The following is a 72,089-nucleotide window of genomic DNA, read 5'->3' as shown; positions in this document are numbered from 1 at the left end:
GTGAATGGTGTTTGCATGAATGCAGAATTTTATTTTTCGTGAATGATCTCGCTTAGGTTATCATTACTTGAAGTTTATCAAGGTTTTGTGACTGATGTGTTACAGCACCTTCTTGCTTGACTAATTTTTCTAAAGGAACACTTAGCCAAGTTGTCCCCCACTGTGAACGTCAAAGTTCAATCCACTGGGACATGAAATTTGTACCATCAAACTCCCACTGTAACCCAAGGGTAGAAAGATATGGCTTTTCCTCCGTCCTCTTTTATCATAATTCGGGGATATAGGATCTGAACCGTTCTGGTTTCCTACACCATTCTCAGGGTGTCATACCAAAGACTTATGCGCAAATGAAGGCTCTCTTCTCCGAGGTAACCTCTTCCTTATCACTTGGTGATTATTGTTTACTTGTTCATTGAAGCCTTGTCACCTAACATGACATTTGTCATTTTGTTTTATCCACGTTTGGACAACAAAGTTTAAAAGGATAGTCCTGATTTAGACTTTTTCCTTTTAGACACTTCAAATTTGGTGTGTTCTAAACAACGGTCCTGTTTCAGGTTCCTTCATTATTTAGAAATTTCTAGAGTAATATGCAAAGCTCATTTTGCTTGAACATTCAGTCCATTAATCGTTATTCCAAATGTTTTTGAAGGAAGATTATCACAATGGACAAACAAAATGCTATTGAGAACAAATCTCGAAATGAATGTGTTAACAAATTTTCCTAAGATAGGATGAAAAATAAACAAAATGAAATTTTATTGGGGAACAAAGCTTGAAATGAATACATCAATCAAGACAACAAATTTTGCCAAGATTTAAAATATAAGATAACAACAGGTGCCCCAGATATCGCAGCACGAGCTTCCCTGCATAAGTTTTTTTTTTACCATTTAATATGTGTTTAGGGAATCTACAGTATTTTGTCGATACCCCAAGATGTCGCCTACCCTTTCTTATGATTCAAGTATAGCGAGACCACCACATGCCCCAGATTTTTTATCAAAATTTGAGTTGTTCCGTTCACCTCATGCCTCATCAAAATTTGAGCCGCCTTTTTCAGGTTTTCAACTCAAATCCCCTTTGGTCTCAAGACGCCTTTTACGGGTTTTCACCTTGGCCTCTCCTCTTTTTTTTTTTAGACCCTTTTTTTCAAGTGAAATATTTCTTGACTGAGTCTGAGTTCACAGGATTTGGCAGGCTTTTACCATCCATTTCGCTTAAGATTAAAGCCCCTCTTGAAAAAGCCTTTTTTACCACATATGGACCTTCCCAATTTGGCATCCATTTTCCTCTAAAATCCTTTTGTAGAGGAAGAATCTTTTTCAACACCAAGTCCCCCTCGTAAAATTCTCTAGGACGAAATTTTTTATTATAGGCTCGCATCATTCGTTTCTGATACATCTGACCATGACAAATTTTAACCTCTTTTCTTCTACCAAGTTCAGCTGGTCATATCGAGATTGAATCCACTCAGCCTCATCCAACTTTAGTTCAGCTAACACTCAGAGAGAAGGAATTTCAACTTCTATGGGTAAAACTGCCTCCATCCCATAGGCTAAAGAAAACGGCGTTGCCCCCATAGAGGTCCTAACAGAGGTACGATATGCCAGAAGGGCAAAAGGTAGTTTCTCGTGCCAGTCTTTGTAGGTTTCAGTCATTTTCCCTACAAATTTCTTGATATTTTTGTTAGCTGCTTCCACGGCACCATTCATTTTTGGACGGTACGGTGACGAATTGTGGTGTCTGATCTTGAACTGACTACAAACTTCCGCTATTGAGTTGTTGTTCAAGTTCAGTGCATTATCGGATATGATCCTTTCAGGCATCCCGTATCGACATATGATCTTTTTTTTCAGAAACTTGCTAACTGCTGACTTCGTGACATTTGCATACGAAGCAGCCTCCACCCATTTAGTGAAGTAATCAATAACCACAAAGATAAAACGATACCCATTAGAAGCCTTCAGAGATATGGGTCCGATAACATCCATTCCCCGCATGGAGAAAGGTCATGGAGAAACCATAACATGAAGAGGTGACGGTGGTGCGTGCATTTTGTCACCATAAATTTGACATTTATGGCACTTTTTGGCATAATTAATGCAATCCCCTTCCATGGTGGACCAATAGTACCCAAATCTCATAATTTGTCTGGCCATCGTGAAGCCATTGGCATGCATTCCACAGATACCTTCATGCACTTCTTCCAAAATTTTCTTAGCTTCGACAGCGTCCACACATCTCAACAATACTTGATCTTTTCCTCTTTTATACAAGATATCACCATCTAGGACATAATCAATGGTTAATCTCCTCAATGTCTTCTTATCATTTTTCGTCGCATGGTCAGGGTACTCATGACTCTTCACATATCGCAATATGTCATGGTACCAGGGGTGATCATCCTTTTCTCCTTCATTGTCAATGTTGCAACAATGGGCTGGAGCCTCATAAATGCTGATCTGGATAGGCTTCATATCCTCTAGCTTGTTCACTTTGAACATAGAAGCTAGGGTAGCCAAAACATCTGCCATCTGGTTCTCATCTCGTGGGAGATAACTAAAGGTGACACTATCAAATTCCTCTATCAATTCCATAACCAATTTTCGATAGCGGACTAACTTGGGGTCTCTTGTTTCCCATTCTCCTTTGAGCTGGTAAATTACTAATGCAGAGTCCCCGTATATCTCTAGCACCTTAATTTTCCGCTCTATGGCTGCTCGGATGCCCATAATGCAAGCTTCATACTCAGCCATGTTATTTGTACAATCAAAATCCAATTTACTAGTGAAAGGGTAATGATCTCCACTAGGAGACACGAGTAACGCCCCAATTTCGTTGCCTATAGAATTTGAAGCTCCATCAAAATTCAACTTCCAAGGACCACCTTCTTGAAAATCTTTTTCTGTAGTTGCAACATACATCAAATCTTCATTTGGGAAATCGAAGTTCAATGGCTCATAATCTTCTAGAGCTCTACTTTCCAGGAAGTCCGCTATTGCACTCCCTTTGGCTGCCTTCTGGTTCACATAAACTATGTCAAATTCAGATAGGAGAATTTGCCATCAGGCCATTCTTCCATTTAGAGCGGTTAATTCCATCAAGTATTTCAGAGGGTCCAATTTAGAAATTAGCCAGGTTGTATGGTACAACATGTACTGTCTCAGTCTCCGAGTTGTCCAGATCAAGGCACAACATAACTTCTCGATTGGCGAATATCTTGTTTCGTATTCGGTGAATTTCTTACTGAGATAGTAGATTACTTTTTCTTTTCGTCCTGACTCATCATGTTGACCAAGCACGCATCCCATGGAATTTTCAAATACGTCCAAATACAGTATGAGCGGTTTGTCTGGGCAAGGTGGCATCAGCACTGGGGCGTTGGATAGGTAATGTTTGACTTTTTCAAAAGTTTTTTGGCACTCCTCATCCCATACACCTGGATTATGTTTCTTAAGGAGACGGAATATGGGGTCACATTTCTCGGTTAATTGTGAAATAAACCGAGCGATGTAGTTCAGTCTTCCTAGAAAACCTCGAACCTCTTTTTGAGTACGCGGCGGAGGTAATTCTTGTATTACTCTTACTTTGTCAGGATCAATCTCGATTCCTCTCTCACTGACCACAAACTCAAGCAATTTTCCTGATCTGACCCTAAATGTGCATTTTGCTGAATTTAACTTTAGCTGAAATTTTCTCAACCTCATAAATAATTTCTTAAGGACCTGCATATGTTCCTCTTCTGTTTTAGATTTCGCAATCATGTCATCAACATAGACTTCTAACTCCTTATGCATAATATCATGAAACTGTGTTACCATGGCCCTCTAATACGTTACCCCTGTATTTTTCAACCCAAATGGTATCACTTTATAGCAAAAGGTTCCCCATAGGGTTATGAATGTAGTCTTCTTCATATCTTCAGGATGCATCTTAATTTGGTTATATCCAGAGAAATAATCCATGAAAGAAAACAGTGAATGCCCCGCTGTGTTGTCTACCAAGGTGTCGATGTGCGGCAAGGGAAAGTTATCTTTTGGGCTAGCCTTATTTAAATCTCTATAATCTACACACATTCGTACCTTCCCATCTTTCTTAGGGACAGGAATGATATTGGCCACCTACTTAGAGTATTTGACCACTTGCAGGAATCCAGCGTCGAATTGCTTTTGCACCTCCTCTTTTATTTTTAATACAACATCAGGCCTCATTCTTCGGAGTTTTTGCTGAACTGGTTTGCAATCTTCCTTTATAGGAAGTCGGTGAACTACAATGTCAGTACTTAGCCCTAGCATATCTTGATATGACCATGCGAAGACATTCTTGAATTCTTGAAGCAACTCAATGAGGTCTTGTTTTACTTCTTCAGCTATGCATGTGCCAATCTTCACCACCTTTCCCTCTTCCAGGGTCACCGTCTCTACTGTCTCCTTGTGAGGTAAGATTTGTTTCTCTTCCTGCTCTACCATCCTCAACAAGTCCGGAGATATGTTGCAACCTATGTTATATTCAAAATCTTGAGATTCCTCTAAACACATATCTCGATCAAAAGGATTTCCTAAGTCCATAGTAGAGTCACTCATGTCATTGATATCTTGGGACCTGTTATAAATACTGAAAAATGTACAGGGAATGTATGAATTTAAGGATTCTTATTTAATATGGTCATGAATAAATGAAAGAATGATCTGGAATGAAGGCATCCAAGATGACTATCATGCGAAAGAATGAAAAGAATTTTAAAAGAATATACACTCAAAATGAGAAAATATATTTCATTGAAATCACAATGTTCAAATATAAGCCCCTTTCATTTCACAAAAAGTTTCATTTTCTCTAGGCTTAGAACAATTAGTATGTTTTGAATATTACTCTGAAAAAGCTCTAAAAACTTCAGGTATTTCTTCTGCAGTCCAATTGTTTAAAACACTCCCAGGTTCAACGGGATAGATGCCTGATGTACTTCCTTCTTCAGATTTTTCTTCAGATCTGGCATTGATGTTCAAGTTTCCTAGCATTTCCTCTGTGATCTCCCTTCTTGGAGTCCTCAGTCCAGAATACATGATTCCTCCCGATACGAAGGTCTTAGATATGTGGGGGAAAGCCATCGGTTCCCAATCAACTTTTTTTCCGTTCAAACGCGCCTTCCTCCTCTCTTGTCTTTTTTTCCAACTATTTTCTTCTTTGCTTAGCATTTGGTTTAAATCCTAAACTAAAACGGTCTTGCTTGTCCTTCAGCACTGGTGCCTCTATCCTTCCTTGAAGGCATCTTCCCAATCCTCTTCCGAGCATAGCTCCTTTCCCAACTGTCATTTGTAGTCCCATCCTCGTGGCTCTAGATATGCTGGGCATCGGGATCTTCTTTCCCTCAATGACAGAGGTTGCATTTACGAACTCTAAGGATCGAAAGGAACATTCAACCGCCTCATCATCTGTTCCCAAATATGGTGCGTCACTGGTTACCGATGCTATGATGTCTTCCTCAGCGTCAATCGTAATTAACCGGCCTTCTGTTACCAATTTCAACTTCTGGTGTAATGATGAAGGCACCGCTCCTGCTGAATGAATCCAGGGTCTTCCCAACAAGCAGTTATACGAAGGCTTGATATCCATCACTAAAAAATCCACCTCGTATATATTCGGGCCAATCAAGAGGGGTATTTCTATTCTTCCCATCACCTTCCTTTTAGTACCATCAAATGCTCTCACTATATTCTGGCATGATTTCATGTGAGAGCTATCCACCGGTAACCTATTTAAGGTGGATAGGGGTAAAACATTGAAGGCTGACCCATTATCAATTAGCACTCCTGCTAACGCATACTCCCCGCAACGAGCAGTGATATGTAATGCTTTGGTGGCTCCTCTTCCCCCGGCGGTATTTCACCATCAAAAATGAAATTGTCGGCACTGATATTGTTAACCAAGCGGTCCAACTTATTCACTGAGATATCGTGAGCGACATAAGTTTCATTTAGCACCTTAATCAACGCATTACGATGTATCTCCGAACTTATAAGCAACTCAAGCACTGAGATACGAGTCGGTTGTTTATGCAATTATTCTACCACGCTGTACTCGCTATGTTTCAAGAATTTTAAAAATTCTCTAGCCTCATTTTCAGTTACCGGCTGATTGACACGCGGTTCAATTTTGTCTATTTTTGCTTTTCCCAACTCAACCGCTAAGGCTTTTCCTTTTCCGGATTCCACTCTTGCGTTTGCCGGATCATAGCATTTTCCACTTCGTGTATAGAATCCTTCATCTTCTCCTGAAGCGTTTACCAAGCTGTCTTTCCTTGGAATTGTCATATTGCAGTCGTAATTCCAAGGAACCTTTTTGCTATCTTCGTAAGGAAAGGATACAGGTTTTTGGATTATGACCTTTGGCGCTATTTGTCCTCCAGATTCTCTGCTCCTTGGTTTTGAAATAATTACCGCTGGGTGATTAGCCTTTTGGGCTTTCCCTGTAGATCTTTCTTCTGCAGCATAAACTTCTCCTTCTTCTAGTCCATTAATCTCTTCATAAAACTCCAACTCTTTGTTATCCATTAAGTTTTGCACCATGGTTCTGAATTCGATACATTTTTGGATGTCGTGGCCTTCTTCTGCGTGGAACTCACAAAACTTACTTGCTCCTTCATGCCTTTCTATTGAACCTTGCTTGATGCGACCTCCTTTCACCATTTGTTTCCAAACCCATTCAAGGGGGTCCTTATCTCTGCTACATTGGCTTTGACTCTCCTTCCTCCATTCTCAATTATCGCGTTCACCCCTTCATCATGATTGGGCAACGGATTTTCTGTGTTGGGTGAGTCACCAAATTTGACAATGCCCAATTTGATAAGTCCTTCCACTACCTTCTTGAAAGCAGTACAATTTTCTATCGAGTGTCTTGAAATTTCGGCATGATAGTCACACTGAGCGTTTGTGTCATACCATTTTGGATATGAGGGTTGTAGAGGACTCAAGTAACGAGGAGCGACAACATGCGCATTAAATAAATTCTGGTACAGCTCCTTATATGTCATTGGAATGGGAGTGAGCTGGGACTTCTCAGTATTTTGCCTCATTCCCGACTCTTGTTTCGATGAGCTCTGTTGATTAATGACTGCTTTCCTTGGTTGACTCACAGTAATTGATTTACTGTAGGCATTCACATTATTCACTTCATTTTCTCTTTTCCTCGGGGCTGTCCTTTTTTGTTCTCCCCTCCGTCTATTGTTCCACTTTTAATAGCATGCTCAATCGTTTCGCCGTTCATAATTATATTCGAGAAATTCTTTGAAGCGCTTCCCAACATGTGAGTGATGAATGGGGCTTTCAATGTATTAATAAAAAGCGTCGTCATTTCTTTTTCCAAAAGAGGTGGTTGCACCTGCATTGCCACTTCTCTCCACCTTTGTGCATACTGTCTAAAGCTTTCGTTCGATTTCTTCTCCAAATTTTGTAGAGTTATCCTGTCAGGTATCATTTCTGAGACATGATTGTATTGTCTCATGAATGCCTGTGCCAAATCTCTCCAAGTAGCAATTTTGGTTCAGCTTAGCTGATTGTACCATTTTAACGCCGCACCTGTAAGACTATCCTGAAAGCAGTGTATTAATAATTGATCATTATTAATATACCCCGTCATTCTCCTGCAGAACATAGTGATATGGGCTTCTGGGTAACTGGTCCCATTATATTTCTCGAATTCCGGCATCTTAAATTTGTAAGGAAGCACCAAATCCGGAACTAAGCTCAGATCTTTCGCATCTATTCCACGATAGCTGTCGATACTTTCTATCGCCCTAAACTTCTCTTCAATCCACTTCCATTTCTCTTCAAATTGCTTTGGTAACTCTTCCTTCACCTTGTCTTTCTCAGCTACTTCATCGAAATCCGGGACAACAAAATTAACCAGATTATCGCCAGGACTAGAACCAGATCCGACCTGAAGGCTTTTCAGCATTGAAGCATCACCTTGAAGATGCTGAGGCCTAATCGAAACAGAAGGTCTTCGTGGATGTGGTTCAGTCTGAACTTGCGCATGCGGAGGCGTGAATCCTGGAGGAAAAAGTGGTTCATCATTGTTTTCTTCTTCATCGCAAATCACAGGACCTTTCCTTTTATCCGCTCCCTTGGTTATTAATTGCGTCAATTTAGTCATTAGGTCATCTTGAGACTCCTTCATCTTTTGTACCATGTCTTTCTGAATCTTTTCCACATGTTCTTTTATTTGCACCTGTAGCTGTTCTTACATTTCCTTTTGAAGCCGTTCTAGTTTTTCCAACCTTTGATCCATAATTTTTGACTTAGCACGGGTGCCGTAACAGTGTCGATTTTCCAAGTTAGCTGAAATAATTTTATTCAATTAGGGTCCTTTAATGGTTGTTAATGCATATAATGTGATGCAATGCATGAAATGAATGCAAAAAAGGGACGTTGATTCTAATTCAATTTCATTCTAAAAACTTTACTAGAAAACAAACTTCTTTACATAAGGTGGATTACAGATACGACTTAGCCCTAATACTCAAAACTTTAATTTTCTTAAGTAACGAGGCTAACTCCTGTCCTCGACTTGACTCTAATTCGTACTTTACGCTCAACACATCAGCTTGTACTGCTAACGTCTGCAAATGGTCAGCCAGCTCTCGGATTTGAAGCACAGCTTCTCCCATAATATGATCCCTATCTCTTACTTGGTTCTGAAAGTAGTGCAACTGCTCGGCTTGACGATCTTCATTAGATTCCAAGTACTCAATTCGAATCTCACAATTTCGCAATGCTGCTTCTAACTCTTCAATTCTTTCTTTCATTTCTTCAATTCTATTTAAGCTTGCCCTTAATTCCATCACAGAATTCCGATTTTGATGCCGACGGAGAGATTCTTCTAATTCAGACATTCTACTCTCTAATTCTCTTTTTTCTTTTTGATTTTCTGACAGATTCCTTTTTAGAGTCTCGTTCTGTGCTTGAACCTCTTGGAACCTCCTTTCCCATTCATCAGCTTTATTCTTTTCTTCTTGAATCTCCTTGCGCCACTGATTAGAAGTCTTTCCCAACCCGGCAGTCCTTATTGATAATCGCAACTTCTTATAATTTATTTTCAAACTATCAAGATCTTCTTCAGCCCTAGCTTTCCCCTTTTTTAATCGTTCGGCCTCGAGCTTCTGAACATCTACGTCCAATCTTAAGTTCATCTTTTCTTCCTCCATTTGCTCTATCTGTTTTTCCAACTCTACATTTCTTCTTTCAAAATCCTGTTTTAAAATTTCCAGTTCAGAAGGGACGGCCCTTAAATGCTCTTCTAATGACTGACTGCCTTCATGACTCGATTTGGAAATATTGTCATTGATTCTTCTGACCCTCCATTCATCGTACTCAGGAGTCGTCATTGGTCCTACAGCCAATCTCTTCATTTGTCGAGTTTGGTTCCACGCATTGGATATCTCTCGAATCCTCTTTTTGTAACCATCAACCCCGTATGCGAATTCACACCCGGCTAGTCCCTGGGTTGCGGGTATAAACTGTCTTGACCTGTATTATCTGAGCACTAATAACGGGGCATATCCAATAGCTCCCCAGATTCCAAGTAGAGGGACCCAATCAAAATCACCACACCGATACAAAATTTCATCTGGAAGTAACCACGGAGCTCTCCACTCAATGTCCTCTTCTTGCAGGCTCTGAAGAATTGCCATCCATTTTTCCATCGAAATGTCATCTCTTCTCGGTGTACCTACTATCTCCTTTAGTGGCGAATAGTTTTCAGAGAAGACCCGATATGACACCTTATCCACTTTCTAAAATGATGTGGAACCACGCAAGTAATAATCAGACACATCCAACGAATCGCCTTCACCCGCTCGTGAAGCGGGCATTCAATGATCTGAATGTTTCCGCTAAAATTGCTGGAACCGGAGTAACTCCCTTGTCGAAACGGTCGAATAGATCAGTGACTGCCTCATCAATATGCCCCAAAGCTCTGGGAAAGATAACTAAGCCGTATAGGCACAAAGAGAAGACATCTACCTTCTTTTTTACATCTGGATGCACTAGGACCACATCTTTCAAATTCCTCCAAGAAATGCACTTGTTATCCCCCCTTTGTTTGATTCGGGCTGTGACCCACTGCTCACTCATACCTGTTATGTTCATCAATCTTCTCAAAAAGGGTGCATTTGCAGCTCTTGAGTAGATTCTATCAACTTAACTCTTCGAACACCGAAGTAAAGCCAAATATTCTTCTATCGTAGGTACTAAGTCGACTTTTCTGAACGTAAAACAACTGTAGGCGGGGTTCCAAAATTGCGCGAGAGCCCGAAACAGCTGCTTGTCTACCTTCATATCTAGCAGGTACGGCAAATCCCCATAATCGGAATAGAACAATCGTCTGTCCTCCTCGTTCAACTAGCCCCAAATTTCTTTCAATTCTTGCAAATTGTTCTGGGTTACGCTAATACGGGTGAAGTCTCATAACTCAGATTCATATCCTTCAGCCAAACTATCCCATTTCTCTCGTTGTGTCGTTTCTGACCAAATTCAGACCGCCGCATTATCTTCCACCTTATCAAGAAATCCCCTTTCCATGGTAAGCTTTCTTTCTAGAAACCGAATATGAACCAACGCCTTTTATAATGAAATGCCATGCAGTTGAAATGTCATGCATCCAAAATAAAACAACAAACGTTAGTATCAGGTATAAACATACAATCCACGACAATTCAGAAAGAATAAGAGCACATATCAGGGTATCTACTGGGGGTTTGGTGTAGTTCTACCTAGGGTAAGTTCCTAAGGTTCACTACATGAGGTTTGGCTCTAAAGATAAGGTACCCGAACCAGCAGATTCCTCGATCTTCACCCATTATAGGCTCATACAAACTGAGTTCGGTTTAGGGGAATACATTTCCCTATGGCTGCACGGAGATGAAAATCTCACGAAGACATAGGTACGGATGTATCCCGAAAGCGATCCACTATCCTGCACGGAGGTGAAAACCTCACGAAGGAGTAGCTTCTCACTCCCACTTAAAAAGGTGAAACCAAAGGTCATGCAATGCAATGCAAAAGATACCAAAATTTAAACAAATAGAGCAATTATAAACCACAATGATGAAAATTATAATGAAGAATGATATGCAATGAAAGGATCGTAAATTTAAACCAAATTTCAATTTTCGACAAAAAGACAAAAAATAATCAACTCGTGGCTCGACTCACTTATTTTGAGAAAGAAAAAAAAGTCCCCAGTGGAGTCGCCAAGCTGTTGACACCATTTTTTTGATTGAAAACGGGGTCGACTTGGGTTTTGAAAAAAAAACGGGAGTCGCCACCAATCCTTTTTTTTTTGAGGTGTGATTGGGTCACATTGAAAAATGTTGTTTTTAATAAATAATTTAATTTTATTAAAACAACGGTTTTGGTCCACGAAATTTAAAAAACGGGTTCGGGAGTCGGTTACGCACGAGAAAGGATTAGCACCCTCGATACGCCCAAAATTGGTACCTAGTTGATTAGCTAATGTTTTGATGTTGAAAATTGAGAACTTGGAGGAATTAAAAATACGATCCTTGTATTAAAAAAATTGGAAAAGAAGCGTATTTCACGTTATTCGAAAAAGAAAATCATATCCAGTAAGTTAGGATACAATGTCTCAAATTCCCGATACGCGAATAAAAAATGCTTATTTAAAAGATATTTTAACCATCTCGGATTTAAGAATGAGATCACGACCAGTAAGTTAGGACGTGATTTTTTCTTAAAATCCCGGGATCATTTAAAACTTGAGTTCGAGAAGATTCGTACATTTAGATTTATCGTGAAAATCGAAACCCAGTAAGTTAGGGTACGATCCTCTCGAATCTAAACACGAAATATTGTTTATTCAAAAAAAACTTTGTTAAATCGAGTAAAATAAAACACAAAGTTGTAGTAAGAAATGTGAAAACAAATTTCATTGTTGTCATGCATGGCAGAACCATAATGAATATAAAAGTATAAAAAGTATAAAAAAATACGAGCAATAACAACGATACAAAAGGCCAAATCTACAACATAAAAATAACAAAGTATAAAAACGAATAAAATTAAAACATTCATTCAAAATAAAAATGAAAATGAAACAAATAAATAGTAAATACGATTAAATATAAAGATATATATAGACAAAAATTAAGATATGTGTATAAAATTGAGTGTTTACATATTAAATAAGTTAGAAAAAAATATTTACGTATATGTATAAAAACAATTATATAATAATAATAATATTAAAGAAAATGCTAATAATATTAAAATAATGAGTAAAATAGTGAAAATGCTAAAGGGGCTAAATCAAAATAAAGACAAAAATCTTTGGTAATTGAAATAAATAAAAGCAGAAAGGACTAGATTGTGACACGCGCCAAAGAGGGGGATCAAAGCAGAAAATAAACCAACGTCCCAAAAAATCAGTCTTTGCGATGGACTAAATTGAGAGAAAAATAAAACTTTGAAATTTGAATTAAAAATAAAAGAAAATAGCGAAATAGGACCAAACTATAATGCTATTGAAAAATAGGAGGGATCGTGCATAAATAACCCATTTAAAGAAAACACGGATCCTCCCCAGGTCGAGTCACCGCAGAGATCGGGAGTGAAACGACGTCGTTTTGGGTGTTTTGAGTGAGCCAAAAGCGCCGCTTCACCGAGGTATAAAATTAGTGTTTTGAGAAAAAATCATTTGAACATTGAAAAGAAAAAAAGAGAAGAAAGAAAAAAACTCTCTCGGACTAAGTTCGATTCCGCCAAGGCCCCCTTGCCGTCCACCGTCATGGCAAGCCATCAGTCACTGGTGGTAAAATTTCAAAAAGGTATTTTTTTCCCCTTTTTCGCACCTTTCTTTTTATATATTTCTTTGCTCGAATATGAACTCTCTTTTTTGGAGAGAAAGAAAAAAGACAAAAGTAAATAAGTAATAAAATAAAAGAAATCTAAACGGAAACCACCTTGGTGTAAATCTATTCGTTTGTTTTTGAATCTGTTTTGTATTTTTTTTTGCTAAAGTGCTTTTCCAAAAATAGAAAAAAGCCCCCATTACAGATGCCAAGATCGGTTTTTAAACCGATTCTCCTACCCCCAAAAAATACAAAAAATATTCTTTTATTTCTTTTTTTCTTTCTATCACTGCTTTGGTTGCTTTGCAGGTACTTGATAGTGCAAGTGGGGTGATGGCGATGGGACGTCTTGGCGGCTGGCAGAGCGGCGGTGGCGATCTGAGGTGTCAAGTCGAAGAGAGAGCCCTAGGTGCGGCACACCTAGGAGTTTGTTTATTTTTGTTCTTTTGTGATTTGAGCTATTAGGGTTTGTTTTTGGGTATTGGGCTTTGTTTAATTGTAATTGGGCTGATGGGGTTTTTAGATTAGGTGGGTTTGGTACTGAAATTTTGGGTAGTGGGCCCGAGCAATATATTGGGCTGTACATATCTAAATACTTTTGAGTCAATCAAAAATGTTTTTAAGTGTTTTAAACTTATTTTGTACAAGTATGGGACATAGTATCGATACTCTGACCTAGTAAGAAAAACTGTTAAACTCTGGGGACTTCTACCCATACATCCTATGCGATGTATTGATACAAATCTATTTCTACCTATACATCTTGTGAGTTTTATCAATACTAGTTTGTCTACAATGCTTCCAACAAGTAGAAATTATCCCCAAAGGTTATGAATGATCACAAAGTTTCCCCTTGTTATATATACACATCAATAACACTTCAAGACGCAAGAGATGTGTTGAACTAATGTCGATAATGTTAATATAGAACGATCGCAAAGCAATAAGAAAAAGAAAAATAAAAATAAAACACACAAATTTTACGTGGAAAACTCTTTCGAGAAAAACCACAAGCAGAGGAGAAGAAAATTCACTAATGTTGAATTTCAAATGATATAAGAGGAGTTTAGGCTACATCTATTTCTAGGTTGAAAAACCCTTATTCTAATCAATTTCAAATAGATGAAGTGTAGTAAGGTTAAAAACCTTATTCTAATCAAGGTAAAATAAAAGAAGTATAGTTCTATATGAATTTTACTTTTATTTTATTTTACCACTGTATTTTATTTTAACAAGGATTCGAGTCACTCAGCTCTAACAAGATGAACATCCAAACATATAAATCAAGAGAAAAACCTCCAATTCTTTATTTTCTCATTTTATCTTGTTCCTGTCTCTTAAGCGCTTATTGTTAGATCTATTTATCTTTCTCATTTTCTTTCTTTGAGAGAGAGCTAACACTTGTAAATACATACCTTTGAGAGATTTTCATTGTTTACATCCTTCATCTTTGTTGTAAAGAGATACTTAAGGTTTTTGAGGTGTAAAACCTTAAGTGAATTGTAAAGGGTTTCTAGTTGAGCCATTAGATCTAGAGGGTTTTAGTTTAGCTATAAAAACTAGGGGGGAAGTTGTATCTTAACCTTTGTAAAAGATAGAGATTGTAAAGGTTATACCTTTTCCTTGAAATGTAGCAATTCTTATAGTGAATTGAGAAATCTTTGGTTGAGGTATACCAAGGCAATAGAGGTAGGCAATTGGGATCAAACCACTATAAATCGAATTGTCCAAACAATGTTGATGATACTTAGGGGATTTCTTAGTCCAAGCTTTAGCTTTCTTAGGACTCACTTGGCTATATTTCTTCATTCTCGTCTCCATCTTCGATCCAAACATTAGCTGAAATCCCTAGCTAGGTAGTTGAAAAATTCGTAAATCAAATGAAAATCATAGAGGTTTGTTCTTTTATGAAATAAATTAGATCTGTAATTACTCGGGGGGTTTGAACTTGTAGTAGGGTTTGGAACAAGAAAATAGTTGGCTTTTGGAACTTGGGAAAGTGTTTTGTAATAATTATAGAAAGATCCCTAAACTTTAGTCAAAAGTAAAAAAAAAAAGTGTCACGTCTCGTCACTTAATTGGCTAATGTACCACGTTAACAATTCATTAGTGGAAAACGGAAGATCTTAACGAGAGTGACTAGTTTGAACAATTATTTTATCTAAAATAACTAAATTGAAAAATAAATTAGAGTGACCAAAATAGGACAAACCCTATTTTAAAGTGACATTGGGTGTAGTTTATCCTATTATGTAAGTGTGAATGAGTTTGTATTGCGAGTCAACTAAACATCAACTTAGTCCAAGAAACTACTAAAAATAATCTTACATATTTTAATTAAGTTATATTATTATGAAGGTATTTTTTTCTTATTTTGTAAAACCAATAAAAAGGTTGTAATTATTGATATTTGAACTCATGCCACTATCATTTATAAAATCTTTCTTTTAGCACTCCAACCAAAGCTTTACTTTGTTATTTTTATACATTTCAATGTTATTACATAAATATTATGTTTGGTTGGAGTATTATTTGTTCCTCATGTTTTAGTCATTGGTGATTTTAGCCACTCACACTTGTTTATAGAAAAGAGAAGGAAAAGTTTTAAGCAATTTAAAAGATTTTATTTTTACTAAAGTTTTACTCATTTTTAATTGCATGTTTAAATTTGTACTAGTTATTCTCTATTTTATGTCTAACTATTTTAAAACTTACGTGTTAACTAAACTTTTTCGTCAGTATTATTACACTAGTAACCAAACGTAGTATTATTGTTTCATCCACATTGTTTGTATATATTCATATTGAATTGCTATCAAAAGTCACTTAATACCAACTCAAGAAAAATGACATCATCACAAAAAACAATTAGAATGCATTCAATATTCTTAATTTGATATATTTACCTATTTACATGTCATTTTACTCACAATTTAAATAATTTTTATTTTAATTTTGTTCATATTGTATGTGTTATTATTATTAATTTGAACATTATTAATCATTATTTATTGTATGTTATTTTAAATATATATTTATATTTAAAATATGTGATTTTCACATGTAAAATCGTCATTATTGAAAGATATTTACGAATATTTGTATCAATTACTTCCTCCTTTAAATATTTAAATCGAGTTGAATCTTGAAATAAGATATTTATCTGAATACCAATTTAGTGAAGAAAATTAAGGATGCTTGTGATTATATATATAAACTTTTATTCAGAAAATTGATATATTATCATTTAACAATCTATGTCACCTCCTTAAAAACCAATTTATGTCATCCATTTAATGGCAAATTTATAATAGCATCCTAGTTTAAATCATTTCTATGAATTAGAATAAAAATTGTTTTAATGCATCAACCTCTGGTAGACTTGACAAAAACAATATTTCTAGTGGTTAAATAATTAATATTAAAATATAGAAAGTTTAAACCTTCTTTATTACATCATATTTTTATCCTATTTTATAAATTGGTATGTTGTAATTTTTAACTAAAGTGATTTCAGTATTAAAATGTAAATTGAATATTAAAAGTTACCACTATTGTTTATCGTTATACTTTGACAATATAACTTGCCACGCACGTTTTATGTGACTGAATTTTCAACTTTATTGAATTCTCACTAATTTTGATTTTATTACCATTAATATTTAAAAACAAAACTTAACAACAAATTATTCTAATAATTAACTTAGAATTTTATTTAATAAAAGGAATACTTTAAAACAAAAAAAAGTTTACTTTTTATTAGCAATTATTTTTATTAATAATTAATTAATTATTTTAAGTACTGAAAATATTAAAATTATTTTAAAGTAAAATGGGACAATAAAATTAAAAATTAAACCAAGAAAGTATGACAAAATTTACAACCGAAACTTCATTGTGAACTGATGGAGATGAGGTGATATTCAAATACATAAATATTTTCTAAATTTTAGGAAAATCCTATCTAACATCTTATATAGAGAGAAGGATATAATAAACATATAAAATACTTGGAATTTACAAGTCCATCTCATTTCTATCCCCAAATTATGTCATCCTCCGACGATACCCTTCCGCACCCACAGGCGGAGTGCTCATCCCCGCCCCCAAACCAATCCCAAATCCAACTCCCCCTACTCATCCATCAGCTCTCCTTCAACCAAGACAGCACCTGCTTTTCCGCTGTCACCGATCGCGGTTTCTTTGTATTCAACACCGAACCTTACCGTCCTCTTATCTGCCGTGACTTCGAGTCTGGCCTCTCCCTTCTCTCTATGCTTTTCCGCTTCGAAGTCTTTGTCCTTGTGGGCTCCTCCTACTCTCCCTCTCCTTCTGCGGCGGCCACCAACACCAAAGCTCTCCTTTGGGACGACCATGCTTCACGTTGCATCGGTGAGCTCTCATTTCGTTCCCCAATCCGCTCTATCCGTCTCCGCCGTGATACCATCGTGGTCATTCTCTTGCACAAAATCTACCTTTACAACTTTTCGGATTTAAAACTCTTACACCAGCTGGAAACGACTTCAAATCCGAAAGGTTTGTGCGAGGTTTCACAGATTTCCGGACCTATGCTGTTGGTATGTCCAGGCTTGCAAAAGGGAAGCGTCAGAGTAGAGAATTATGGGAGTAAAAAATGTAAATTCATAAATGCTCATAGTTCCAATATCACGTGTTTGGCTTTGACTCACGATGGCAGAGTCTTGGCTACTGCTAGTAGTAAAGGAACTCTAATCAGATGTTTTAATACTTTGGATGGGACATTGATTCAGGAGGTAAATTAATATTGTTGATCTTTAACTTACTTGATCTTTATACCATGATTAGTCAAGTTTAAAGTACAGGTGAAATGTGATGTTATTGGTAGAATATGTGAAATTTAATGTTATTTAACTCTGTAAAAAAGCGCCGCTTAAACTCTAGTATATGTAGTATATGGTTTTGATTGTCGGATATTGGTATCATTTTAGAGATTAAAGGGAGCGCAGAGGTCAGTTATTGCTTTTATAACAGAGTGAGCGTAGTGGTTAAAGGAAGTTCTTGGTTTTATAAGAGAGAGTTTTGGAAATATTGCTTGAATCTTGAGTGTAATTTGTATGGAATGGGTCCTTTTTTATAGGGTTGAGAGTAACTGGTATGGAATGTGTCAGAGTTTTGGAAATATTGCTTGAATACGGCTTATTTTTGAGAGTAACTTGTACGGAATGGGTCTGGATACAGGGTGAAAGGGGATTCGTGATTGATTGTAGGGATAGTATGTTATGTTTCGGAACTCGTAAATTTGGCTAGACTATGCATTTGGAGTGGATGCCTTGTCATTCTGATGACTTTGGTTTCTTGGTGGCAACTAGTAATGATATTTTTGTTTTGAGCTGTTGGCTGGTGTACTTTGTGCAATCTATTCATTTAAGTAAAAACCTTTGTGCAGGTAAGGAGGGGGGCAGATCGAGCGGAGATATACTGCCTTGCTTTCTCTCCTACTGCGCAGTGGCTAGCCGTCTCAAGTGACAAAGGAACTATTCATGTCTTTAGCCTCAAGGCTGATTCAGTAGTTTTGGGGGATGATAGGTCAACTAGTGCATTGGAATCACCTCTTTCTAATCAATCAGCTTTATCATCCCTTTCTATTTTGAAAGGTACAAGCCCTTGGATTTCCTACTTCTCCTTATTGTTGTAAAAGTTGTTTGTTCTATGAAACTCTAAACCAGAGATTGATCTGATTTTGAGCTTTTGCTTTGTTTTTGGGTTTGGTTAAGTATATATCTACACAGAAACGAAGGGAGTATTGACTAACTTTATGTGACTGACAATTGCTGTCTTTTATCTGTCAAGCTCATTTGATATTTTGAAATTTTTGTAGGTGTTTTGCCAAAATATTTCAGCTCAGAGTGGTCGGTGGCTCAATTCCGGCTGCCTGAAGGTTCCCGGTGCATTGTTGCTTTTGGACAACAAAAGAACACTATCATGATTATTGGCATGGATGGAAGGTAACTGAAAATATCTGAGTTCATATGAGTGTCCAATACTTGTTTAATTCCTTGTTTTGTTAATGCAGCTTCCGTCGGTGCCAGTTTGACCCGGTGAACGGTGGACAGATGACTCAAATGGAAGAACACAATTTCTTAAAGCAAGAAGAACATTTTCCAAGTTGGAATGAAGATTCATAGTAAAACATGACGAGTTTAATCTGTAAATAACAGATATAAGGTGGGGGTGTGTATATATATACATACATACATATGTTAATGTAAATGGGAGATATATTAGGTTTTAGATTTGAGGCTTTTTAACTGCACTTTCCGTATGGTTAAGAAATAAGTATTTGCTTGCTTCTTTTTTTAATTTTTTATGCTGTTACTAACATATTGAACATTGTCCTAAACTGTTCCTATTTTCCATGCTACTTTTATCTTAACTGATGAAATGAATAAGTGATGAGTGAATTAAATGATTATATTGAAAAGAATAGCAAAATTAGAAAAGATTGAATTTGTTGAAAACATTGAACAATTGAAAGTTGATTTTGGTAGGCAATATTCAGGAGCTTGCCACCACCACTTCAAATGATTATATTGATGTTGGTTTTAGTTGTGGTAATGAATCTTTATCCAAAGCAAACAGAATCAACATTTGCATTGATTTATTTTAACCGATTTTAATCACCAATCCACCTTAAGGTCCACCAGCTGTTGCTATTCCGAATCCTACCCCTGCTCCACCAATGGTATTGTCGTTAGGACTGTATCCATGGCTCGGACCATGGGGGCCCTGTCGGTAACCATATTGCGGATGTGATCCACCAGGCGGTGGAGGATAAGGATAAGCATGTGGCGGTGGATCTAATCGCCCGATTTGAAGTAGGTTTTGAGTTAAAAGGTAAAGAAAACAATGAAAAAAGAAAATAAAGTTTTAAGAGAATCTAAATATCTAATAATCACGTTCAAAAATTTTTCTCGCACAATATTCACTAAAAAGATCATAATTTGAGCTTCTGAACTTGAAATTGAGTGATTCAAAATGAATTTTGAAATTAAGAGATAGATCTTCAACCCAAAAATGTTTGAATCCTATTCAAAAAGTCATCGTAAGTCGACTGATTTTTCAACCTTAACAATTAACAGCTTTGGTGAATGAAATTTAATAAATTCCACCTATCCGTTTATAGTTGAGCTTCCTATCATACAGCAATACAATTTAAAAGACATCAGGACAATCTACAAGGATTTACAAGATATTTTAAAATTATAAATATTTACTCTGATAAAATACAAATTACGGAAATATTTATATATTCACTCGACACTTTAATATAGGTTGGTAGATGGAATAATGACGATGATGAAAATGTGGTTTTGAAGCGGGCTCCTTTGCGCGCAATACAACAAAAGCTCACCCTCGACTCAACTAAAGTATAACTAAAACCTCAAACTGTTATTAAATTATGTATTTATTAAAAGGTAAAAATAATAAATAAAACATACAGCGCCAGCAGCCAAACATATTTTTATATGGTTTCTTTTTTTACATCTAGTAACAAAGAAAAACATTAATTCTGGAGTTTTAAACTTGGCATAAATGTTTTACGTATTTAAATCTCAGATCAAAGAAAAAGGGAAAAAATGGCGACTATGGCGAGGGCAAACTCTGGCCCAGCATACCCAGAACGATTCTATGCGGCCGCTTCTTACGCTGGCTTCGATGGATCTCCCAATTCCAACACCAAAGACATTGCCTCCAGGTTCTCTAACGACGTCGCTTTGATCCTCTACGCCTTATACCAGCAGGTCATTTCTCTCTCTCTCTCTGGATCCTCCCATCCTTCTCATTGCTAAATCGATTTGCTTTTCTCTAAGGACTCCATCTAGATTGCTTTTGAAAATGATTTCACTTTTGGAGTATTTCAAGTCCAATTTTCAGAGATCTAGTTTCACGCTCGAATTGAAGACAATCCGGATGTTGATGTCTTGAATTATCGAATGAGTGTGTTTATTTATTGTTTGAGATGGGAAGCTCATTTTTTTTTTAACATTACTGATTTTGTGCATTATTATGTTAATTATGATATTTACAGGCTACTGTAGGTCCTTGTACTGTTCCAAAGCCTAGTTCATGGAGTCCCGTCGAACATAGCAAATGGAAAAGGTCTGCGAGCTCATTTGCTGCTGGGTGTAGTTTTATTTATTTATTTTTGGTGCTTGTTGTTGGGGTTAATTAGGGCCGTAAAGTAATAGAGTTCAATGAACAGTTCAGTTTCTATTTGTTTATCAAGCTAAATAAATGAACATAAACAATATCTTGAGGCTCGTTTGTTAATAGAACCAAACACAAATAAAGCTTGTTCATCTCTTTTATGTTCATGAACAAGCTCATTCCTGTTCGTTTAAAGCCTGTTTAATAAATCATGTAAACCTCGTTTAAAAATCGTTTATTGTTTGATTATATAGTTAATAATAATATTATTGTTTGTATACTTATTTTATTGATTCATTATTGGTATTTATATTTGATTATTTTATATCTAAAAATAAGATATATGTTTATTTATTGTTTTTTTGTTTGTTCATTATTCAGTAACTTTGTTTGTGAACACGGTCAACTATATGTTCATGAACATGTTCATTTAATGTTCGCAAACATGATTGTTTAATGTTCACAAACAAGTTCATTTAACTTAAACGAATGAACACACATAATTTAAACAAACAAACAAACAAACAACATGAACACGATTCAGAAATTATTAATGAACATAAACTGAACTGAACAAGCTTAAAAATAAACAAAAAACTTGAATAGAGTTCTTTCTGTTCATGCTTAGTTCATTTACAGCCCTAGGTTTAAATTCGTATATATATATTTGTTTACATTTGGCTACTTTAGTTTGATATGGTTATGCTTAGGGTGGTAGTGTTTTGGTCGATTTGCTTAAAAGTGGTGTTGATGATGAATGATAATTTTACTGATTCAGAGAGATGTCAATGGACATAGGTCAAATATGAGTGCCTGTTACATATTTGGATTGAATGTCTTTTAGTTGCTTCAGTATTTGGTGATGTTGAATCTCCGTTCTGCGTAATTTATATTGCTCAAGTTCTTGTTGAAAAAATGAAGAAATACTTCTGTGTTACTCTGTATTATCTGATTTAGATTGGCCTAATTTTCTGTTTGACATATAAGCATGCTTTATATGTGTGTGTAAGTAACACAAGGATTTAGATGGTTGAAAGCAATTTTCATACGTCAGGTGAATGTTGTCCATACTATTCATTTTTCTTCCACCTTTTGATAATTGTTCTTCTCATAAAGCCTTCCATTATTGATACAGCTGGCAGCAGCTTGGAAACATGGTTTCTATAGAAGCTATGCGTCTCTTTGTGAAAATATTGGAGGTATAACTTTATCTGGATTTTGTGTATGTATATGGACCATTTTAGTTTGGTAACCTATTTTTTACATTGTTCCTTGTTTTTTAATTCTTGCCAGGAAGAAGAACCAGGATGGTATTCAAGGGCTTCTAACTCTGTTTCAGAGCCTGTTATAGATGTACAAATGAATGTGAGTATGCTGTTATTTTCACAGTTTTGGTTGTGTAATTTTATAATTTCCCTTGGTCTGTTATTTCACAGTTTTGTCGGGTGACTTTACCGTCTCAAGGGCATGCAACTCTGTTTCATAGCTTTTTCTCAACTTTGAAGAAGTTTGTTTCCACATGATTTTTCTTTTATGCTTAAAATTTGAATGAGAGAAGCCAAGTTGCTTTACGGTTATTCTGATGGGTTTGTTGTTCTCTGTACTCACTTGTACCTTCTTAACTTGTTTGCATGTTCATAGCATAATTCAAATGTTGAGCCTATCATTGAGAACAGAAATTCTTTCGCTGAGACAAAGATAATTTCTGCTGAAAATGGAGGTCTGATGGAAACTCAGGACAAAGATGTTGTATCAGAAGGCCTTGGTTCGATTGTTGTATATGATAAATGGATTTCACCCCCGGTAATTGGTCAACGTCCCAAAGCCCGCTATCAGGTACTGGCATGTCTATACAATTCAATTTTCGTAGTCTTGCATTTTTCCTCATCTAAAGATTTACTCTTTACTTGTCAGCATGGAGCTGCAGTTGTTCAGGATAAAATGTATATATATGGTGGAAACCACAATGGACGTTATCTAAATGACCTCCATGTAAGTAAATCATTTGCTCAACATGCAACACAAGTGCTTCGTGCCATGAATTAATTTTGTAACATTCTATACACATCAGATTACTTATGGTTTTGGACCTGAAATGAAATATTATTAAATTGTAACTCAGTTTCTTGGCCGTTGCTGGAAAATTCTAATCTAATTTTGTACTCTTGATAAACTTGGGTTCTTGTTTGCATGCTCATGTGTCAGTCTAACTCAACTTGATATATTTTCCTCTAATGTGAGGATTGATACAGGTTCTAGATTTGAGAAGCTGGACTTGGTCAAAGGTCGAAGCTAAGGTTGTACCTAAGTCAGTGGAATCACCATCCCTAGTGAATATAGCCCCGTGTGCTGGTCATTCATTGGTTAGTAAAGAATCCAGTTTCTTTCTTTTTTTAATTATACTTGGACTTCTCTGAAGCAACGTTCTCTGATGAAATAATGCACATATTTTTAGAATCTGTTTGCTGAAGATTCTTGTTTTCATGCTGATTGTCTTTCTGCAGTACATCATTTAACTCTGTCTCTCTATCCCCTCTATTTTTTCTCTCTAGATACCTTGGGAGAACAAGCTTCTTTCAATTGCTGGCCATACAAAAGTCCCTTCTGAAACTATCCAGGGTACTTGTTTGTGCCCCTTATTACAATTTTAAAATTTTAAGATATTATTTTTCTTCTCCTTCCCTGATTTGATGTCTTATTCTGTTGTTCTGAATTCTTATGGCAGGGAAGGCATTTGATCTGCAAACTGGTACATGGTCAGTGTTGAATACTTATGGCAAAGCACCGGTATTTATCTATTCTTCCTCTTAATTACATCTCGTTCTCTCTATGTACTCAAGTTTCAGCTTTAAGATTAGAAATTTAGCAGCTTGCATGGTTTGTTTTGCTCTGCACAAATAATTAGACTAGCCTTTAGTTTTTTGGTGTCTCTGGAATACTGGCCACTGAGGGGATTAGCCATTCTTGCTTAACTGAATATGGTATATTAGAAAGTGAAAACTGAATGTATAGTAATGTTGATCGCTGGGTAATGTTTAGCTCAAAACTTATTACGTAAACACATTTGTAAACTTGAACAAAGGCTGGAGGTAAAATTTGTGGAGGATAAAGGTCAATCGTGTATGTGTGCTTGGTAGTCTCTTTTTTTTATTTTATTTTGAATTTTCTTTCCCAATATCTTATCAACTTTTCCCCCTAATTTGAGTGCCTTTCAGGTCTCTCGTGCTGGTCAATCTGTGACCCTTGTTGGAACAACCCTAGTGATATTTGGTGGACAGGATGCAAAAAGAACACTCTTTAATGATCTACATATACTTAACCTAGAAACGATGACCTGGAACGAAATTGATGCTGTGTAAGATGATTTTTGTCCATATTATTTCAGCACTACCCATCCATACATCCAATATATGAATTACTTCGTTTAAGATGTGCTAGTTGTCCTTTTATAGTTCTTGATATTGAGACTGTAATTGAAATCATATTTCCTGCCTTCAAAATCTCAAGAGTTCGTTTTGAACTAGGGTCTTGCTGCAGAGCACAAGCAGCCTGTTCTGTTAATGTTAACCTGATTAAGGTTCACTTATCCTCTGATATTTGAATTTCAGTCTGGTTCATAAGATTAGCACAAGATCAGAATTGAATTCAAAATTAGGTCATTTCATTCCAGATGATAACTTAATATTTAAATTACAAAAAATGTTGTATAGAACTTTTTCTTTGGGTGAATTACATCAGACATATATAACATAATTGAATTTCCATTTTTCTAACACTAGATTCAAGCTTAGTTTCCACCAGATAGGTATGGAATCTAGCCTGTCTACTACTAGACAGCATTATATAATCCTTATATTTCAGTTTTATTTTGAGTAACCCCTTGTACCTATATTACCGATTGGAAGAGTGTCGCTTGAAAATTATAGTCCTTGGCAACTCTTAATCTTTTGTTTTTCTTCATTGTCCTGCAGGGGGGCTCCTCCATCACCACGAGCTGATCATGCTGCTGCTATACATGCAGAGCGTTACCTTCTTGTTTTTGGTGGGGGTTCACATGCTACTTGCTTCAATGATTTGCATGTGTTTGATTTGCAAGCTGTAAGATGATTCTGCTTTTGCATTTTTTCATGTGCTGGTCTGAGGAATTAGTATATCTATCTCCTGTATTTGGATTTGCAGATGGAATGGTCAAGACCCACACAACAAGGTGAGATACCAACTCCTAGGGCTGGTCATGCAAGTGTGACTGTTGGGGAGAACTGGTTTATTGTTGGTGGTGGAGACAATAAAAGTGGTAAATGTCTTGCTTTAAAATCAAATAGAAGGTTAAATATGTTCCTTGACTTCCCTGGTTATACGTAGTTTTAGTGTTATTATACTGTCAAGTGTATGCATCCAATCTGAAGATAAGAACAATCCCGGAGGATCTGTTGATTGCATGAAAAGAAAGGTAACTGTTATTACTGCCCCTAAATCTTCTTTGTTTATCCATGTTTTTTTCCTTTCAGGGGCATTGGAAACTGTTGTCCTCAACATGTCAACCCTCGCTTGGTCAGTTGTGGCATCAGTTGAAGGACTTGTTCCTCTTGCTAGTGAGGTATTTTACGTCTTATAAATGCTGTTACCTGTAAAAAGTTATGCATGTGAAAAATCTCTCTTGGATTGGTTTGTCATATGTATAGTGGTTCAATTGTGTCAGAAATGCTGCAATGGAGATTGAACTTCTCCATGCGGATCAACAAGGAATGGTAGAAAGATGCAAGTAAATCGAGTATACTTTTTACATATGATGATGTGCTTTTTTCTGTAATTATTATGATCGTTTAACAGGGTGTCTTTAATAACATTTTAAGCATGTTCATTCTCATCAATTAAGTTCATCTTCATTGGTTATTAAACTTAATTATGTTGCTTCAACTCTTCATATTTCTTAAAGTATCCATGTCAACATTCGTATCCAACACATTATAATATATATAAAAGCATGAGTTTGGAAAAACTTTTGAACTAACAAGAGTACCCTTTATTGTTAATTATGTTACTAAATTGTCATTAAAATAACAATTTATTAGTATTATTACGTGATAGTAGTGAAAGTAATATTAGTTAAATATTAATTAATATAATAGTATATTAATGTGAAATTAATTAATTGGTCATATCATTTAAAAGTTCTTAAAAATAACATAATATATTGTTAATTAATAAAATTATAAATCTATAAAATCAGTAAATATAATTGGATAAATTAAAAATAATAAAATTCAAGTTTTAAAAATAAATAAATATATTTTATAGATATGAATATGATTTTATTTTAAATATGATCATAGTTAATAATGTTAAAATCTATTTTTATAATTAATAAAAATTAAATGTGAGATTAACATTATATATAGGGTTAATGTATAATTTATCCCCAAAGCTGCATGCAATTATCACTTTTGTACCTAAAGAATTGTTAGGTACCTAAACTTGCCAACCGTATATCACATTGCTCAGCCGTTAACAGCATTAAAAATTGTTTACCATTGTGTTGTGGAATATTATGTCAAAGGAAATAAAGTATTAAAGTGATGATTCTTTGTAGGTAAAATTTTGACTCATATTTGAATGATAAGTTATTTTATCTAATTACTTAATATTTTACTATTGATTGTTTTTCATTTTTTTATTTTCTTTACTTTTAAAATATTATTTTATTCTCTCAATTATTTTTCAAATTAATGGACTTTTATATGAGTTAGACTGATTTTCATTTAATCAGCAAATATATATTTTCTTAAAAATTATAAAAATATATTATTTAATAAAATTAAAAAATAAACACATAAAATTACGTGCAACGTACATGACATGGAAACTAGTATTCTCCAAATACATGGAGAAACTGAGCATACGTGTGTTAGACACATACCTGTATCCTGTAGCTGACACGCATACCCGAGTTTGAATAACATAGGTATGTAATGCTGTGTTACAAACGAGTCATACAGTTGCGGTATATTACAAATAGCAGGTAACTTTCACTGCCAGTGACTGAAATTGTAAATTATTATCTAATTTATTGTAGGGCTTGAGTCTGATCGTGGGCTCCTTCAATGGTGAAGATATGCTTATATCTTTTGGAGGATATAATGGGCATTATAACAATGAGGTAGAGACAGTTTTAGCCTCTTTTAAGACTTGGATCTTTTTGTTTCTATTTGATCTTTTATGTTATGTTGCCAGGTTAATGTTCTTAAGCCAAGTCACAAATCAACCTTGCAATCAAAGATGATGGAGGCTCGTGTTCCTGATAGTGTTTCTGCCATCCATAACGTTACAAATCCTACCAGAGATTTGGAGTCTGAGTTTGAAGTTGGTCACGAAGGAAAGATACAAGAAATCGTTATGGATAATATTGACACAGGGCATCAGGTATTTACTATCTATGCTATTATAATGTTTCTGAGTGAGTTTGGTGTTACTTGACTCAATTACCAACTCAACTAGGTGTATCAAAATCTAGGGTTAAGATCCGCTCCATTACTTGTTCATCCATTAGTATCCAGTGCAATGATCATCACCACTCAAAGGTGTAGGACTCATGTAAGACCCATCTATTAAATGTGAAAATCAACTTATGAATGGTGATTAAACATGCATTGGATATTAATGGATGAAAAAGTAATGGAATGGAGTCAAACCCCAAAATCTAGTATCTTGAATGCTTGATTTGTATATATCCGAAATAGCAGACATGGTATGCTAAATAACATTCATAAGCAACCTTACAAAATTGCCATATGTTGAGTTGCAAATTTGTAGCAAATAATTTGCTTTTATATAATTTAACAATAATTTTGACCATTTCTAATTTGAGAATTAAAAAGCAGTGAAGCTTGAAGGTGATTGGACTGTAATGTCCACTATATTGCCAATTCATTTCTTCTACTCAAGATTTAAATGTATATGCAGAAATTCAAAGGGGAGGAGACTACTGAGCGCATAATAGCAACACTCAAAGTGGAGAAGGAAGAACTAGAATCGTCACTCAACAAGGAGAAGTTACAGTCTCTCCAGCTAAAGCAAGAACTTGCTGAAGCTAAGGCGCAAAACTCAGATTTGCACAAGGTAATTTCTTTAGGTGTAACAATGGCTGGTCGTGTAGTTCTTTTTTCAGTTGTAAAGTTTGAAAACAGCGTAGTATAAACATAGACATTTTCCTCACGATATCCTGTTTACATTTTAGGAGCTCCAAACTATACGTAGTCAACTTGCTGCCGAGCAGTCGAGATGTTTCAAATTAGAGGTATTTTAAGATCAAGAGAATATTGTTTTTGCTTATCTTGTAAATTTATCTGTTTCCTCTGTATTGAGTGGGCATTCATTCAAATTCTGATTTCTGCATACTGGGTGAATTTGAAATATTGCTATTGCGCAAAAGCTTGAAATTGTTTTTCAATACTCTTCAATCAACAGGTTGATGTTGCAGAACAAAGACAGAAACTTCAGACGATGGAAACGCTACAAAAGGAGCTTGAACTCCTGCAACGGCAAAAAGCTGCATCTGAACAAGCTGCCTTGAACGCAAAGCAGAGGCAAGGCTCAGGTGGTGTATGGGGTTGGCTTGCAGGTAGCCCTCCTCAAAACGCTGACAATATCTAAAATTCATGGAAAGCTTAACTAAATAGTGATTTTCTAGATTTATTCAAATTAATTGAAATTTTGGTTGAAATATACTCTTTTTTTTTTTTCGATATACTTAACCCAGTGGTTCTTTCCATGACAAGAATAAAATTATCTAGTTAGCCTAAATGAACCTTCCCATAGATTATAGTTTCAGTTTATAAAGTTAGAAATGTCTGTTAATGAAATATTTTTCTTTTGCCAAAGAAATGTTACTTTAGTGAAATTATAGGCTTCAATTATTTATTTATGATACTAAGCAGGCAATTGGCAAATAGATGGTATTTGTTTTTCATTTAATTAAGGTTGTGTATATGTATATGTATGGCAATTATCTTAGTAGTCTTTCAAGTGCAGAATGCTATTTAAATGAAAATGAATAAATTATTTAAGATAGCCCGATTTTCATGATGCATGATTTTTATTGTTTATAGCTCGTGGCCTGTGGATATGAATTTTTTGTTTTGTTTTCAAAATTGAATTATCTTGGATCATCAAAGAGAGAACAACGAGAAGCACCATGGTCCCAACTAGCTTTGCTCGACAGAGTAAGTAAGAAAAATCGAACTGATGAAACCAAGCACACCTTAAAAAGCATGACTCCCTCTACAACAATTCACGTTGTAAAGGCGCCCATGATGCATTTACCAATACTATTATTGAAAGGGATTGAAACAAAAAAAAAAAAAAGGGGGGATAAAACTGCATAAGTCACAAGGACACTCAGTCGCAAAAAACAAAGTATAGATCATAGGGATGAAAACTATAAAAAAGAGAAGAAAAATATAACGTAATGGGTGACGTCCAAACATAATATTAGGCTCCGTTTGTAGTAAAATATTTTTTGGAAAATGATTTTTGGAAAATGGTTTACTTTTTTGAAAATGATTTACTTTTTTGGTGTTTGGATGAATCTGTGTAAAATGTTTTCTGTTGTTTGGCAAATTTCTTGAAAATATTTTCCGGAAAAACTATTTTTACATATATTAATAAATATATATATTAATAAAATTATATTTTAAATTGTTTTTACATATATTGCAATGATTTATTTATAAATAAATCAAATTAAATATATAATAATACTCAATTATTAAGCTAGAATATTAACTGTCATAAATTGAAAACAACCAAAGTCAAATAAATTATTTGTAATTGTGTTATAAAAATAAAAAACAAGGATTGAATAATTATAAATTAGCTTCCAAACCACAATTAATACTAGAAATTAATAATATTATCCAAATGCATAATTAGTAGTACATCACATAATAACAACAACATTGTCCAAGTGCATAACTAATATTACACCACATTAAAAGTATCAATATCTTCAACCTTAAGAAAATTTTTGAAGCCAAATTTTTTTATGCTTCTTACTTTTAACTGAAAAGCTTTGGCCTCGGATTCGTGACTCACTAGATAATCAAACACAGAACACAGGAAGTCATCATCAAATCCTTCTTCCTCCAGCGACATCACTTCTTCGTAAAGATGTGGTGTCCGCAGTAAATTGTTCCAATTAGCAATTTTGCCAAGTTGTTCACCCACAAATTTAATTTGTTCATCAACGACACTTTCTTGAATATTTTTTCTTTTACGTTTGGATGTGCCAGATGAAGATACTTTTGTTCTTACCTCTTCAGTCTCTTCATTGTCCCAGTCTATAGGCACTGAATCTTGGTTACCATCATCCAAATCTATGTCTGTAAATGTTCTGGCAAACACCCTGTTGCCATATCTTTGCCAACAACCAAAGCCATTTCATCATAATGATCAATGCTTTTATTCAAAAATGGTTCATACTTCTTGTGTGGCTGTTGGATATTATACACAATTAGAATAACAAGTAAAAAATAATTGAAATATACTTAACATATATATACATATATTACCATCATGCTGCATCACATGTCGCTTTATCACATGTGATCATTTTCATGTTATCATCCCATCCAAAACCACTTTCACCCCGAATTGTGCATATAATTTGCCACTGGTTTTTCACAGTCCTCAAATGATTTTCCACATGCTTCGCATCGCATTGGACTTGAAATCTTTCAGAAATAGCTTCGGCAACTCGATTAATAGAAACTACTTTGAAAGTATTAGAAGGCTTATTTCCTCTCTGGGCCTTATCTGCTAAAATTTCAAGAAAAAGATGTTCCATCGGTTTTGTCCACCTGAATTGCTTGGAGGTCCCTTCTTTGTTGCCCTTACCCATTCTACATTAATAATTGTCATTGTCAATAATTTCAATATCCAACAAGCTTAAAACATAATAAATTCAATATCCAACATGCTTAAAACATAATAAATTCAATATCTAACAAGCTTAAAACATAATCAATATCTAACAAATTCAAGACATAATAATTTCAAAATCCAACAAACTAAAATTTCAATATCATTATCCAACCAACATTAACAAAAAAAAAAAAAACAATTTTAATACTAAAACATACATAACATAGAAACAATAACCCTAAGCCCTAAACCTACCTAATATTTCTAACCATATAATTAGTCCACATAGTTTGTGCAATTTCGTGTCTCTTAGCATACCATTCTCTTTCTTCTTCTCTTTCTTCTCGCTCCGTAAGAGTTGGTATTATCAAATCAGACTCAGGCTCCTCGTATAATCCTTGATTAAGTAAATCACTAGGATCAACTCCCATTATATGATTATGAATGATACAACAAGCCAAAACTATATCTACTTGAGTTTGAAAATTCCAAAATGGTTCAGCATCTAATACACGAAACTGTTTCTTCAAAATCCCAAAAACACGTTCAATAGTGATTCGTAATGACGAATGACGAAGATTAAAGAGTTCCTTTGCATTTTTAGGCCCTAAGCACTAAACTCTTTTAAATGATATCGGACACCATGATATGGGATAATATATCCATTTCGGATGCCATATCTAGCATCAACAAGATAATATTTACCTACAGTTTTACAAAACATAATTAATACTAATAAATTATGAGCTTACTAGAACTATTTGGTATTTAATGATAATTACTACCTTCCGAAATTCTTAATCCTCTTGGGCGTGAAAGTGTATCACTTAAAATACGAGAATCATGTGCACTACCTTTCCAACCAGCTAGAACATAGGAAAACTTCAAATCAAATGTAATGCCAGCCAATATATTTTGTGTCGTCCCCCCTTTACGGCTATGAAATCTTCCTTGAATGCTAAGTGGAACGGATGCATGAACATGAGTTCCATCTAATGCTCCAATACAATCTTTAAAATAAGGATAAAACCTTGGATTGTTTCTGATTTCACTAGGAGTTGACTCATCAGGTAATCTAATAACTAGTTTATACAATTTCAAAATAGCTTACAATACAACCCTAAAGTAACAGTGAATTGTCTCAGTTGATCTATAATTTCTAGATCCAATCACTCGAAATCTTACATTATGACTAATTATATGTAAAAATATAACTACTTGCTCCCTAATATTCACATGTTTGCTTGATTGTAACAAATTATTCCTATTAAGAATATCATACAAATTAACAAAGGCAATCGATCTCATCCTTATCACATCAATACAATGTTGGTCACCACTATATAAAATACTATTAATATAGTTTTCTCTTTCATAATCTCGATTGACGCGAGGGTGAGAAGAAATTTCCTTATTAGTTTTTAATTTTTTAATCCAAAGAGCCCCAAAAGCTAAAGCCGAAGCCACAACTCTGACAATTGCATTTTGATCTTGATTACGATCTATCTACACAAAATAATGCCACACAAATCAATGATCGGCTAAAACCAGCTAAAATCAGGTCGTTACAATAACTCTCAATTAAAGCACACTAAATCAATATTAAAATTCCATTCAAGCACTAGTTTAGTACACTCATATCAATTATTCATTACATAATTAACTTAGCATGAATCGGCATTAATATATAAATAGACAATTTGAGATTCACTTCATAAATAAATTTTATCAAGTATCAAGCTAAATGTTGTCATGTCATATACATATATAAATAAAAATATGCTAATATCACCATTTAGATTACCAATGACTAATCATATAGCTTTATTTTTTTAATTAAATTGTCCAATTTTGCCTAATACCAAACTATCAGAATAAGATAATAAGATAATGGAACTAAGTGACACTGACTTTTGTTTGTTATTGAAGTTCAAAGAATGAAGTGGAGGTCACCAACTCACCATTGCTCGGATTGTAAACCAATATAGATTCAATGACCATTCACTAATTTGAGTCAGAAAAGACCCAAAATTCCCATTTAAATTTTCCAAGAGGTGTCCATACACATATATCAGTAGCATCACCTTTAAGGTGTCGTAGACTCGTAGTACCACTCTAAGGTGCAAATATATATAATGTCAACATCACAGTATTACTAATTTCTATCCCTATTGGCACACTAATGTATCCTTGACCTATAGTTTAAGTCCAGGCTTTTTACACCCATATTATTTTAGGTATACAATATGCTCAGTAAAAGTTAATAGTTTACAAATTCCAAATTCCAAATTCAGTATACTCCTAATAGCCATTAATATACCAATTCCATAAACATAAGCCATCAAATTAAAGACATTTTTTCCATCATGATCAAATATTCAATTTACACCTCATATGCCATCAATATAGCAATTTCCCATAAACACAAGCCATTTAAATTCAAGACATTTCTATTATGGCCAAATATTCAATATACAACAAATATGCTATTAATACACCAATTTTCCATTTTTATCATTTAAATCCAAAGATTAGATAAGTAATGTTTCCCATTTCACACAACAAACAAGAGAAATGTAATGTTTGGATTGTATCAAATGGTAAAAATGAAAAATTGACACATTGATGGTGTATTAGGTATACATTGAATATTCGGCCATGATGGTAATATCTTGAATTTAAGGGCTTGTGTTTATGAATCTTGTAAATGAGCCATATTGTGGATTTTTCTATTCTTCTGTCTTCCAACCTATGCGTGGGAAAGGAATACAAACTTGAAAAGAATAAAGCTTAATTGTGCACACTTTAATTTTAGTCACTAAATAAATAACACTTTATAGAAATGAGCCTGACAAATATAGTAACACAATCATGTATCAAATAAGAAAATCCCAATCAATATACACAGAAATCAATAAAAGTATCACTCATCTCAAATGCTAATCACTGATCCTGAGATCCTCAAGGAACAAGCTCAGTGAGTTTTTCACTTATAGATCCCATAAAGCTCATCATCTATTGAAAATATTACCCACAAAAGCAATCTTCATATTATCAAACCATTCCCAATTTTCATCATTTCTCTAATGATCATGTTGTGCATAGCACTTGTAAAATATCCTAACAACATTGCAGGGACAATTTATATTAAGATGATACTAGCTAAGTTGAACTAATGTCATTTCAGCCAGCAGTCTCATCACATAGCATACATATGCATAAAACATGCAAACAAATGCATGCAGTCTTGCAACCATCGCATGAATTAACATGCATGCCCATGCACATACTTGAAAATTGGTTTTTCATTTATTTTTACAAAACTGGGTCAAGTCTATTTTAGAAGGAACAAAAACAAGAAGATGACAAACTAAATGAACAATAACAATTTAATTTGTCTATAGATAAGCCTCCTGATAAACTCCCACACTACAACCTTTCTAATAACTTTTTAATCTATGCAGAAAACAAGTTATCCATGTTTGCTTGAAGGCATCTAAGTTCATCAATTGTCGAACATATGAAAAGCAGAAAGAAGGATGCAAATATCTTTTCATCTAGAGATTAGGAAATGAGAAACAGAGCTCAAGAATTCCTAAGAAGCCATTTGCTATTTTAACTATGGAAATGGATGTCGGACTCAATTTTGAATACTACTGCTATCTCACATTTGATCATATTATGCAACTTAAAACAATATAAGATGCTGCCAAATTGTTACAACAACAAATAAACAAACTCATTAATTGTTAGGATGAATCTAATAACCACCCCCATACTTTCTCAACTATTAAATTATCTAACCAGGAAAGTAGAAAATTTATAGCCATTACTCTATAATTTCTAATGCTTTTTGTAAGATTTAAGGGAGGTTAACACTCCAGGTGGTTGTTGATTCCAATAGGCTTGGAACACACAGGGATATCTGGTTCTAGAGAAACAAATTCATACACGAATTGGAATGTCAGAAAGAGGGTCAAAAGCAATTCATAACTTCATACCAGACGGAATGCAAATTACTAACACCAGTAAAGCCTCCTAGCCCTGAATCGAGAGTAGCTCTCTAGAAACCTGTGTAAGAATCGACAATTAGTAGGAGTTAGTGGGCATTGTGGACAGAAATCACCGTGGTGAAAGGACTTATCAGCATGAACGATAAAAATTCCCAATTGGACATAACCGCATGCAAGCTACCAAACATTGAAATTTGCTAGTATTAGGTCCTTTTGACATAGAACCAGAAGAGGATACTTACAATTATTGACGATGGAGAAGGACAGATTGAAGAAGGAGGAGAATGTCTTATAGATTAAAGAAGTAAGGGGAATAAGATAGATTGAAGAAGGAGAAGGACGGAAGGCCTACTGAAAGATGGAAAATGTCTTACAGAAACCAAATCGATAAGACATTTTCCAAAATTAAGGGCTTCTTTTCTCATGTTTTGTAATTACTTTTACCTTAGAAAAATATTTTCAGCCAAACAAACACTGGAAAAGGTTGAAAACCTTTTCTGAAAAATGTTTTACTTCTAAAAAAATGGACCCTTAGTCTTGAAGAGATCAGAATCTTAGCCCTCCGTGGAAAGCCCATTTGAAGGCCTTTGGTAGTGTCAAAACTCAGGCTGTCTATAGTCTACAGTAGATGAAATATAACATCTCGAACCATTGCACCATGGGTTCTCCCTCTTCTACTTAGATCTCGACTTAAGTATGGATTAGAGCTAAAAAATCGTTGAAAGATAAAATACAACTTGATTTTTTGATCTAGATTAGACTAAGATCTCCTTTAGAAAAGAAAACGACACCAAATGATGATCGAAAAACACCTTGAAGGAGTAGTGTGTTATGGGTAAAATTATGAAACAAATGGGCTGGATTAGTTGGGCCAAGGGTAGGTTATAAAAATAGTGCGCATCAGGTTAAATAAAACGGAGTGTTTTATAGGAAACAATCATATAGTTTGTTTTGTTTATTTTTTTATTATTTTGACTGTTAGACAATTCAATTGTTTTTCCAACAAATCAACATGTAATTGGCAGTACTGGATATGAAAATTGAAAACTGTCAACACACCTTTCTCATTTGTATTCTTCTCTCTTATATTTTCTATTGTCTTTTCTTTCTTGGATTTCCAGTTTCAATCTTAAAAAAGGTATCAAAGCTTTAGTGTTCCTATGGCTGGAGATGGTATAACCACTCATGGGTAGAAAGATGTGTCCGTGTTGAAGAAAGAGTTGGCAAAAATATAGGTGGAGTTGTCACAACTGGAAACTAAGTGGGATGCCAAATTGCAGCGGTTTAAAGAGGATTTGCTATCAGAACTACACTCTTTGTTAGAGTAGTTTCTAGGTTATACTATAGCTCCAAGGGCGACAATTGCTGCCAAATGAAAGGGAGTGATGAAAATGCCTTCACTGGGGTTTCCACCAAAGGATTCTATGAATATTCTTCCACCACCTGCAAGTAGTCACTTGCCTCAATCTAGGTTAGTTTAGGAGCGTCCTTACAGGCTTAAGGGTCCTCAATTTGATGGGTCAGATTACTGGGGATGGTGGTCAAAACTTGAGTAATACTTTGAAGTTGAAGGAGTGCCTCGGTGTGATAAGGCACGTACAGTTATGTTACACTTAGAAGGTTGAGCACTGGATTGGCATCACCTCTATACTCAGAAAAATGGGGGTCTTCACATGTTAGACTGGAAGTGCTATGTCCACAGTTTAAAGGAGCATTTCGGATCCAACATATTTAGGGGTACTATGGCTGAACTGCTAACCTTGAAGCAATAAGGCTTGGTGGACCACTTCTATGATCAGTTTGTAAGCCTTTTAACACAATTGCAATTGCCTGAATCTTATTCTCTCAGTATTTTTATTAGTAACTTGAACTTGGAAGTCAACTAATATCTTCAGCTTTTTAAACCATGGTCATTAGTTGAAGCACTTCATATTTCTAGACAAGTTGAAGATGCAATAGCCATTTATTCCAAGAAGGGATTATTGATTGGTATCAATTCATTGTCTCGTTTTAGTTCCCTACCACTATCTTCCATGGCTAGGCCACCAACCTATTTCTAGTATAGTACTACTGCTCACTCAAGACATTCAACACCTATAGGGTCATCTCATTCTAAAGAACCATCTATTGGTATAAGTCCTGCACTTATGGTGGAGAGAAAGCAAAAAGGGCTTTGTTTCTGGTGTGGAGCTAAATACCACACTGGCCACAAGTGTGTCAAAAGTCAATTGTACTGGATGCTATTGGAATCACCTGGTGATGAGGATATAGAAGAGTTTCAAGAATTCTTAGAATAGTTGGAGGACTCTAATGGGGAAGGTGAGTAACCACAAACACTTGTCCTATCCCTACATGCTATTAAAGGGTCTCATGGCCTTCACACTATGAGATTTGAGGCAAACATGGGCATTGTTAAAGCCATTTTCCTGGTAGACTCAAGAAGCACTCATAACTTCCTGGATACTAAGTTAATCACTAGGCTGGCATTACCAATTGATCCATAACAGCAGTTGAGGGTTACAGTAGGTGATGGAAGAAAACTATTTACTCGGGGCATTTGCAAGAATGTGGATTGGAAGGTTCAAGGGGCTAGTTTTGCTGTAGATTTTATGATATTACCATTGAAAGGGTGTGATGTTATGCTGGGAATACAGTGGCTTTTTTCATTGGGTTTTATCACTTGGAATTTTGACTCAATGGTTATGGATTTTTACAAGGTGAATCCCATACACTATACAAGTTATGGATTTTGACTCAATGGTTATGAATTTTGACTCAATGGTTATGGGACTTCCATGCACTATACAAGTTATTTTACATGGTGATATTGAGTTGACGAGTCAAGGACAAGCTACAATGTGTCTTTCAATGATCCGTGTAGAAATGGATCCTTGTACCTTGTTCATGACCAACGCTGACCAATTGACCTTATCAGCAGCTTCATCAAGAGACATACCTGAGGAGTTACAATTGTTCTTGGATGAATTTGAAGACATTTTTCAGGTAGTTACTAGTCTACCCCCACCAATATTCCAAAACCACCGAATACCCCTTAAGGATAAAGGGGCAGTTGCCAAGGTTAGGCCATATAGATATCCCATGGTTTAGAAATCTGAGTTGGAAAGACTAATTAAAGAGATGTTTTAAGTTGGAGTAATGAGAGATAGTTGCAACCCTTTTGCTTCTCCAGTGGTGATGGTTAGGAAAAAGGATGAAGGGTGGAGAGTCTGTGTAGACTATAGACAGCTTAATCAGTTGACTATGAAAGAGCGATTCCTAATACCAATTATTGAGGAGCTTCTAGATGAGTTAGGCCAGGGTAGAATTTCCTCCAAGCTCGATTTTAGAGTTGGATACCACCAAATTAAAATGTTTGAGCCTGACATTCCAAAGACAACTTTCAAAACTTATGAGGGTCACTATGAGTTTTTGGTGATGCCCTTTGGTCTCACCAATGCTCCTTTTACTTTTTAACGTTTGATGAACTCCATTTTAAGCACCTATTGAGGAAGACAGTCCTAGTTTTTTTTGATGATATATTGGTCTATTCAACCACTTGGGTTTATCACTTGACAGACCTTAAGAAAGTATTCATGATTTTGAGGCAACATTAACTCTCTGTCAAAAGAAGTAAATGCTGTTTTGGGACAGATAAGGTGGAGTATTTGGGGTATATTATTTCTCAGGGGACTATCTCCATGGATAAATCCAAGGTTGATTGTGTGGCAAATTGGCCGTTGCTTATTTCTCTCAGAGAGTTGAAAGGGTTCTTAGGCCTCTCAAGATCTTATAGGCGATTCATAAAACATTATGGTATATTGGCCAGACCGCTAACAAACTTGCTCAATAAAGGTGCTTGAAATTGGAGTGAGCAAGCTACTCAGGCCTTTGAACAGTTGAAGACAACCTTATGTTCTGCTCCAATGCTGGTTCTTCAAAATTTCCACCTGGAATTTTTTGTTGATACTGATGCTTCTTGATATGGAGTGAGGGAAGTACTTTAACAACTAGGAAGACCAGTGGAATGCTTTAATTAAAGGTTTGGGAATTATGCATCAAGCCTTATCAATCTATGAAAAAGAAATAATGCCTGCTCTTTTAGCTGCAAAAAAATTGACATTCTTACTTGGTAGGAAGACATTTTAAAATTTAAACTGATCAAAGTTTGAAATTCCTAACTGGCCAGGTGGGATACAAAAATGATTGGTTATGATTATGAGGTGGTCTACAGGAAGGGATTAGGCAATGCTGCTGCAAATGCTTTGTCTAAGAAACAATCTTTGAAGAAGGGGCGATTTTTCTAGCTCACTAGAAACACCATTAGTTTTTAGTTACTTTCAAGTGTGCCGGCATCTTATCAGGTTGATTATAAGATTTAAAATTTATGTTCTAAGGTTTAACAACAGAAAAGTAAGCCCCTAAAATATAATTGGGATAGAAGATTTCTTAGAAGGAAGGGTAAGATAGTAGTAGGTGACGTGGACAGTCTGAAATAGGAGTTATTCCAGTTGTTCCGTTCCAGTGCTATAGGTGGCCATTCTGGAGTTCATGTAACCACATGGAGGATAAGCAATCTATTGTATTGGAAATGACTTCCCATGGATATTAAAAGGTGGATAAGAGAATGTTCCTTTTGTTAAAGGTGCAAGGCAGAAAATGTGGCCCCTCTAGGACTGTTACAACCTTTTCCAATACCAGAGAGAGCTTGGTCCTCTATTTCTATGGACTTCATAGAAGGGTTACCATGTTCTAAAGGTAGAAGTGTTATTCTGGTGTTAGTAGATTACCTCACAAAATAAGCCAATTTTATAGCCCTATCCCATCCCTATACTGTTATGACTGTAGCTCAACTATTCATGGACAATGTGTACAAGCTACATGGGATGCTGTACTCTATTATATCTGACAGGGACAAGGTATTTTTCAGTAATTTCTGGCAGGATTTATTCAGATGAGTGGGAACTAAGCTTCACCTATCCATTGCTTACCATTCTAAGACTAATGGGCAAACAGAAATACTGAATAGATGCTTTGAAGGCTATCTGAGATGCATGTCAGGGGAAAGACCACATGACTGGTAAGTTGGCTTCCTTTAGCTAAAGGGTGGTATAACTCCACATTCCACTTTGCTATTAAAAACACACCTTATGAGGCACTATATGGCCAGACACATTCTCATCATACACTATATTTAGTTGGGGCATCATTGGTGGCTACTGTAGACAAAAATTTGGAGCAATGTGAGGCTGCAAGACAACTGCTGAAATTTCATCTAAAGAGAGCACAAGATAGAATGAGACAATAAGCTGATAGGCCCAGAATAGACAGACATTTTGAAGTAGGGGACTGGGTATTTTTGAAGCTTTAACCTTACAGATAGCATTTTGTGAGAAGGTTGCTTAACAAAAAGTTAGCTCCCAAGTATTGCGGGCTAAACATGGTAGAAGGTAAGATTAAGAAGGTAGCATATAGGCTGCAGCTACCCCAAAGATCTAGAGTTCACCCTACTTTTCTTGTTTCATAGTTTAAGAAGCATGTGGAGTTACTCCTGTACAAGCCTCTCTACTAGTAGTGGATAGCCAGGGATCTTGGGCCAATGAGCTTATCTAAATTTTAGATAGAAGGATGGTGAAGCATGAGAATGAGGCCACAACTAAAGTTTTGGTCGAATAGGTGAATTCATTTCCAAAGGATGCCACATGGGAATCCTTGGTGCAGCTGAAAGATGCTTACCCTCATATAGATCCTTGAGGGCAAAGATCTTCTCTGATGAGGGAGTAGTTGTTGTAGGTCAAATTATGAAACAAATGGGCTGGATCAGTTGGGCCGAGAGCAGGTTTAAAAATGGTGTGCATCAGGTTAAATAAAACGGAGTGTTTTATGGGAAACAATCATATAGTTTGTTTTGTTTGTTTTTCTGTTATTTTGACTGTTAGACAATTCAATTGTTTTCATATATATTATCATGTAATTGACAGTATTGGATATGAAAATTGAAAACTGTCAAATCTCTCTACTTGATCTTTGTGAATTGCCATGGCATTTAAATTGTTTGATCATTTTTTCAGTTATATTAGTTCATTCATAAATTCCTTACACCAACCTATACTTTGTTTCTTTTACACAATTTTATTCTTTAAATCTTCATTAATACTTACCAATTCCAATCAACTTCCGATCCCTATGGAGACAATACTCACTCATCATTATATTAATTGATCGATGTGTCCACTTGCACATTTACATTATTTACACGCAACAAGTTTTTGGCGTCGTTATCGGGGATCGACAAAATTGATGAAAATTTGTTTTTTATCATCTGCTTTATTTATTTTAAGTTTAGTTTAATTAGTTGTTTTGATTTTTCTTGCTCAAGTCTATGTTAGTGCATGTATAGAAATATTTCAAAGAATACTGAGTACTGTTTTGATCCAGAGATTGAGAGAACCTTAAGGTGAAGGAGAAAAGAGTTGCAAGAAATGGAAGGAATCCGAAATGACTAGGTTAGAGTGGAGCGACTACATCAGGAAAGAAGGGATGTTGATATTCCTCGAATCATAGATGACAGGGACAGACCCATTAGAGAACATGTCGTACCAATCCTAGATGATTTAAATCCAAGAATTGTCAGGCGACATATTCAGGCTCATCATTTCAAATTAAAGCTAGTCATGTTTCAAATGCTGCAAACAGTGGGGCAATTTGGTAGATTGCCTATTGAGGATCCAAGGTTGCATTTACAACTCTTTTTGGAAGTGTGTGATTCATGCAGACAGCAAGGTGTTCCTGAGGATACCCTGCGATTAAAGTTATTCCCTTACTCGTTGCGTGATCGTGCCAGAGCATGGTTAAATGCATTACCATCAAGTACAGTGACATCTTGGAATGAGTTGTGTCAAGGGTTTCTGCTAAGATATAATCTTCCTAACATGAATGTTCAGTTGAGGAACGACATTACATCCTTTAGAAAATTAGAAGATAAAACATTATATGAAGCATGGGAGCGGTTTAAGAAGCTACTTAGAAAATGCCCGATGCATGGTTTCCAGCATTAGACATAGATAGAAATGTTCTACAATGGATTGAATGCTCCTACAGGAATAATTGTCGATGCATCTTCTAATGGGACTTACTTGATAAATCATACAATGAGGCTTATGAAATTCTAGAAAGGATAAAAAGTAACGATTATCAATACCCTACTACCAGAGTTGGAACTGGCAGAAAAGTTACAGGAGAAATGGAGCTTGACGCCATTACATCTCTAACAGCTGAGGTATCATCTTTAACAAATATGATTAAAACATTGAAAAGACCATCTGCTTTACAGGAAATGAAAGCAATAGAGTTAGCCTATGTTGACTGTGGAGAAGATCATGTCTTTGATAAATGCCATTCAAATCCAGCCTCAGTTTATTACATGGGGATTTTTATTCACAACAAAACAACAACCCATTCTCCAAAACATATAATCCGGGGTGGAAAATGCATCCTAACTTCAGCTAGAGTAATCTATGGGGGAAATACCAGTAATGTCATTCGCCAAAATGCTACGAGTGTACCACCTGGGTACAATCAATCATTGCCACGGAAAAATGCTTAGAAAAATTTAGCTTCAAGTTCTTCATCTATAGAAGCTTTATGAAAGAGTATATGGCCAAGAATGATGCTATCATTCAGAGCCAGGATGCTTTTTTGAGAGCTTTGGAAAATCAAGTAGGGCAAATTGTCACTACATTGAATTCCAGAAAGCAAGGAGCATTATTGAGTGACATTGAGAGTTTTTGATCTCGAGGGAAGGAACAATGCAAAACCATTAAACTTTGAAGTGGTACTCAGCTACCAAGAGTTATGAATGACACCATGCCTGAAGAAGGAAGTTAAACTATTGCAAATGAAAAGACTCCAGAAGCAGTAGAAGAGCAAGTTACAAAGAAAAAGAGTTACTAGAAAAATGCTGAAACAAATGCTACATGTATTGCTGATACAAATGCCACAACAAAATAATTTAGGCAAACAAAAGGAAGACCACTGCCACTTTTTCCTCAACAGTTCCAAAAATCTAAGCAAGATGTTCAGTTTAGGAAATTTCTGAAGGTTCTGAAACAATTACATATTAATATACCATTGGTGGAAGCATTGGAGCAAATGCTTAACTACGTGAAGTTTATGAAAGATATTCTCTGAGAAAAATAAGGTTAGGAGAATTTGAGACTATTGCTCTCACTGGAAGGTGCACAACAATGCTCCGAAACAAATTCCCACCAAAACTAAAGGATCCAGGGAATTTTACTATACCCTGCTCTATTGGTAGTCACCATGTAATCAAAGCACAATGTGATTTAGGTTTAAGCATAAATCTAAAGCCTATGTATATTTTCAAGAAGGTTGGAATAGGAAAGTCAAGACTTAAATCGAAGACGTGTTGGTAAGAGTGGAAAAAATTATTTTTCCCAACAAATTTTATCATTTTGGAGTGTGAGGCTTATAAAGAGGTCCCAATTATACTTGGGAGACCTTTCTTAGCCACAAGTAGAACATTAATTGATGTCCAAAAGGGTGAATTAACTATGTGAGGTAATGATCAACAGTTAACTTTTAAAGTCTTCGATGCTATGAACTCTGCAGATACTGATGAAGAATGCCATGCTATTGAAATCATTGATACATAAGTACAAGAAAGAATTGAAGATTTTTGTTCTAATAACTTAGAAAATGATGCAGATGTCTATGATTTAATTGATACAGACATGATTGCAGATCTTGAAAATTTGGTGGAAGTTCAGCAAATTGGAAATGGACGAAAGGCAGTTTTGAACCACTAAATCTGTCTGGCTGTTCTTTTACACATCGACCATCAATAGAATATCCTCTCAAGCCGGAATTAAAGCCCTTGCTAGTGCACTTGGAATATGCCTATCTGGGAGATAACAACACATTTAGAGTAGTCATCTCTACCGAGTTAACACCAGAACCGGAGGGTCAATTATTGGAAGTCTTGAGGAAATCTAAGAAAGTTTTAGGATGGTCAATTGTAGATATTAAAGGAATTAGTCCAACAATTTTCATGCACAAGATAATACTAGAGGAATTTCATGGAAAATCTATTGAGCAACAAAGGAGACTGAATCCTATCATGAAGGAAGTGGTAAAGAAGGAGATCATCAAACTGCTGGACGTTGGAATCATCTACCCAATTTTTGATAGTTCTTGGGTGAGCCTTATGCTGTGTGTACCTAAAAAAGGGGGTGTTATTGTGGTCACCAATGATAACAATGAACTTATTCCTTCTTGTACTATCACGGGATGAAGGGTTTGCATGGACTATCGGAAGCTCAACAAAGCCACCAGGAAGAATCATTTCCCTTTGCCATTTATCAATGAAATGTTGGATAGACTAGTAGGGAAAACCTTCTATTGTTTTCTGGATGGATATTCAGGGTACAATCAAATTGCCATAGCGCCTGCTGATCAGGAGAAGACTACATTTACTTGTCCAGATGGAACTTTTGCGTTTCGAAGTATGCCATTTGGGTTATGCAATGCCCCTGCAACTTTTCAGCGTTGCATGATGGCTATATTTTCGGACAAGGTGGAGAAATTCTTAGAAGTCTTTATGGATAAATTTTCTATATTTGGTGATACATTTGAAGTCTATTTGTGAAACCCAGAGTTAGTCCTTTGTCGATGTTAAGAAACCAATCTTGTGATGAACTGGGAAAAGTGCCACTTCATGGTTTGTGAGGGCATTGTTCTAGGACATAAGATTTCACAACAGGGAATTGCCGTTGATAAAGTGAAAATTTAGGTTATTAACAGATTGCCACCACCTACGTCAATGAAAGGTATCTGAAGCTTTCTCAGTCAAGCAGGATTTTATCGTTAATTTATCAATGATTTTTCCAAAATATCCAAACCTCTTTGTACACTATTGGAACGAAACAAATCATTTAATTTTGATGAGCCATGTTATAAGCATTTGAGGAGCTGAAGAAGCAATTTGTTACAACACCAATAATCACTACACTAGACTGGACCTTACCATTCGAATTAATGTGAAATGAAATTGACTTTGCGGTAATAGAAATCCTGGGACAAAGAAAAGCCAAGGTATTTCATGCTATATATTATGCCAGCCGTACACTGACAGATTCGGAACTAAATTACACCACCACTGAGAAGGAATTATTAGCTGTAGTATTTGCCTTTGATAAGTCAGAGCTCATCTCATGGGCACTAAAGTCACGTTGTATACGAATCATTCTACTATCAAACACTTGGTGACCAAGAAAGATGCTAAACCCAGATTAATTCGATGGATATTGCTGTTGCAAGAATTTGATCTAGAGATTAAAGATAGGAAAGGCATAACAATCAAGTGGCTGATCATTGATCACATCTGGAAGCAGGGAATGAAGACTGTAATGTTCAGCTGATTAAAGATAAATTCCTTAATGAGCAGTTTTTGGTTGCCATGGCATTACCATGGTATGCTGACATCGTCAATTTTCTGGTTAGTGGATTGCTGCCACCTAAGCTCTCTAGTCCAGGAAGAAGGAAATTCCTCCATAATGTTAATCAATACTATTGGGATGTGCCATTCTTATTCAAAAAATGTGCAGACTAGATCATTACAAGATGTATTCTGTATGATGAAATCTAAAGTATTCTACATCACTGTCATTCAGCACCATATGGAGGCCACTTTGGGGACATGCGAATTGCTGCAAAAGCTCTCCAGTCTGGTTTTTATTGGCCGATAATGTTTAAAGACACTCGTGAATTCTGTAAGGCATGTGATTGTTGCGTGTAAATAAAAAATGCAAATGTGCAAGTGTACACGTCATTCAAGTAATAAAGTGATAAGTAAGTATCGTCTCCACATGAATCGGAAGTTGGTAAGAAATTGATTAAGTTATTATAATCCTATTAACTATACTAAATAGCAAGAAATAATTTTCAATTGAATAAGAAGTTGGTATAATGAATTAATACAATTTAATTCAAAAACATAAAATTGATATGACAAATAAAATGTAGTTGCAAATTACAGAGAAAAGCAAGAGTAATTCTGTTGTTGAATGAATAGCGCTGGATTTATTCAGGTGAAATGCCCATATCAAAATAATGTCATGGAAAAATATTGTTTAATCAACTTCTCAGAGAATAACTACTGTAACCTGCCTCTTTTGATAGCTATATTTAAGCTAAAAATCTAAGTTACTGTATGTCTACAGAACTTTGGATTAATAACAGCAATGAACGTTCTTCTCTGCAAAATTTGCAATATCTAAATGTAGAGTGCTACAAATATTCTGTTGAGTATTTGCTTGCATCAAACAATTCTAGATCCAGTATATTTAACCTTTTCAAAATTAAAAATACAACTATGAACACAACATACAAACATCTATGTCTAGAGATTGCATTCATGTATTTAAAATAAGCACAAATCGAATGAAACAGTGATAAAGGCAATCTCAAATCATGAACATTAGAAATGATAATCATCCACCTAAATAGCTCCAACCTAGAAAATATTTAGTTCATGGGTGGAAAAGTAAACACGAATTTAAATATTTCATCAACATTTAAAGAAGTTTATATCACAGAAATTAGGAAAACTAAAGGCAGAACTACAAGATTTCTTGCCACACTCCAGCTTCTCTTCTATCTTTTGATCGTATGTGAATCCAGGATATATGTCTCTTCCCCTTCTTCGTGTCTGTATTATGCTCGTTGTAGCTGCTACCCTTTCTTCCTCTGAAATTCTCCAATGGAGTTTTTCTTTGTGCAATGAGAGGATTGCTGTCACCAGTCACACTCTCACACAAATTTGCCTATCTTATTTTCTTCTTCTCTCTCATTATTTTATTGTGTAGATCCGTTCCACCTCAGCACATATTTTTTATTCCTTTTTTTAGGTTGGTATTTTTGGTACACGTCTAGCTAGATGGGAGTGACGTGGATAGAGTGCTGAGTCATTTTCCCGAAATTGCCATGGCAATTCTGTTGGCAATCAATCTTACCAATTGCCACGACAATGTTTCATTTCCTTTATTTTCCCTCTTCATCTTCTTGGTCTTCCTACACTTGTATTCACACAAAACCACACCTATCCTCCCCAAGTGATAAAAGTAACAAATAATGGCCAGTGTAGCTCAATCCAAGTTTTGTTATGCAATGTTCTAAAATTATCCTAAAAATGCACATGTATTTACTTAATTTCAAACAATTAATTCCATCTAGAAGCCTAAAATATAACTCTTTTCAAGAGTGATCACACCCCCGAACTTGAATTATTGCTTGTTCTCAAGCAAATAATATATGAATATGCATGAATGTATGGAATTGCCAAAACAATCAGTCACCAAATGTACTGTGTACCTTTATTCTCAACAATCTTCTACTGAAACAAAGAAAAAAATGCTTACAATTGTTGTAAACCTATTTAGCAAATGCAGTGTACAAAATGGTTCCTAAAGGTAAAATTTTCTAAATATTTCAACAATTAACACTATAGTAGATCTCTAAATGTACTTAGGCAATTATTCATTTTCAACACAAAATTTCATTTTCAACACAAAATTTCCTAGGGAATTCATATTGTCATATGATTATATACTTGACAACCTCAATAGAGCAGGCACTAAACTACCACATATTATATCATGTCACAATTTGAATATAAATCACTCATGAAACAAAAGCTTTTAACTGAAAAGATGGATGGAGCAAACAACTACCTTCATAGTAGTTCAGCCTCAAGATTCAGTGGAGTGTCCTAGAGTATATGCATATATTTATTTATTTTTATTTTTTATTTTAAACAAACACTCATATTTGAACTCATTTTTCTGGTCAACAATATAATGGAGCAAACAAAATATTTCTGACCTACTCAACAGAGTTCAAACATTAGAGTATTCATATTATTTTACCATGCTAAAAATTATACCCTATTACTATACTTAAAATTAAGTCAAGAAATCCTAAATTTATTAAAAGAAGGCTATTATAGCCTAATTGCATTTAGATTTCAATTATTCCACTTTTAAAAGTCATTTTCAACAACATTGCTAAGCTAAACATGCCTAAACAATTATCACTATATTTTCTAAGTTTACAAAGAAGATTTATTATCCTTATTGAATATCAGTCATAACCATATACTCACATAATCATGCAGTTAAATGGCAATTGGATGTTATGGCAAAAGGACTGTATGAAAAATTAATAATGCAGTCTATATGCACAACACACCCCCAAGCCTAAGGGATGCATTGTCCTCAATGCATGAACATGACAAAATAAAATGAATAAAAGCTATATGAAAGCATGAAATAGATAAAAACTAAAATAAAGGATCATGAAAATATAAAAATCAAAGCTTGGGGGGGGAGAAAGAAATTACCTCTCTTGGGTTGGGTAGATTTCCAAGCAGATCTCTTGTAACGTTGCTTCTTTTCTATTAAAACAACATCTACTTGGACTATTTTTTTGATAGCCTTCTTGAATCTTTTTTGCTGAAGCTGGTTGATGGGCACCTCATCGGCATCTTTAGTATCTGACATCGTAAGTTCACGTTCTTGGTCGGTCATTGGTGCCTTGGATTATGGTGCTTTGGCAGTGGTGGTTGGCATAAAAGTGTGTTGTCGGTCATCGTCCTCCTTGTCAGAGTCAAGGTGTGCAAACTTTGTCAGTTCTTCTTCTTTCGCGGGCTCTTCGGTATGCTTGTGTGTAGTGGTAGGTTCTTCATTTTATTCTTCATCATCAGATAAAATTTTTTAGGAAACAAAGGAAATATAGGTATTGCCTTGGTGAAGTTGTTCTGAAGAGCTTTCTTGAGTGCAACATCGCGTTTCTTCACATACTCCCAAGATAAAGTCATTTTGGCTTTTGCTGTGGAAAAATCAATGGAGTTTCAGTTTTGCTGCTTTGCCACCATATCTAACTGATGTTGTAGTTGCTTGAGAGTAGTTATTACTTGTTTTTCCAACATATCAAGAAATGTTTGTGGGGCTTCCGGTGGGGGTGATGATGTAGATGCTAGCACAGATGGCCGTGGCATATCCTTGCCTAAGAAACACAAGAGAATTGATTTCGTTATGACACCTTTGTTGCTTATGGTCTCCTCATTGTTATGGACATGGACGTTGGTGCGTTGACAAAAGGCCGTGAGAAGAGATGGGAAATTTAAACTGTCGATATTCTTTTGCGTGCAACGATGAACTTCCTGGAAAATTATTGTTCCAACATTGATTCTTCTACCAAACATAATCAAATGTAGTAATAACATCCTTTCTTTGGAAATAGTACAATATTGGGTGGAGGGACTTAGTGAGGATTTTAGAAAGTGATACCATACTCCGCAGTGAGGCTTCAGGGCAACTCCACTAACAATGTGACAATTATGACGAGATATATTCCAGTTAGTTCCCTCAATAGAAAGATCTTAAAGAACCTGTTGTAACCCTTCTGCTGTAATCTTTGACATAAACTTGCAATGTTCATAAGGACCCTTAGGCAAATTGTAATGACCATTACTATAATCTTCATCAAACCAAATAGAAACAACTCTAACATAGATAAAAGCATTGTTAGGAGATGTTAAATGTGCATAAAATTCTCTTACCACTTTTGGAAGAAAATCACCCGGGTGTGAGCAAAATAGTTTCCAGCCATGGTTTTCCACTATTGAAGAAATAGAGGTATCATAACCCAAGAAGGTTGAGTCTTGAAAAATGAAGCCTTTTTCAAAACAAAATGGTCTTTGGACTTTATTTTTCAAATATTTGCCATCAGTTGTTTTGTTGAAAAAGCTCTTTGTAGGTAAGGATGTAGAGGAAGATGGTTATTATGAGCCATTATGACAATGGAATGTGAACTATGAGAAAATTATTGAGAGGCTTATAGTGATGAAGGTGAAGAACTAATAGAGGAAAGTGACAAAGACAAGAACAAGGGATAACTTTGACGGAAAAATTAATTATTTGAGTTCAGATAGTGAGAGAAAAGATCACGGTGATGTGGGTGAAAAGATTTACCTAACACGACACGAGAGTAAATTGAGAAGGAATTATAAAATTAAGAACAAGATTATTAAATAAATTGCATAAAAGAAGAATGCACTACTTTCAAATTATTTTTACTCTGGCAAAAAGAACTTGTAACAAAAGAAAATAAATAGTTAAATGAACTTATTAGGTAACAAGTGAAAATAAAATAAACAAAAATAAAAATTTCTGTAAAAGAACAATTATTAAGTATTTCGAAGAGAAATGAAATTTTTGTCACGCATTATAGAAGCTCTGAAATAATGTTTTAGGCATTGACCATTGACTTCGAAAATGGATCCTGTTTTTCCATCTTTCACGTTGACAGCTCCATGAGGATATATATGCTTGACTTTAAATGGTCCAGACCATCTCGACTTTAATTTTTCAGAAAATAGTTTAAGTCTGGAATTGAAAAGCAAGACTTGTTGTCCAAGTACAAATTGCCATGGAAAATTTTCTTATCATGCCAGCGTTTTGTCTTTTCTTTTTACAATCTCGCATTCTCATAAGCTTGAGCTCAAAATTCATCCATCTCATTAAGCTGCAATAGGCAATGAGTAGCAGCAGCACCCTAGTCCATGTTTAGTTTCTTGATTTCCCAAAATGCTTTGTGTTCTAGCTCAACTGGAAAATGACATGGTTTACCATAGACAAGCTTGGAAGGTGACATTCCAAACAGTGTCTTGAAAGCTGTGTGATAATCCCACAAGGCTTCATCTAACCTTATTGACCAATCCTTGTGGTTGGAATTGATAACTTTCTTTAGAATCTGCTTGATTTCTCTGTTGGAAATTTTAGCTTGTCCATTTGTTTGGGGGTGATATGTCATGGAAATTTTATGTTTAACCCCATATTTGTTCAGAGCATTGGCAACTAATCTACAGTAAAAATGTGAGCCTTCATCACTAATTAAAGCACGAGGGGTACCAAACCTAGTAAAAATATTTGTATGCAGGAATCTCAGAATTGATTTGTCATCATTTGTAGGTAAAGCCACAGCTTCAACCCATTTGGAGACATAATCTACAATGACAAGAATATAGATTTTGTAGCGGCATCTCGTGTCTACTTGATAATGGGCCCATGAAATCAATTCCCTAAACATCAAATAATTCCACCTCCAAAATATTTTGCAGTGGCATCTCGTGTCTGCTTGATAAGTTACCAATTCTTTGATAGCAATCACAGTTCTTACATAACTCATTAGCGTATTTAAACATGGTGGGCTAATAAAAACCAGATTGGAAAACCTTTACAGTAGTTCCCATGCTTCCAAAATGTTCTGTATAAGGTGCAGAATGATAGTGATGCAGGATACTTTGAAATTTATCATCTGGAATACATCATCGAATTACTTGATTTGCACACTACTTGAATAGAAATGGCTTGTCCCGGTAATATTGCTTGACATCATGAAGGAATTTCCTTTGTCCTTGATGTTTGAGTGCAGGTGGAAACAACCCATTGACTAGAAAGTTAACAATATCAGCATACCATGGCAATTATATAGCCAACAATATCTACTTATCAGGGATTTCGTCTTTAATCATTTGACCCTCACCATACTCATTCCCCGCTTCTAGTCGTGACAAGTGATCGACCACTTGATTTTCAGTACCTTTCCTATATTTGATTTCCAAATCAAATTCCTGCAGTAGTAATATCCATCTAATGAGTCTAGGTTTGGCCTCTTTCTTCATCACCAAGTATTTGATGGCAGAATGGTCTGTATAAACTGTAACTTTGGTGCCCAGTAAATAAGCTCTGAATTTTTTAAAGACAAAAACTATTGCTAATAATTCCTTTTCCATGGTGGTGTAATTGAGCTATGAATCTATCAGCATGCGACTAGCATAATATATAGCATGAAACATCTTGACTTTTCTTTGCCCTAGCACTACTCCGAAAGCAAAGTCACTTGCATCACACATTAGTTCAAATGGTAGATTTTAGTCTGGTAATGACTATATGGGCTGTAGTTAATCGTTTCTTTAATTCTTTGAGCACCTATGAGCATAACTCATCAAAATGAAATGGTCTGTTTTGGTCCAACAATTGACTTAGAGGCTTTGATATCTTAGAAAAATCCTTGAAGAAGTGACGGTCAAATCTTGCATGCCCAAGGAAGCTTTTGATTCCTTTCACTGAAGTAGGTGGTAGTAACTTTTCAATGACTTCTATTTTTGCTTTATTGATGAGAATTCCTTGCTGTGAAATTTTGTGGCCCAAAGTAATGCCTTCACAAACCATGAAGTGGCATTTTTCCGAATTTAACACCAGATTTCTTTCTTGACATCGACAAAGTACTGACTCCAAAATTTTTAAGCAATCTTCAAAAGTGTCGCCAAATATCGATAAATCATCCATGAATACTTCAAGGAGTTTCTCCACCATGTCAGAAAATATTGCCATCATGTAACGCTGGAATGTTGGCGAGGCATTACATAACCCAAATGGCATTCTTCTGAAAGAAAACGTTCCATAAGGACAGGTAAATGTAGTTTTTTCTTGATCAGTAGGAGATATGACAATTTGGTTGTACCCTGAGTAGCCATTTAAAAAATAGTAGAAGGCTTTCCTTGCTAGTCTTTCCAGCATCTGATCTATAAAAGGCAAAGGGAAATGGTTTTTCTTCGTTGCTTTGTTGAGCTCACTGTTATCATTTCTGACTATTGTGACTCCTCCTTTCTTGGGTACACACTGAATAGGGCTCACCTAAGAGCTATCAGAAATTGGGTATATAATCCCAACATCCAACCATTTGATAATCTCCTTCTTAACTACTTCCTTCATGATAGGATTTAGTCTCCTTTGCTGTTCAATAGATTTTCCATGGCAATCTTCAACTATTATTTTGTGCATATAAATTGCTGGGCTAATTCCTTTGATATTCGTAATTGACCGTCCTAAAGCTTTCTTGTATTTCTTTAAAACCTCCAGTAATTGTATCTCCTGGTCTATTGTAAGCTCGGTGGAGATAACTACAGGCAGTGTATCGTTTTCTCCCAAATAAGCATACTTCAAATACATTGGCAATGGCTTCATTTTCTATTGATGAGCGAAAAGTGTTGAAAGAACAACTTGATAAATCTAATAATTCAAAGATCCTTCTGCTTCTATTTTCAAATTGGTGAGTTTCCATCAGTTCTTCAGATTCTTCAGTCAAATATGTTTCATTTAATTTGACAGAGTTTGAATCAGAATTTTGGTGCATATGTCTTGCAAATTCTTCCTGAATTACAATGTCAACAAATTCTATAGCATGTCATTCTTCATCTGGGTCTACACAGTTTAAAGCATTAAACACATTAAAAGTCAATTGTTGATCATTAATTCTTATGGTTAACTCACCTGGATCTTTTAATTTTGGTGGCATTTTGTTCTTCAGCATTGCTATGCATCCTTCAGTAAGTGCAACAGTTTCGAACTCCCCTAACCTTCTCTTCTTGGATAGGATATCTTTCTTGAATTTCACACAGTTAGGCATTTGTTCTAAGGCTTCCACCAAAGGTATATTGATGTGTAATTGCTTTAATACCTCCAAAAATTTCTTGAATCGAGCATCTTATTTCAAATTTTGGAAATGCTAGGGAAAAGGTGGCAGTGGCCTTCCTTCCATTTGTTGAGGTTGCCTTTCCATGGCATTTGTATTGGCTCAGCAAGATGAATTTGCTTATGTATGCTTTTGCCTACTCCTATATTTTGTAGTTTGTTCCATTTCTGGTTCGACAATTGATCTTCTAGGAACTTCGAAACTTTCCTTCTCAGACAAGGCATCGTTCATAACTCCTGGAAGCTGAGTGTCACTCCGGACTGTTATGGCTTTACATTGTTCTTTTCATTGATATTTAGAACTTTTTGTGTCACTAGGAAATGCTCCTTGTTGTTTGGAGCTTAATGCAGTCGCAAATTTTCCCACTTGATTCTCTAGACCTCTTAAGGAAGCTGCTTAGCTCTGAATAATTGCATCATTCTTAGCCGTATACTCTTTTAATAAAGCTTCCATAGATGATGTTGAAGATGATGAACTTTTTTGCACATTTTTCCACGGTATTGGTTGACTATGTCTAGGTGGTACACCAGTTGCATTTTATCTATTAACAGTGCTGGAATTTCCCATTCCCTGATTGCTTTAGATAAAATTTGGATGTTGCTTCCACTTTGGATTGTAGGTGTTGGAGTAGGGATTCTTGTTGCTACGATTAAAATTTCCTATGCTATACGCAGAGGCTAGATTGGATGGGCATTCATCAAAAACATAATCTTCTCTATAGTATACACATGCTAGTTCTGCAACTTTAATTTCCTGCACTACAGAGGGTCTTTTCAGAGTTTTAATCATATTCGTTAAAGATGATACCTGTGCTATTAACGATGTAATCGCATCAAGTTCCATTGCTCCAGCAAATCTTCTACCAGTACCAACTCTGGTAGTGGGGTACTGATAATAATTGTTTGCTATTATTTCTAGAATTTCATATGCTTCATTGTAGGATTTGTCAAGCAATGTCCCATTAGCAGATGGATCCACCACCATTTGTGTATGAGCATATAATCTATTGTAAAACATTTCCAGTTGTGTCCAATGCTAAAAACCATGCATCAGACATTTTCTAATTAATTCATTGAAATGCTCCCATGCTTCGTATAATGTCTCATCTTCAGATTGCCTAAACGATGTAATGTCATTCCTAAGCTTGGCCTTCATGTTGGGAGGATTATACCTAAGAAAAAATATCTGACACAGTTCATTCCAAGACACCATTGTACCTGATGGTAATGCATTCAACCATGATCTGGCACGATCTTGCAATCAATAAGGGAATAATTTTAATCTAAGGGCATCTTCAGGAACACCCTAATGTAACAGCCCTAACCTGTATCCGATGTCAGAACAGGGTTATAGAGCATTATCGGACTTATAACTCATACAATCAGATAATTCATGTTCATTTCTCCTTGTAAACAAAAGCCATTCAAATTCAATCATTTAGTACCTAATACGAGCCCTCGAGGATCTAAATAGAGATTAAAAGTGGTTTGGGACTAAACCAAGTACTTAAGGAGTATTTAGAAAAACATGGAAAAATTTTCAAAGTGCAGGGGACACACGCCCTTGTGGTCAGGCCGTTTGTCTCACACGGCCAAGAGACACACCTATGTGTCAGGCCGTGTGGGCATTCGAAATGAGATCACATGGCCTTGTCCCAGCCCGTGTAACTCACTGACTTGGGTCACACGACCAACCATACGCCCGTGTGCCAGGCCTTGTACCCTTCGAAATGACCTCACATGCCCGTGTGCCAGGCCGTGTGCTAGGTCGTGTGAAAATTGGAGAGTATACTAACTTGTGCCACACGGCCATGTGCTAGGCCGTATAAAGCTATTGACTTGATTTCTATAGAAGTATCAGGAGACACATGACCGTGTCACTTGGCCATGTGTCACACACGGCTAAGACACACGCCCGTGTCTCTGCCTGTATGGACAAAAACAGACCATTTTCCAAGCCATATTCCTCACCCACATTGATACCAACCTATACACATCAATTTGTATAGAACCAAGGCATAATTAGACACTTAAAACCAACCAATATCAAGTTTATAACATGTACCTTCACACATACAACATGATATCCATAAACATATTCAAATGATCACTTTAAAACATACCAAATATACTTCCAAATTATACCTAAATGGTCAACCTCACCTATGAGATGTAGTGCCTAAATTCAACATGCATACCACATTTTAACTTCAACCATTCGGTACCCTAATACCAATTCACAAACAAAGCATTACATGACAACCATACATCATATACAATAAGGCCATTTATATATTTACATAACAAAATATACCAAATTCAAGCCAAATCAAATGGCTAAAGACACAATAAAACATAAAGGCTACCATTAGCCAAAATGACCTATACATGCCATTTAACCCAAAATATAAAGTCATTAGTACCAAAATAACATTTGATAGTGTGATGCGATCTCCGATAACTTCCAATTCGAGAGAGCTACCGAAACACTATAAGACACAGAAAAATAAACAGAGTAAGCAATTAAGCTTAGTAAGTTCATGTGATACGAAATTAGACTTACCATTTGACTAGCATTTAAGTAAGCAACTCAAAGCAAGACACAATTTAATTTGGCCAAAGTCTATCATACAATCTATAATCATGTTAGTAATATATTCACAGAAAATCGAAAATCATATATGAATTCATCAATTAATTGAATTTCATGTACTTGTAACATCTAAGCCATGTAAACATATATCAAATATCAACCATTTCCACGTAAATACCTGTACTTGTTCATATTGAACTTGTATAATCTCATAATAACACTATGCCCATTGAACCACTTAGAATATCGTTAGATACATGGGTGGTACCCATGAGGTGTACTAAACTGTAGTCTATCAATTCTTGTACATGTATGCTCCTACGAGCGATAATCAGTAAACTCCTCCGTGCTGAATATCGATAAGCTCTCATGAGCTACAAATTCGTAAGCTCATACGAGTTGCGATAAGTCATTTGTATCCTATGAATTCCTAAGGTTCAAACAGGGTTCGGTATTCTTCGTACATTTATGCTCTCGATTATTATACATGATAATTAAATCATTCACATACATATATTTCCATTTAAAGCATATAAATACTTAATTTAATTACACGAACTTACCTCAAACTTGTATGACAAAAAATGATCGTTTATTCGACAACTTTGTCATTTCCTTGATCTAATTTTGTTTGTTTCTTTTCTTGATCTATATAATCAAATTTAACTACTTTAATCACAATTCTATTTAATTCAATCCGAATTCATGTTTAGAAAAATTACTATTTTGCCCTAGGCTCATAAAATGAAATTTATGAAATATCATCCCTATATAAGCCTAGTCAAATTTCATATGTGCATATAGCAACTCATACATTTCACAATTCGCATATTTAACACATAATTTTCATATTTCTCAATTTAATCCTGTTTGACAACTTTACTAAAAATCACTTAACAAAAGTTGTTTATTTAACAACAAGGATTCATATTCTTCCATTTAACTTCAAGAACAACTAGAATGCTCACATGGAAAAACCCTAGAATTTCAATAATATTGAAAATTAGTCCCTTATTTAGCTAGCTTAAGCTACAATGATCCCGAAAACATAAAAATAATTAAAAACAGACCAAAACTTCACTTACATGCAATGGATTTAACCTAGCCTAATTTCAAGCTTCAAAACTCCCCTTTTCTTTGTATTTTTCAGTTGAAGAAGAAAGAAATAGGAAAAGATGATAGCTAGCTTTTGTTTTGTTTATTTTTATCATTTAATTGCCTAATTACCATATTACCATTACCTAACTTTTAAAATTACTCAATTACCAAGCCATGCACATCCACTAACTCATTTAATGGTCTAATTGCCACAGAAGAACTTCTAATTTAAGGTTCTATAGCTATTTAACTCCTTTAGCTAATAGAACACAACTTTCGTACTTTACGCGATTTAGTCCGTTTTCATAAATTAAGCATACAAACGGTAAAATTTCTTAACGAAATTTTTATACTATCATATTATCATGCTGTAGACCTCAAAATAATATTAAAATAAATTTTACGACTTTAAATTTTTGGTCCCAAAACCACTGTTCCGATTTCATTAAAAACGGCCCGTTACACCTGTTGCCTGAATGAGTCACAGACTTTAAGAAAAAGTCTCAAGTGCAATCTGGGATCTTTAGTTGGTAAACCACTAAACTGCGCTACCATCTGCAACATCTAAAACATTGCTGGTTTTAATTCAAAATGCAATCTAGAATCTTAAATATGTGGCCTAAAAATTCCTGGACTTAAATCACCCAAAGTAGGCACTACATGTTCTCTGATGGGTCTATCTTTGTCATCTAAGATTCTAGGAATATCATCATTCCTTCCATTCTGGAGTAATTGATCTTCTTTGTTTGGATAATTTATAGCCATTTCCATTTCTCTTAATGCTTTCCTTCTTCACTTTAATGTCCTTTCAATGTTAGGATCAAAACAATATTCTATATCCTCTTGAATACTTCTTCTCCTGCACTAGTATAAAACTTGAAAAAAATCAAATAAAATACCAATTAATTGTTCTAGCAAAAATAAAAAGAATAATAACAAATAAACTTTTCGCCAATGCTGCTGATCCCTAAAAATGGTGCCAAAAACTTGTTGTGTGTAAATAATTAATGAAATTATGCAAGTGTACACGTCATTCAAGTAATAAAGTGATAAGTAAGTATCTTCTCCATACGGATCAGAAGTTGGTAAGAAATTGATTAAGTTATTATAATCTTATTAACTATACTAAAAAGAAGGAAATACTTTTAAATTGAATAAGAAGTTGGAATAATGAATTAATGTAATTTAATGCTAAAAACATAAAATTGATATGGCAAATAAAATGTACTAGCAAATTACAAAGAAAAGCAAGAGTAATTCTGTTGTTAAATGAATAGGGCTGGAATTATTCAGGTGAAATCCCCATATCAAAATAATGTCATGGAAAAATATTGTCTAATCAACTTCTCAGAGAATTACTACTGTAACCTGCCTCTTTCTATATCTAGATTTAAGCTAAAAATCTAAGTTACTGTATGTCTACAGAACTCTAGATTAATAACTGCAATGAACGTTCTTCTCTGCACAATTTGCAACGTCCATGTCTAGAGTGCTACAAATATTCTATCGAGTATTCTCTTGCATCAAACGATTCTAGATCCAATATATTTAACCTTTTCAGAATTAAAAATACATCTATGAACACAACATACAATCAACTATGTCTAGAGCTTGCATGCATGTATTTGAAATAGGCACAAATAGAATGAAATAATGATAAACGCAGTCTTAAATCATGAAAATTAGTAATGATAATCATCCACCCAAATAACTCCAACCCAGAAAAAGATTTAGTTCATGGGAGGAAAAGTAAACATCGAACTTAAATCATTCATCAACATTTAAAGAAGTTTGAATCACAGAAATTAAGAAAACTAAAGGTAGAACTGCAGGATTTCTTGCCACACTCCAGCTTCTCTTCTATCTTTCGATCGTATGTGAATCTAGGATAGATGTCTCTTCCCCTTCTTCACGTTTGCATTCTGCTCTCTGTAGCTGCTATCCTTTCTTCTTCTGAAATTCTCCAATGGAGTTTTTCTCTGTGCAAAGAGAAGATTGCTGTTACCAGTCACACTCTCACACAAATTCTCCTATCTTGTTTTCTTCTTCTATCTCCCTTTATTGGGTAAATCCGTTCCACCTCAACACAAATGTTTCATTCCTCTTTTCAGGTTGGTTTTTCTGGTACACGTCCAGCTGGCTAAGAGTGACGTGGATAGAGTGTTGAGTCATTTTCTCGGAATTGCCATGGCAATTCTATTAGCAATCAATCTTGCCAATTGCCACAACAATATTTCACTTTCTTTATTTTCCCTCTTCTTCTTCTTTCTCTTCCTACACCCATATTCATACAAAACCACACCTTTCCTTTCCAAGTGATAAAAGTAACAAATAATGACCAATGTAGCGCGATCCAAGATTTGTTATGCAATGTTCTAAAATTATCCTAAAAATGCAGATGTATTTACTTAATTTAAAATAATTAATTCCATTTAGAGGCCTAAAATATAACTCTTTTCAAGATTTATCAGTGATCGCTGTCAAAGGACTGGAAATCTATCCAGGAGATATGAAATGCCTTTGAAAAATATATTACAAGTGGAACTCTTTGATGCATGGGGATTTGATTTCATAGGGCCATTTCCACCCTCTTGGGGTAATATTTATATACTGGTTGTTGTTGACTACATCTCCAAGTGGGTTGAAGCTACTATTCTACCCATAAATGATGCCAAATCAGTGTTGAAATTTCTTCATAAAAATATTTTACTCCGTTTGGTATCCCTCGTGCATTAATCAGTTATGAAGGTTCCCACTTCAATTTCTAGTTAGTTGACAATGCTCTTAACAAGTATGGGGTGCGACATAAAATTTCCACGGCATATCATCCCCAAACGAATGGACAAGCAGAAATCTCTAATAGAGAGATTAAACAAATTCTGGAGAAGCTAGTCAATCCCAACTGAAAAGATTGCTCAGAAAAACTGGATGAAACTTTGTGGGCATATCGAACAACTTTCAAAACACCATTGGGTATGTCACCTTTCCAGCTGGTTTATAGTAAACCATGCCACCTGCTCGTTGAACTGGAACATAAAGCATTCTGGGTGATTTAGAAACTCCATATGGTTTTGAAATATACTGGAAGTAATCGTTTACTGGAGCTGAATCAGATGGTTGAATTTTAAACTCAAGCTTATGTAAATTCCAAGCTATATAAAGAAAAGACCAAACGATGACATGACAACAAAATTTTGCCACGATAATTTGTTCTTGGACAACAAGTCTTGCTCTTCAATTCCAGGCTTAAATTGTTTCCTGGCAAATTAAAGTCTCAGTGGTCAGGCCCATTCGAAGTTGTTCAGGTATATCCTTATGGAGTAGTAGATGTCAAATTCAAACAAAATGGATCCACCTTCAAATTCAATGGCCAATGATTAAAACATTATTTTGGCACTCATATACTTCGGGATAAAACTTTTATCATTTTTTCAAACTGATTAATATTTTTCGTTTGCACAATTTATTTAATTATTTATTTTTTAATTTCTTTATTTCAGTTGAGTCAATAAATTTCATTAACTTCTATTTTCTTTTTGTCCAGTTAAATACGACCTAGGTTTCTCGGCCTCATCTACACTCATTTTATTAGTATTTTTTTAATTTCTTCAATTTACTCAATATTTGCTGTTACTGTTGTCAAACCATGATTAAGGCCCAATCTTATCCCCACGTCATAGATTCTTTACATTTAAGTTTTTACCCTAACCGAATCAATTTCTTCTTCACTATTACCTTCATTTTATTTTCTCTACTACTTTGCTCTCTATTTTCTCCCAAAATTTTAAAGGTCGTACCTTTTTCGTTCTTACAATTATCATCTTTGTTTCCATGGCTTGACAAGCACCATCTACTTCCATTGCTACACAACCACGCACATTCTTTAGCAAGGCAGTGGAAACTAAGTACCACCAAAACATTTTAAAACAACCTCTGTGCTTAGAAAAGGATTTTTTTTAAGATGCCCATTTTATGGGGTATACTAAAGCCATTTCATCCATGGTGGAGCAACATGGATGACAGATTTTCTATCTCCATATTGACGATGTTTTCCCTCAAGTGGTAAAAAAATTCTATGCTTATCTTTTTCCTCTTGAAAATACCTTTATTTATGTGTGAGGTGCCTCAGTACTATTTGGTTTCGAGTCTATAAATGCACAATACGGGCTGCCTGATGGTCCAGATGAGCACGCAGATTTCCTCAAGAAAATGACAACGAAAAAAATTAATCATGTGCTCACTGATGTCTATGTGGAGGGTAGCAAGTGGACGATATCCAGGAATGATTGTTACACTGTTGATAGGGTCACTTTGAAACCCCACTGTAGAGTATGGTATCATTTCTTCAAAAATCATTTTATCCCATCTACCTACAACTCTACCATCTCAAAGGACCTACTGCTTCTTCACTCAATTGTGGTGGGTGAAAATTTAAATGTTGGGAATATTATCTTTCGAAATGTCCATCCATGTGCCTTGAAAAATATCGGTACTTTGAAATTTCCATCGCTTATAACCACACTTTGTCAGAAAGCCAAGGTTCCTCTTCAAGTAAATGAAGAATAAACCCCTAACAAATGTACCATTACTAAGCACATTGCTTTAAAATCTTCTAGTGAAGAAGTGCTACGACAGTCAGATCCCTCTCCGGTATCTTCTCTACCACGGCCCACTAATTTTGCTCCATCAACTTCTAAAACTGCATGTGAGCAAAAGGTCCTTGAGTTTCTAGAGGCTTTACATCAACAATTCCAGAAATTGGAAAAGTAACAACAACTGATGGCTATGGACCTTGGCAAGGCTCAAGAGGAAATGGCCATGTTTTGGGGCTATGTTTGACGTAGGGACAAAGCTATTAAGAAGTCCCTTTAAATGAAATTCACTTGCTCGATGCCCGCATTCCCTAGTTTCCTAAGGAGTTATTGCTGAAACCTAATGAGGAAGATGATGAGGGTGAATAACCTATTGTAGAGAAGCAGACCACTAAACAAAAAGGAGAAGCAGGGAAATTGAATCTGTCCATGTTGAATCTGAGAAGGAAATGATGATGCAATCCCCTCACCTGCACTTACACCTGCTACTACTACCACCACACTAATAGCAACATCACCTATGAAAGCATAAGAATGTGTAGTTCATCAACTGATTGATGAAGTCACAAAATTAGACTCTGATTCTGAAGACGAGGTGCCTCTTAGTCAGTGTAAAAGGAATCGTTTCAAGACAACTGCCAGAAAAGAAGTCCTAGCTGAGACTGGTGAATCTGATGTGCCTCCAAGAAGTCTACCAAACCAACTTAAGAGTAACAAACATTTTGTCCAAGGTTTTATTTTCTAACTTATGCATTCATTTTTCTTTATCATTGCATTTCTATATTTGTACATATATATTCTCCAACATTGTTCTTTTTTTTTACATTGAGGACAATGTATCCCTTAGGTTTGGGGGGTGTTGTGCATATAGGTTGCAGTAGATATATACATATAATATTTGTTGTCTTGTCATTTAGTTTTCCACAACATGCAATTGTCGAACAATTATCAAACTTTGCTAAGTATTTTTTTGTCTATGATATTCGATGAGGATAATAATTCTTTGATAAAGTTAGAAAACTGTTCGAGTAGTTAGGTTTGTTAAGCTTAGGATAGTTGTTTGAAAATTGATTCTTAAAAGTAGAACAACCTAAATATCAATGCAATTAAGTCTGTAGTAGTATTCTTTTAATGCATCTAGAATTTCTTAATCCTAAATTCAATAATCTGTTTGTAAATGATAAGGAATATTTTAGCAATAGTAGTGCAGTGTTTGAATTTATTGAGTAGGTCAGTAATGCTTTGTTTGTTCCATCGTATTATTGATCAAAAAAATGAGTTCAAATAAAAGTGTTTAAAAAAACATGTTAATAATAATAATTTAGGGACACTCTTTTGAAGTGCTAGGCTGAGTAGCTAAAGAAGTAGTTGTTTGCTACGTCCAGCTGTTTAGTTAAAAGCCTTAACTTTATGAGTGAATTCCATTCAAATTGTGGCATGATGTAATATCTGGTAGTCTAGTGTTTGCTCTATTGGGGTTGTCAAGTAAAGAAATCATGTGACAAGATGAATTCCCTATAGAAGGTAATGGTTATAACTAATCTTTTGAATAAGTAAGAATAATGAAATTGAATTTTGAGGAAAGATATTTTAAATATATTAGGAGAGGTCCGCTATAGCTATAATTGCATAAATATTTCGAAACTTTTATTTTTAGGAAACATTTTCTGCACTTCATTTGCTTAACAAGTCTGTAAAACTCGAACCATTCCTTCTTTATTTAGAAGACAACTGAGAATAGAGGTGAAAAAATATATTTCAAAAAGTCCAGTGATATATTTGGTAATTGTAATATTTTGGCAAACTCATGCATACCTGCATTCATGCATATTCATACATATTTTCTTGAGGAAAAATAATAATTCAAGTTTGGGGGTGCGATAAATCTTGAAAAAAGGTACATTTCAGACCTTTAAACTGAAGTATTTGCTTGTAATTAAGAAAATATGTTTGCATTTTAGACTTATTATTAGAGCATTTCATATTAAAGCTTGGATTGTGTTTTAATTGTAAATTTATGTTACTTTTAATTGCTGGAAAGAGGTTTGGTAGTCTTTGATCGTAAGTGCAGGTGGGATGAAAGAAAAGAGAAGAAAGAAAAGAGAAAAAGGAAAAGAGAAGCAAGAAAAAGGAAAAAAGGAAAAGAGAATGAAGGATGTGAAACATTGCAATGGCAAATGGTGGGATAGATTGCCAATAGAAATGCCATGGAAATTCAAGAAAGATGACAAAGCACTCAATCCATGTCACCCTCACCCAACTGTATGTGTACCAGATAAATCATCCTAAAAAGAAGAGTAAAAAATATGTACTAAGAGGGACGAATCTACCTTACAAAAGGAGGAAAGAGAAGAGAAGAAAAACACACACGGTTTGTGAGGAGAAAAAGAAAAGAATGAGAGTAGTTACTCTCTCTGCAACAGAATCTGGTGGAGTAATTCAAAAGAAAAGAAGAAGGGGGTAGCTAAAGAAGGGAGATCATAGACGAGAAAGAGGGGAGGAGAAATCTGCCCTGGGTTTTGCATAGAATCTAGATAAGAAGTTAGAGTGCAGCAAGAACTTCCTACAGTTCTTCCTTTGTTCTATTTTCTTGGTGTTGAATTCTGTGATTCGTGAAACTTGAAATATGTTGATGAATGATTTTGTTTTAGATTTCATTACCCAACCCATGAGCTAATTATTTTTAGGTTAAAATTATTTGGGTGAATATTGAATTAACTGTAATACCCATGATATGCTTGTGATTAAATTTACTGTTTCATTTGATTCTTGTTATTAAGAATGCATGCAAGCTCTATACATAATTGATTGCATGTTATGAATTTAGATGGATTTGAATATGAAAGGATTAAATACATAAGATCATTAATCGATTGATATAGGTGAATACTCGAAAGAATATTTGCAGCACTCTAGACATTCAAGATGTGATCTGTATCGGTATAGAACGATAGTTGGATTATCATTTGTGAGTCTTGTAGACATACACAGACTTCGAATAATAATCAGAGTTTAACTCTAGAAAAAAGTTGACTGTAGTAGTAAATATCTGGGCAGTAGTTTAGTCATAATTTTGCCATGGCATTATTATGTTATGAAAATATTCCCTGAGTAATTCTAATCTTTATCATTCAATAGCAGAAACACTCTCTACTTGATCTTTGTGAATTGCCACAACATTTGAATTGTTTGATCTTTTTCTCAGTTATATTAGTTCATTCATAAATTCCTTTCACCAACTTATACTTTGTTTGCACAATTTCATTATTTAAATCTTCAATAATACTTACCAATTCGAATAAACTTCTGACCCCTTTAGAGACAATACTCACTCATCATTATATTACTTAAATCGACGTGTACACTTGCACATTTGCGTTATTTACATGCAATAGTGAGGCTGTGTAGGCCACACAGGCATGTGGGCCAAAAACTTTGATTTTTTCCCTAAGATCATACACATCGTTCTGATCAATCGTAGGCCTTCCGTGGGGTCGATATGTAATCAAATAGATTGTAAAATATGAAATCCAATCATCTGATAGTATAAATTATGATATCTGTTCATATATTTGAGATGTTATATGAAATAAACCTTGTAATAGGATATGAGTAACCTAAAAAAAATGCTATGTATACTTTGTATTTTTTATGTCATGCATGTATAACTATAACATGCTTGATTTCTGATCTGATCTGTATTCGTGTCTGGAATGGTTTATGCTATGTGGAGGAAGTATTTCCGTGAATGGCGATAACTCGCCTAATACACTGGCAGCTCTGCTGCAAATATTTTGTAAAGTGTCATACCGACATTATATGGTGTGTAGAGTTGGATGGATGTCCATACCCTCTATGGTGTATTAGGATGGTCGAAGATGGTGTGTAGTGGATGATGGTAGGAATATATAACTGTATTTGTACTGCTCTGATATGAATCTGTTTCTGCTAAATTTTCTTGTTATAAATTAACTGAATAAGTTATTTGTTACACATTGAGTTTTAAAACTCATTTTCTATTTGATTGATATTTTCAGGTAATCCTCAGACTTAGGCGGGTCAATGCCACGGGAGCTCGGTTACAATAATTTGCTTTATTTGAATTCATTTAAATTTGGTTTAAATGTTTTGTAATATTTGGACTGTTTTTTTTTTTGGATTTTATTTTCAACTTTTGCATTGTTCTGTTTAAAATGTTTTATTAAAAATGCCTATTTCCTCCGAAACAACCAATTTCAAGAAAATAAACTTTGGTTTTCCAAAACATAACAATTTGAGAAATTCCTCTGCAAAGTATTCGTTTTTAGAAAATCTAAGCAAACATCTTTTCCAACTAAAAGTAAAGTTAGACATGTTTTCCATTAAATTAGCGTTTTTTTAAGTAATGAAGTTTTACGACACTTTCTGAAATTTATGAAGACTGGAATTATAACCATTCTACGTAATATCCCCAGATTTGGCCATAGCGTGTAGGCCGGGTTTGGGGTGTTACATTGGCATTACTTATAATGACGTTAATCTTAATTAATAATTAGATTATACATGTATATATATAACATATCATAGTGGATGAAAAGAGGCAGTTCATTTTCTTTCCTTCATCCTCTCCATCACCGTGTTTCTTCCTTGTTGAGATAGAAAAGTCGGTCAACCTTTTTGCTCTTTCATGGTAAGCTAAATCGAACCTATTGTGCATGAATTTTATGTTTTTCAGATTGTTGTGTTTTAATCTAGTTAATGGTGGTGTTTGTTTTTAAAACTGTTAAAAATTTCATGGGATTGCCGTTGTTGAATTCTTGAAATTGTAGTGTTAATGACTATATTAGAAGTGAAGCTATGAAAAAGGATCACTTGATGAAGTGAAAATTTGTTGGTTCTGAATATCAAGGCTTAAGTATAAACATTTCAAGACTAGTTTTAGATTTCTATAAACTTTGTTATAAAAAGGTTCAATGGTATAACATGTTAGGCTTAAGGGAATTTTGAGTAATAGAATTGGATTGTCTTATATGCTTTATAAGGTAACAAATGATGTTGGTTCATATAAAACTGAATTAGAATTATGGTATAGATCAAGACTTGAATCTGTCAAGAGAAGATCGTGGGAAAAGAAAAGTTGTTGAGTAGACTCTATTGTGGTGTGTTACCATTTCGCCAAGTAAGTTCATTGTCACATCTGGTTTTCATTAAGGACTCAAATTTAAAGGAAGTTTCAGAGTTAGTTGAATAAATATGGAAGTTGGTGAGCTGTACTAGAGTATCTAGAAATTTTAATGGTTGTTGGGCAATTAATTGGGTTTCAATTCTGTTTTGGTTAATATGGAATCGATTGATTCATAGTTGAAGACATAATGATTATCGATGAATGACTAATAGAGATTTGGAGACCATGTAGTAGAATTATATATATAGGTGAGAAGAGATATTCCGATTAAAGAGATTTTTCTCCATTTTACATGCAAAATCCTTCCCACCTACATTTTCTTCTTCGATTGTTCTGAAGAAGAAGAAAATTTAGGACAGCTTTGCATGGAGCATTAGTCATGAGATTCGAAGTCTGGAAGTAGATAAACTAAGAAATTGGTAAGCTTTCTTATCTTTCTTTACTCGTGGATTGTAACAAGAATAAAAGTAAGGATTCTTAATGAGTTCCTGTAAAATGGGTTCTGGATTTTTATGGTTTGAAGATAAATAGTTGTCATGCTTAGCTGTCAGGATGAAGGAGGATCTAGCGTTTGGACAAGCTAAGTTAACGAGGGTAAATGAATTCAGGTGAGTTTTTGTACTATACTTTTGGATGAATGATGGATGAGTGTTGCGTTGTGACCTATGTTTATGTCTACAATAAACTCTGTTTGAGATTTTGGTGGTTCATGAGTATGGTGAATGAGCATGGCATGCGTGTTTAAGGCTGCATCAATTCAAGAAAGTATGCAAGTATGTTATGTATGATAGTACAGTGTATTGTTGTATCTAATGTGGCATACTCCTTAGTGCAATAGTATTTGGAATGTTATGTATGAAATGCATGTCTATGTTATTATACCGAGTACGGAGGGAATTTACCTTGACAGGGTAGATGAAAATAGGAAAAATTTGCAGAATGGAGGAATGAGAGAGCTAATGAGAGGATACAAGGGAGTTTGGATGACATCGTGGAATGGTATTGTTACGTGTAATTGTGTAATGAAAATGTGTAACTGTACATGTCAATTCAAGTAATATACTGATGAGTGAGTATCGTTTTTACACGGATTGAAAATTGATTAGAATTGGTAAGTATTACTATAGATTTAACTAATGAATCTATGCAAGAGAAACAAAGTATAAATTGGTGAAGGAAATTAATGAATGAGCTAATAATATCAATTATAACTGATAAATGACAAAAAAACCTGAATGTCGTGACAATTCACAAAGAACAAGTAGAAAGTATTTCTGCTGTGAATGAATAAGGTTGGAATTACTCAGGGAAAGATTTTCACAACATAATAATGCCATGGCAAAATTTTGTCTAAACTACTGCCCAGAGAATTACTATTGCAATCTACTTCTTTCGGGAGTTAGAATTTAGTTATTATCCAGAGTTTGTGTATGTCTACAAGACTCACGAATGATAACCACACTAACGTTCTTCACCTGTAAAGATCGCACTTTCTATGTCTAGAGTGCTGCGAATATTCTTTCGAGTACTCGCTTGCATTAATCGATTAATAATATGATGTATTTAGTCTTTTCAGATTCAAATCCATCTAAGAATGTAACACGCAATCAACTATGTCTAGAGCTTTCATGCATGCATTCTAAATAAACAAGAATTGAATGAAATAGTGACTTCAATCAAAATCATATCATGGGCATTACAGATAATTCAATATTCACCCAAATAATTCCAACCCAAAGAAAATTAGCTCATGGGTTGGGAAATGAAATCCAAAATTAAATCATTCATCAATATTCTTCAAGTTTACGAATCACAGAAATTAAAACCAAGAAAAATAGAACAAAGGTAAAACTATAGGAAGTTCTCGCTACACTCCAACTTCTTCAAAAGATTTTGCGCAAAAACCAAGGCAGGTTTCTCTCCCCCCTTCGCATTTGTGATCTCATCTTTTTAGCTGCTACCTTATTCTTCCCTTCTAAATTTTCCACACAGTTTTCCCACAGGGTTCTGTTGTAGAGAGAGAAATTGCTCTCTTTCTTTTCTTTTCTCCTCACAATTTATGTGTCCTTCTTCTATTCTCTCTCCTCCTTTTATAGGGTAGATCCATCCCTCTTAGCACACATATTTTGCTCTTTTTTTAGGGTGATTTATCTGGTACACGTATAGCTGGCTGAGAGTGACGTGGATTGAGTGCTGTGTCATATTCCTAGAATTGCCATGGCATTTTTGTTGGCAATCTATCCCACTATTTTCCATGGCAATGTTTCACTTCCTTCGTTCTCTTTTCCTCTTTCTTTTTCCTTCTTCTGCCTCTTTCATCCTACCTGCACCTACTACCACAAACTACCAAATCTCTTTTCCAGTAATTAAAAGTAACATAAATTTACAGTTAAAACACAATCCAAGCTTTAGTATGTAATGGTCTAATAATAAGTCTAAAATGGAAACAATTTTAATTACAAGTAATACTTCAGTTTAGAGGCCTAAAATATAACTCTTTTCAAGAGTTATCAGGTATTTATTGGCTCGCTAGAGTGACACCGTGACGAAGGTCTTATCGACTCTATGGAGAGACACTGCGATGAAGATTATCAACAGGTCCTTCGGGGCAACACCGTGTAAATGACATATAAGTCATTCGGGGCGATACCATGTAAACAATATATAGGTCCTTTGAGATAGTACCGTGTAATTAATATATAGGTCCTTCGGGGCGACACGGTGTAAACATTATATAGGTCTTTTGGGGCGACACCTCAAAAAGGGTTATTTGATTCTTTAGAATGAAAAGACCATAATTAAGCCATAGTGTGGTCCAGTGGCGAGCAGGTACAATTCATGGTAACAACAAAGTCAGCTAGGATGGTGAATAAGAAGCCTATTAGGGCATAAAAGGGAGGTACTTCTATAACTCATGTAGTGAGTAGGTTGACAGAATAATTACGGTGTGTTGAACATGCAGATAAGCGTGCTAAATAGAAGGGTCCTCCAAATGGAAAAAGTAGTGGGATTTGTTAAAGGCACCTTAGATACAGCATATGAGAAAGAAAGGGGTGTTTCTTTCGAAGATACTTGAGCACTAGTATTTGCCAAAGATATTGCAGAATCATTGGCTAAGGGTATGTAACAATTCATCGAATCCTTGAAATTTCAAGTGTAATTGACAAAGAGGTCACCAAAAAAGTAGGGAATCTGCCAAGGATCACTTTAAGGCGAGGATTTCCCAAAATGGTCTAATCGAAAAAGTCTACTAAATATCTATAAAGATAAAGCAATGACCAGTTAAGACTATGTAGCGCAAGAAAGTCTGCAAGGACTATCAAATGCAGAAGTTAGCTAAGCACTACCTAGTGTGGAAAGCCCGTCAAAAAATAGAGAAAGAAATGAAAGACTATCAAGGTTATATAGCACAGGAAAGACCATGTGGGACTACCAAAGGGGGAAACCGCCAAGGGATAACTGAGTAGGAGATAGTCCATTGGGAACTATCTATAAATTAGAGCATCTTAAAAGGTTGGACTAAGATGAACAAATAAAGTGGGGTTACATTGCGGGTACAAGTCTGCTAGGAAAAAAGAGGGTGTTTAATTAGTCTGTCAAGAATCATATTCAAGTTTATGAATGAGGATATTAGAAAGAGATTTTGTAGAATCGTTGGCTAAGGGTATGTAACAATTTATCGAATCCCTAAAATTTTAAGTATAACTGACAAAGGGGTCACCAAAAAAGTGGGGAATACACTAAGGATCACTGGAAGGCAAGGATTTCCCCAAATGATTTAATTGACAAAGTTGCCAGAGATCTACAGAGATAAACTGATGTCCGGTTAAGACTATGTAGCTCAGGAAAGTTCGCAAGGACTATCAAACGCAGAAGTCCGCTGAGGACTACCTTGGGTGGAAAGTTCGTCAAAAAGTAGAGAAAGAAACGAAAGTCTATCAAGGTTATATAGCACAGGGAAGACCATGTGGGACTACCAAAGGTGGAAACCGCCAAGGGATAACTGAGTAGGAGATAGTCTATTGGGAACTATCTATAAATTGGAGCATCTTAAAGGGTTGGACTAAGGTAATTAAATATAGTGGGGTTACATTGCGGGTACGAGTCTACCAGGAAAAAAAAAGGGTTTTTAATCAGTCAGCCAAGAATCATATTGAAGTTCGTGAATGAGGATATTAGAAAGAGACCCTATTCAGGAAAGATCCATGTTGGCAAATACGAGTATCAATGATGAGTCATATCATGAAAGGTATAAAGGAAGCTTGGAATGATGATAAATAGGGTCAAGACCCATAAGAAAATATTGTTAGATAAAACATAGTTATGGCTAGACCCATGGTTATGTCTGCCAATAGTTAACTCAGAGAAAACAAGGCATTGGCTACACCAGCGAAATTTATGAATTTTCCTACAAAATTTAAGGAGTTTTAACTTTGTGCATAAAATATCATTTTCCCAAAATTTATGAAGTCTTCTATGAATTCCAATGCATAGGATCTCTGTAACATCCCATACCTGGTCTGGTCGCTGAAGTCGAGCTATAGAACACCACATTAGCCATTTAAGTAACTCTCTATTAACACCCAACCTAACATCTAACAGACCACAAGTTAAAATAAAACATGTAAAGGTTTAAGAAAGTACAAGCTCGCGAACTCACTTCACTTTTAAGGACTTAACTTACTCTTTCCATGAAGTCATAAATATTTGAAGGACGGAATTAAGATCATGCGAACCTTAAGTTTTGTCAAACAATGTACACAATAGTTCATCTATTTGACATTAGGGTTCGCACCCTTACTTAGCTCGCACATTCTAAGACTTTGTAGAGTAAGACTCTTTAAATAGGGTAAGTCTCGCAAACTAGCTATTTGGTATTTAGATACTGCGAATATGGTTTGTATGGTTTTTCCTAAATAGCATATCAAAATTTATTAAGGGTTCACAAATAGTAGTTCGCCAATCACTGGGGTTCACACTTATCATAGTTCGCAATCCTATAACTTCGTAGCAACTTTGGCAAACTCTGTGTAAGTATGTCAGCT

At 35.1% G+C, this 72,089-nt stretch overlaps 3 protein-coding genes and 1 non-coding gene across 4 annotated transcripts; 3 read left to right on the top strand and 1 right to left on the bottom strand.

Moving 5' to 3' along the window:
- Window positions 1-1,505: 1,505 nt before the first annotated feature.
- Window positions 1,506-3,824, bottom strand: LOC105795690 (uncharacterized). The gene is made up of 4 exons (XM_052627072.1): window positions 3,539-3,824; window positions 2,846-3,037; window positions 2,195-2,743; window positions 1,506-1,774 (listed from the first exon to the last, which is right to left on the bottom strand). Exons 1-4 carry the CDS (start codon window positions 3,822-3,824, stop codon window positions 1,506-1,508), a joined length of 1,296 nt encoding a protein of 431 aa, XP_052483032.1.
- Window positions 3,825-16,870: 13,046 nt separating this feature from the next.
- LOC105782562 (autophagy-related protein 18a) lies at window positions 16,871-19,207 on the top strand. The gene is made up of 4 exons (XM_012607379.2): window positions 16,871-17,640; window positions 18,294-18,501; window positions 18,726-18,852; window positions 18,921-19,207. Exons 1-4 carry the CDS (start codon window positions 16,918-16,920, stop codon window positions 19,030-19,032), a joined length of 1,170 nt encoding a protein of 389 aa, XP_012462833.1. The 5' UTR covers window positions 16,871-16,917; the 3' UTR covers window positions 19,033-19,207.
- A 1,200-nt stretch (window positions 19,208-20,407) lies between these two features.
- Window positions 20,408-29,003, top strand: LOC105782560 (acyl-CoA-binding domain-containing protein 4). The gene is made up of 18 exons (XM_012607377.2): window positions 20,408-20,649; window positions 20,937-21,007; window positions 22,191-22,254; window positions 22,349-22,420; window positions 22,697-22,891; window positions 22,970-23,047; window positions 23,308-23,418; window positions 23,608-23,674; window positions 23,781-23,842; window positions 24,271-24,410; window positions 25,027-25,153; window positions 25,235-25,349; window positions 25,564-25,652; window positions 27,129-27,212; window positions 27,287-27,475; window positions 28,016-28,171; window positions 28,290-28,349; window positions 28,520-29,003. The coding sequence occupies exons 1-18, from the start codon at window positions 20,485-20,487 to the stop codon at window positions 28,703-28,705; spliced, it is 2,031 nt and encodes a 676-aa protein (XP_012462831.1). The 5' UTR covers window positions 20,408-20,484; the 3' UTR covers window positions 28,706-29,003.
- Window positions 29,004-54,637: 25,634 nt separating this feature from the next.
- LOC128036282 (small nucleolar RNA R71) lies at window positions 54,638-54,744 on the top strand. The gene has a single exon (XR_008193080.1). It is a non-coding gene; the product is annotated as a small nucleolar RNA R71 (small nucleolar RNA).
- The last annotated feature ends 17,345 nt before the right edge of the window (window positions 54,745-72,089 follow it).

The sequence above is a fragment of the Gossypium raimondii genome, chromosome 13 (assembly GCF_025698545.1).
Source record: "Gossypium raimondii isolate GPD5lz chromosome 13, ASM2569854v1, whole genome shotgun sequence".
Classification (NCBI taxonomy): domain Eukaryota; kingdom Viridiplantae; phylum Streptophyta; class Magnoliopsida; order Malvales; family Malvaceae; genus Gossypium; species Gossypium raimondii.
The sequence above is the reverse complement of the archived record's forward strand: the minus strand, read 5'-3'. Positions and strand labels throughout refer to the sequence as shown.

Excerpts from the sequence above, each read along its gene's own strand:
- LOC105795690 (XM_052627072.1), bottom strand. The coding sequence starts at position 3,824 with ATGGTAACACAGTTTCATGATATTATGCATAAGGAGTTAGAAGTCTAT. Across the intron at positions 3,038-3,538 it reads TACTCAAAAAGAGGTTCGAG|TTTATGTGAACCAGAAGGCA; the intron begins GTTTTCTAGGAA and ends AATTTGACATAG. Across the intron at positions 1,775-2,194 it reads TTTGGAAGAAGTGCATGAAG|CGGAAGTTTGTAGTCAGTTC; the intron begins GTATCTGTGGAA and ends ACAACTCAATAG.
- LOC105782562 (XM_012607379.2), top strand. The coding sequence starts at position 16,918 with ATGTCATCCTCCGACGATACCCTTCCGCACCCACAGGCGGAGTGCTCA. Across the intron at positions 18,502-18,725 it reads ATCCCTTTCTATTTTGAAAG|GTGTTTTGCCAAAATATTTC; the intron begins GTACAAGCCCTT and ends AAATTTTTGTAG. Across the intron at positions 18,853-18,920 it reads ATTATTGGCATGGATGGAAG|CTTCCGTCGGTGCCAGTTTG; the intron begins GTAACTGAAAAT and ends TTGTTAATGCAG.
- LOC105782560 (XM_012607377.2), top strand. The coding sequence starts at position 20,485 with ATGGCGACTATGGCGAGGGCAAACTCTGGCCCAGCATACCCAGAACGA. Across the intron at positions 23,048-23,307 it reads GTTATCTAAATGACCTCCAT|GTTCTAGATTTGAGAAGCTG; the intron begins GTAAGTAAATCA and ends GGATTGATACAG. Across the intron at positions 23,419-23,607 it reads CGTGTGCTGGTCATTCATTG|ATACCTTGGGAGAACAAGCT; the intron begins GTTAGTAAAGAA and ends TTTTCTCTCTAG.